This window comes from Gambusia affinis, linkage group LG21, assembly GCF_019740435.1.
Source record: "Gambusia affinis linkage group LG21, SWU_Gaff_1.0, whole genome shotgun sequence".
In the NCBI taxonomy this organism is placed as follows: domain Eukaryota; kingdom Metazoa; phylum Chordata; class Actinopteri; order Cyprinodontiformes; family Poeciliidae; genus Gambusia; species Gambusia affinis.
Window position 1 is genome coordinate 18,282,224 of NC_057888.1, and position 72,089 is coordinate 18,354,312.

Consider the following 72,089-nt stretch of genomic DNA (forward strand, 5'->3'; position numbering starts at 1 on the left):
GCAGATGAAGAAGAAATGTTTTATTGCCTCTGAACTTGGAGTGGTTTTTAGTGCTTTTCAGCAACGACCTTCACTGAGCTTGTTTTCATGCAGTCTGAAGTGCCTGGGGATTTGATTGCGAGTGGAAAAAAAAAAGGGATTCTAAGTGGTGTAGTCACCAATCAAGAAGATATGGGGAAAAAAATACACATATATAGTTATAGATATGTATGTCTTTCTGATTAAACACAGACAGCAGAAAGTGGTAAATGTTGGTGATAATTTTGGACACAGGTAGAGCTTACAGTAGTTTACTAGGATGAATCTTCAGCCGGGGTCTTCTACCTGCTAAAGGGTTTGAAGAGTACTCAGAAAGTCTAGAGACACTTCAAAAAGGGAGACGCACGAGAGGCGTTAAGCATCTCGTGTGTCTCCCAAATTGCTAAAAAGATTAACCCCTGGAAGCCCACATCAATTTCCCATGACTCGCACACGACAACAACCACCAGACCTAACACGTATTTTCACACCTTTTTTATTCCTCCTGCATGAATAAGTCGTTCTCGGCAGCCTGCTCGGCTCCTGTGCCCTTTTCTTTTCGGTGGTAGATGATTGGGAGGAAGTTGTGGTGGTGGTGGGGGGGTGGCTGAGAGGGGGACGGCCACAGTTGTAAAAGTGTGGGTTTTTGAACCTGTGCCATATTCTCTGAAGCTGAAAAACAGCCCCATCAGTTTCTCATTTTGTATGGATGTGTTAAGATGCGGCAGCAGCTTTAGTCTCTGCTCAGTGTGGTGCCTTGCTATAGGCACTTTGTGTTTGCTTCTGTCTTTCTCTTTTCCTTTTGATTTTACAGTTGCAGAGGAGGCTGTCAAGTAGCAAAAAGGGGGAAGTTGATGCTCATCTGTAGTTTTTTGTTACCCGTTTTTTTTTTCTTTTTTTTTCAAGAAAGAGTCATAAAAATGACAAATGTCTTTTAAACATAAAGACCCGGGATGTCTGGAAAGAAGCTTTTTGTCCCAGATACAAATCTGAGACATTTTAGGTATGTGCCAAACCCGAGTCCCAATCCGATACATTTGAGAACAAATACCGTTTATGCTTAAAAAACTCTACAGCCTTAAATAATAACAAAGCTCATCACTAGCACATGGTCCACATTAGTATTGTCAATGTTTTTGTTTTGTGCTAGTTTTAGCAGAATAACCTTATGTTGCTGGCATTATATCTTACTTGACACTTACGGTTATCATTATTAACAAATGTCCTCCTCCTGCAGACAGTAGTTTTATGTGGAGCAGGTTCTACTGCCATGCTAATATTAGCATTTTCCTCTTCTGTTTTGATGTGACGCATCGATAATTTATTTTGTAACTGCAGATGTAATGTACACGTCCTCAAAATTATACATTTGTAATTTTGGGGTTACAAAGGTCCAATACATGTGGAGATAAACACGCAAAATGTCTGTAAGCAATTAAACAATGTAAATCCACATGATTGCACCAAAGAAATGTGCTGCTGTAGGTATGCCAGGCCAATCTGTGGTGCTGTAACAAGTCAACAAAATGACACACACACACACAAAAAAAAAAAAAAAAAAAAAAAAAATCAATAAACACCACCAATGGAGTAAAAGGAGTAACTAAGTTACTCCTTTTCTGTGTTTTCAAAAGATAGACCAAAGTTTTTATAAATCCCCAAAATTTTACCAAGGAAGCTTTTTAAACATGACGGAGGCTTCTACAGTGATTATGTAACAAAGTCCTGTCAGCCAGCTAGATAAGGTCTTTGTAAGCAGACTCTGTCAACACATCAGGAGCTCATGTTACAAGACCTTGTTACGACACTATTTCCGTTCTGTTCCAGTTAACAGTGTGATAAAACATACAAAATGCCGCTCTTCTTTGTGTAAATAAAGTGTTTTGCTGCGAATGTCATAAAAACTCAGTAGAGTTTAAATTTAGAGTGCGTTAGCTACTTTAGCTACTGCTTTAGCCAAAACGCTGCCTGGGGAAATCCAAAGACAACATGACATGACGGCAAAAGAGAGAGAGTCATAACAGCCATTTCACATTAAATGACGTTTGATGTGAATGTTAAATGTCATTTGAATAAAATTAAAATTATGGTTAATTTTATTAGCCTTAACAATAACCAATTTTATGGCTAATGTTTTAATGTGTTCCGATTGATTGTGTAAATTGACAGTACAAAATTAATTTGCTTAACAGAAACATGCCAGTTTAGAAAAATCTTATATTTTAGCTAAAGGTTTTCCACTAGGTTAAGGTGGTTTTTCAGCCATGTCATAATAGAGGTATTTTGGCAAAACTGTAATGGAAACACTTTTTTTGAATCACACAACAGCCAGATGTTACTACTGGCGGAAATGACAAAGAAGACAACAGGAAGTGGTAGGAGGACGATGGTTTGCTTTTGTCGTTTTCAGACAATGTGTAGCTGGCTCCACCAGAGCTCTCACAGCATCGCACAGTTCATAAAAAGTTGGGTGTCATTTGAACATTTTGGATCCATATATCTTCTGTAGAATCGGCGACTATAATTTCCTCAAAATACTGCATATATAGCTGCTCCCAAGTAGGCGGGGCTTGTCGCTAGGACGCCTGAATAAGACGCCAACGTCTCCACTGATGAGGGCTAACGCCAGGGCTAAATATAAATGTATCTCATGTAACTTTACATCCGTCACTGCCGTAATTTTTAATGACTTATTGCCTGCACAAGCTCATTCACTTGTTCATTTGATTCAATCTCTTCATTAATTGAAACGTTCTTTTGACATTGGCATAAAATACACAAAGATCTGCGTGTCTGTTGGCTAGAGAAAACCCTGACTTGATAGCTCAACAAAATAATTTGCATCTTGTTCTCAGCTGCTTTTAAACCTTTGCTAAGCAAATTATAGCTGCGGAACTCGCATAGCGGCGTGGCTGGCATAAATTCAGATGCAATGGACCACAGTACAGGTAGTGTGATTTTAGTTGTTAAATGCCACTGTCAAAAAGGGAGAGTGGTTTTAATGATAAAACAGCAAAACATCATCTGCATACAAAAGCATCCTAAGACATCTGCAAAACTCCTACTACTGTTATTGGATTTCATACAGATCAATTCAGTATGGGGTTCCACGGCCAAGGCGGTTGACATTTTGATCCCTGCTCTGTGGCTGTAAGTGGCTATCAAACTGCTGCTGTTCTCCAATTGAGCGTGTTTGAGTGAGCCGTGTTATCCTTTGTGTGCGAGCGCACGGGTGTGCGTGCGTGTGTGTGTGTGTGTGTGTGGAGGCTTTGGTCAGAGACAGGGGGGTGGGTGGGAATGTCCTTGGGGAGTCATCAAATCCAAATCCCCCACAAAAGACACAAACAGGAAATAGGAAACAATATGGGCAATTAATAGTGCATTTCCACTCAAAGGCTTGACATAAAAAGGGACTCTAAAATAATTGAAAGTAAGCAAAAAAAAAAAAAAAGAAAACAAGAATCCCCTCATACCCAGAGTGCTTTTTTCCTTACATTTGAGAGCGCTTTGTTTGGTTGCCTATTAGTGGCTAATTGAAAGAGTCCTGGGATAAGCTGTGGAAGAATGTAAGTTCAGTCCGAGCCATGTGAAGCCCCCACAGAGGCAGAGAAGAAAGGGCCACATAGGACGACAGATACCCGTTTTTTTCCTCTTTACAACTTTTTAATTCCTACAAGGAGTCTGCCACACTGTACGGATAAATTCGAGCGAGGCGCGGAGGAAAATGTTTGCTGTTCAGATGTTTTTTTTATTCTTGTCCCCCCCAAACCCCCCCTCCTCCTTCTTCCTGATGAGCAAATCTCCTCCCAGCGCCGATACGTCTTTTGTTCCATTCCCCCGATGGCTTGTTCGCTCACTTCCCGTTTTGACGTTCATTTGTACCAACTTCAAAAAAACACGCTGGCACTGAATACACAGACAGATGTTAGCGATGAAATATTTATCCCATAAATTGTAACCTGGATTCCCTCGCTCGCCTACTGAGCTTAGCCAACGTGTCTATTATTCATGATGAATGAGGCCTTTTTTTTTTGTTTTACCTTTCTATTTTTCAGCTCTGTTGATTTGTAAAACAGATACACAAGAACTTTTTTCTTTTTTTGTTTCTTTTTGATCGTTTTTGTGGCCGACGATGAGCGATGGGGGCCCAGGAAACGGCAAGCTCAGGTCTGTTCTTGCCCGATGAATCTTCATCTGAAATCCATCTCTATCCGCCCTCCAATGGTGATGACTGGCCATTTAAAGACACTCCGGCTGTCTGTTGAGACGGAGCCAGGAGCGTTTGAGCCGGAGCTGCGATCCAGGTTCCTCCCACTGCTTTGACACATAAATAAAAGGGAATAATAATGTTCGGCGGTGGCCTGCACAGCATGCTAATACGACTTAAAGCACCCTTTAACCAATGCGCCATATCAAAAGGTGGAAAATATGCCCCTTGGAGGCATCTTAGAGTCTGTGGAAAGCTGTAATCCTACACAACCGAGGCTGCTGCCTTACTTTATCTGTGGCTAAATAAAACCATTACGCTCTTAATGTCCACATCTGAGGCTGAGCGCACAGCAGAATCAGCAGAATGTTTTTAACGGTGAAATCTCCAGGTGAAAGCTGTTTTCTACCACATAAACGAAGCGCAGTTTAGGAGACTTCTTTTTTTCTCCCCCAGTAAGCTTTGACTAAACCAGTAACGATGGGAAATTCAGTGGCGCAGATTAATTGGCATGCAAGTGGAGTAACTGTCCACAGTCTGCCGATCACAGGGCAAGCCAAGCATGACAAGCATAGCCTATCTTCTACTTTTCATTAGGCCGCGGACGGGGGGCCAGCCTCAAGCTTTATGCTAAACGGGGTTGATACGGCTGTGTCAGTCTCCCATAGACCTTTACACCCTCAAAACAAAACAACAGGATATGTACCAACAAAAGCTAACAATGCTGGAGGAAAAAGGCGGAGGGAGGGAGGGTGGGCGGAGGGTCTGAAAGTGACGGGTCTCGTATGAAGTCTGCCGTGCAAAAAAAAAAAGCCAAAAATGAAAAGTTGGCAGAGCCGTAAGGAGGAAGTGCTGTATCAAAAGTTGTCTTGATCAATGATTCTGGAAGCGTGCCTGCTCAATTTTCAAAATGTACATTTCATTTGTTGGGATCCATTAAGCGGGGCGTCTTGGCAGAGTTATGATTTGTGCATGCAACAGTGGCGAAGCAATTAAGATATAAACCGGGCTGTTGTTTTTAGTTGTCTGTTGCATCCATGACTTGAAAACTAACAGCAAGCAAACAAGTTAGGAATAGATGAAGAGTTTCCTGTGTGTGCGCATGCTTGTGTGTGTGTGTACTTGTCTTTACAGCACAATGGGAACTGACATGTTCCTGTAAAGCAAGACCACACTAACGGGTTAACAGTACTTTAACAGACATGCTAACAGACAAATGGCCAATTGGACAAATAATTGGACGGACGGCCATTATGAATTCCATTTTTCTCACCTTGCCACAGATTCTCATTAGATTCAGGTTTGGGCTTTGACTAGCCCGTTCTAACACATCATTACAGTTTGAGTACATAAATGCATACTGTATGTCTATGTTTATGCACACCATATAAATATAACTGTTGTATATTAATTCGCATGAATAGCATTTATAAGTTCTTTGGTTTGTTTATGTCATTTTCGATAACCATGCAGTATTTTTATGCTATGATCTTGTTCTTACTTTATGTTTTAAAATCCTTTGTTTTTATTATATATTGTTATTCTTTTAAAAACCTTTTGTGAACCTAGATGTCCCACAATTTACAAAATGTCGGACAGTAAAATATATTTTCATTCCGTTCTATTCTTCAATAACAGAACATCATACAAAGCAAATGGTTACACTGGATTTTTATTATCAGTATTTTAGAAAAGGATGCTGAATATTAACTCTGCACCATTCATACTTTTCCTTCCACTTCACAATATTGTGTTTTCATTAGTTAAAATTATCCTTACTAATATGAAAAGGCCCGTTCCATTCGAGATGCTAACAAAAGAAACAGGTTTGGAGGTTCAGTTGTGAAATCTGAACTCTGAAACCAGAAGCACATAATGGCCGATGTTGGACATTCATTACGCTTGTTGTTAGGTTCCCACAAGGAGCCACTTAAATTATGTGCAATTATGCTTAGACATATTCAGTTGTGTTTTACTTAATGGACACTTACAACTTGTTGGAACAGCAAAGACAAAGAACTCTTAAGAACTTGAAAGTGTTCCTCTCAGCCTCTCTGGCTGGCTTCGTATTAACATTCCTCTTTATCCGGTCAGAGGAAGTAACCTGAGGTTGACTGAGACTCAAAACAAGATCTGTCCAATTATTATAGTCTTTACCGTCGCTGCTACAAACCACCTTTATCATTTAAAACATCTCTCCACTGGAAAGAAGAATCCTGATAAACACAAGAAAATTTCTCGAGACTCTCCCAGGTCAGCACAAGGGCAGAGAGTGTTTTAACATTTAGTGTTATCTCGGCTTCCTTCTCTGTTCAGAAAAACAGTAAAAGATCCTACAAGTTTAGTGGTTTAGACTGGATCTTGAGGGTGATTTTGAAAAATACCATTAGTAGCATCTTGATGGTGAGAAGTACACTGGAGAAGATTTAGTCATTTTCTTTGGATAAATAATAATTGAATTTTGTCTAGACTAGGCGTTCCCAGTGACTGAACCATGGAACAATATTGTTTGTGGATCAAATGGTATATAAAAATAATTGATCAGCAATAGAAATGATTGGTGATTACACTGTGAGGGAACTTATTTTGGTCTGGTCCTTTTAGTACTTTTGGTGCACCTGACCCAGATCCCTCAGCCAACTGACCTGATGGTTAGTGTCCAATGGACTAGTCCATTAATTTGCATGTTTGCCCCATTTTAAACTGGTTCAAGTGCCAAAAACCTTTGACTAGATTTTGGAATCAAGCTTAAACTGAACCAGTTAAGATCAAAAACAGAGCAGATCTTTTAAGAAAATCTAAATATAGGCCATTCATTTAGCATGAAAAAAATGATAAATAGTTCTGAAGTAGATGTCAACACCAGCATATTAGTGGCTAATGGTTAGCCAGTCATAAAGATAAAACTTAACTTTTTACCTCTCCTTTTATTGAAATTTGTATTGTGTATTTATTTTGTTTTCTGAAGCATGTTGTGATTTTTATATTAAAAAGTGGTATATAAATAAAGTTTTACTTCCTTTCTTTTACTTAATTTACTAGTGCGTACATATTGTCTTACATTGTGTCTTTTTTTGTATCTGTTGTACAGTAAATTTCCCCCAAAGAACTTTCCTTGTTTTTTTTTTTTTTTTAGAAGATTGATCTCAAAATTTCTGAGTTTCAAAAGTCAAAAGCTTTAGACTTTTGAAACTCAGAAATATCCAAGTCTTACTATGTCGAGACTGCACTACAAAAGGAAGAAAATGCAACATTGCTCCTTCCGCATCTGTTAGCGGCTAACAGTTAGCCATGGCATTCTCACAGCGCTTACAAATCCTGTTTTTCTGTCACCATTTATTTTTTTCTGCTAAGTGCCTCAAATGATGCCAGGTAAGCAACTGAAATGTTCTGGGAACTTCTTCAATGTTTTTGTAGGAAAGTGTTTTGGCTAGCCTCTAGCTTGACAAAAAGTCTTCAGTAGCTGGGTTGGTAAACACAGCGTGGCAACTCTCAAACTACATCCTTTCAAAATATAATACATCTCTTCAAAATAAGAGCCTCAAACATAGTCGTAGCATACCATCAGAGCATAAAAGAAACTTTCTTCACCAGGCAAGGTCAGATATTAAACAGGATACAGCAACAACAAATCAGTTAGCACTGAGCTAGCGAGCACAGCTCGCTCCAAGGCCACAACACGTTGTCGTCCTCTCCATTTTTCTCCAGGCTGACATAATAAAGGTGGAGACCTATTTCCTAGAGGGCGTGTGGGAACGTATTATTTTGATAGGGGCTCCTCCCATTTTCAACAGATGACAAAGAGCCTCCCCATTCTGCTGGAGTGTATTCTTTAGCCTGCCATGGGAAGCCTCATTCACAGTCAGCGAGTGTTAATAATGCGCCAAACAATTATGTCACAGTCTTTGGCCTCCCACGTGAGAAAGTTAGCCCTCCCTCCCCGGCTGTGTTACAGTATGCAAATGGAGAGAAAAAAAGGGCTGAAGTCTGAGAACGGGATCTTATGGAGTGGGGCCAAAGTACTGCGCTGGAGAAAAGTGAATGGCATCTATGAGCTTTTATGGGACAGTGGTGTGAATTAGAGCAGCCTTCCATGGGAAATAAATTGGTAATAAAGGAGAAACCTTTTTTTTTTTTTATTATTGTTGTTGTTGTCCAGGGCAGCCTTTGAGAGTTTGCTAGCATCCATAACAAATTTCTAGTTTTCCGAAACATGCTAACTATGTAGCCTTTCACATGTATGGCTGTCTGAAGTCCTTCCAAATAGCTCAGTGGGGATAAATTATGAGAGCAGCAGTAAATGGTGTTGGGTGACAGAGGCAAAAACATTAGCAAGTTACAGCCACAGGTTTACTGTGGGAAATGTTCTCTTTAACAATTCCCATTAACTTTAGCAAGCAACTATTAAAAATGCTGAATACTACAAAAAATGCAGAACCTTGAAGGATCTGAGGACGAGTTTTTGGACTATTTGTTTCTGCTCTTTCCCACCCCACAGTCTCACATCTCTGCATCATAAATTACTGCCGATACTTCCATCAACAAAGGTTGCTGAGAGAATGTAAAAGCGGTGATGGGGTCAATGCGTCCTCAGTGCTCTATAAATTGTGCGCCCGGGTGCATGTTTAATCACATGAAGCACAAGGCTGGCGGATGAAACCTGGCCTGACCTTCTGATAATTAAAATGCAAACTAACCTGTTGCCCGTCTGCTGCAGTTATTGGATGTGATGCGGGGCAGACACTCGCTCCCACTGCCGCAGGCACACAAATCTGCTATCTTACTGCCTTTTTGAAACTTCTCCTGCGCTGGAAAAATACAGCTGTCACACTGCATGTGAAGCGTTTTTGTTTTTTATTAGACTATTTGTATCCGCTACATTTTATCACAATACAACAACCAATGTTAATATTATCACCTTCCTAAAATAATGACTTGTCATTTTTTTTTTTTTTTTTTTGAAATTTTAAATTTTTTTTCTGCTTGAAACATTTCTTGGGAAGACAGAAGTAGCAATTTGTATTTATGTAATTATATTTGTAAAAGTCACTTTTTGAAAAAAAAGTCAGGCTATTTTATGAAGATGACAATATGAAGGTGATATATTTCATTGAGATTTTATGTATATAATAAAGTGCACAAAATTAAAATGATACACAGTTTGCAACATTTTATTTTTCAAACAGAAATCTGAAAAGTGCGACACTGAAAAATTTTCATTTTTCAGAAGCCACTGTTTGAAAAATTAAAACAACTCTGTAGAGGACTTGAACTTCTTAGCTGACCTGCAAAACCCTCAGCTATAGCGATACCTTAAAGTATCGTATCGTTATAGCCCTAAGGTATCGTTAGGTACCTACTGCAATAAACAATATCATTCGAAAATACATCCATTAAAGTTTTCATAATTTAACTGAACTCTGATCCAGAACTGGATCTTGCATCTGGGAGATGCAAGCAGAGGGTCTGAACTGTTTCATGCGACACTGATCTGATATCTGATCTGATATCTGATCTGATATCTGCGTGCAACCAGACGCAAGAATAAGCAGAGGGAGTGTCGCTCTCTGTGGCGCACTGACAGTTGTGCGTTGGTGAAGAAGGAACGGGTCTAAGCGGCCAACATCAAACTTAATTCGAATTGTGGGAAATGAAGAAATTTGCAATGAGAAATGTAGGCAATCGTCGGTACGCTTGACTATTAAGCCTCAACTGTCTGCAGACTATGATTGTGAGGGCAGTTTCAAGTTTTGCCACCATGACCCATAACAACTGCACCGGGTGGAGTGAACAGAGAAGATGAGAGCAACAGCTCAAGAGGAACTTGTGGATAGAAGAGGAAAGGTCACATCACCAGTTTGGAAATATTTTGTATATTTAAAACAAAAAAAAACAAATATAAGAATGATCAATATCAAATGATATGAAACACTTATATCGTGATAAGTTTTTCAGCCCTGAGTAAAAGTGCATTGTGGCTCCATATCACCGTCATGAACACATTGTGGTCTTGGCGGCATCACCCTATGGGAGAATAGATTGACCTAAACTAAGGTCGGTCCTGGAAAAGAAACTGAGCTGGAGCAGACTTGAGACTAAAGCAGAGGCCACCATCAACGGGAATCATTCATATTCATGTGATAGAACGGTCCAGTCAAAGTCTAGAGCTAAATCCGACTGGCAAACTGTGGCAAGACCGAGGTATGAAACTGACAACCAATTTGACCAATTCAGTTTGAGTGAGCTTGACCTGTTGCTCAGGTCAAGCAACAGGTCAAGCTGTTTTTTAAACATGTAAAATCCCATTAGAGATCCCACATAAATGTTTGCTGGTGTACCATATCTCTCAAAAATTCATCCTTCTCATGCGCTCCCCTGCCCCCCGACCCTGCACTGTCGAATCCCGCGTTCCCATAAGATTTGGTCAGTTTCAACATGCACCCTTTGCGGGTTCAAAAGGAATTCGCTCCGTCTATAAAATTAGCCTATTTAGGCTGTTTTTATGCTTCCCATTTTCCACAAAGGGAAAAAAAAAAAAAAAACTGCATCAAATCCCCAAAATAGGAGAAGCGAGGATTCCACATAACCGCTGATTCATGTCTGTTCCCTGCATCAGCCTTTCTTCTGAACTGACTGCGGTTGGAGGGTTCATGCCTCCCCGCCGCTCCAGGGTGACGGAACCTTTCCGCGCCGCCGTTGATGCCGCCGACGCCGCCGACTCCAAAGTGTTACAAATGGACACGCATGAGAGGTCGTTCACGGTCAGGAAATGTTCTTTAAATTTTTTTCCTTGTATATTACAACACGACCCCCTTGACCCTGAAGAATTAACTGGCAAAACAAAACAACCGCTTCAATAATTGGAGGACAGATGTCTTCTTCTTTTTTTTTTTTTTTTTTTTTTTCCCATGGGGAGCGGCAATTAGACTTTGAAATATGCTAGATAATATGTCAGCTGGAAATAGAAAGTGCCTGCCCTTTCTGCCTGATCACAGTGTGTCGTTCCCACCCCCCCAGTGTTACTGTGGAGACGGTACGCACACATAACCCTTGGTTAAAAAAAGCAAAAAAAAAAGCAAAGACTGCCTAAGATTACAGCAGGAGCGTAAATTGGGAGATTTAAAACTGCAATATATATCCTGATAAAAACTGAGCAAACACCGGGCCGCCTCACACACTCTTTATACACTGTCTTATGCCTCATTCTTTGACTGACTGTAGTCATTTCTGTAAGTTTTTTTTTTTTTTTTTTTTTTTTTAAGTTGATAATTAATTAGTGTGACCAAAAATTAATTAAGGTCTAGTGCAAATAACTTTGGTGTGCGTAGCAAAAGAAGAAGAAGAAAAAAAATAATTAATTCCTGAGATGTAGGTGGAAAGAAAAGGATTAATACTGTACGTGATTGTTCTGGTTCACTTGTAGCTCTGGGTTTTTATTGGATACAATGAAGTGAAATGTAAATATCAAAGTGTAAAAGCTAATGATTGACTTGCAACGGCCACATTTACACATTTGTGATAAAAAAGAGGAAAAGGGCTTAGTGATTTATATATATATATATATATATATATATATATATATATATATATATATATAAAAGAGAATTCTTGTAGTGCAGCTGGTGATGAATAGACTGTTCGAGGACACGCATGAGAGGTCGTTCACTACCTGGATACCTGGATGCAGTTGGATTAATATACATTAACAAAACAACAGCAGATAAAATTTACCAGCAATTTGATTTTAGCCATATTTTTGGGAGAAATAGCAATTTCACAAAGTAAATGTTTGATAAACAACGCTACACAACACGCTAGAGGCTGAGGTTTGGTAAGCAGCCAATGCAGGAGCACCATTTATTTTCCTTGATGCTGATTGGCTGTTCCCACTAAGAGTAGAGATAAGGAAGACAATAGATATTAACTTCTGCGGTAGTGCTAAAACGGTTTTCCACTGCGTATTAATGGACATTAAGGTACATTTGGTGTTTGAACTATTATTTAATCCACAAATACGTGTGATTATACACACCTTGATCACCTTAAAAATAATCAAACCTGTGTGGAGTTAGTCTGCTGATCCAATCCAGTTTTCTTTTTCAGTCCAATACTTTGGATCTCAAGTATTTGTGGATTTCTGCTATTTCCTGAACAGCTGTGGTTTTATAACGCCTGCTAACACGCCTGCTTCACTCTAAACCACAACGTTAGCACCGTTAGCCTCTACATGTTAGCCAGCCATCGTGTCTTTACAGTGCTTACAAATTGTTCATATTTTGTCGTTCAGAGTTGTCAGCCAGCCAATGAGAAGTAATTCATTTGTTCTTACTACAAAATAAGAGTCTTAAACACTGTGGTTTTTGTTTGTTTGTTTTTCTGCTCTGTCTTGTCAAACCCCCAGTTACTTGTGGAAAATGGCCGCCCTTACTCTGCATTTGTATTATTTACACTGTCGCTACATGCAGGACACATAATCTTTTGTTTCAATTTTTTAACTCACTGGAGCTTTTGATTTTCTTTTATTCTTCTAAATTTACCATACCAAGCTAACCATACCAAGCTAACCATACCAAGCTACTGCTGTCTACTGGTAAAATACTTACATCTTAGAAACAAGCCTTTTTTTTAAAAGTCCTGAGGCCTCATGCGTCAAAGAGTGTGCTGTTTTCCCACTAAAACTTGGCGTACGGAATAGTTTAGAAAAGTGCGGCTCACAAAAAGAGTCGGATGCATAAAACTGTGCACACGCACTGATTATACACACGTGTGATTATACACACCTTGATCACCTTAAAAATAATCAAACCTGTCTGGAGTTAGTCTGCTGATCCGATCCAGTTTTGTTTTTCAGTCAGAATGAAATGGACCAGTCTTTATGAGACAAAAACTGAGGAAAAGTACCATTTACATTCCACATCCTTTCATTTTAAATGTCTTTATTTTGTGTGCGTGTTAGCTTATTGTCTGAGAATAAATGCGGTTCAGTTTACTTTTGAACAATAAAATATTTTTTTTTCATGAAAAAATCATGAAAAAAACATTGGGTTCGATGCTTCTTGGTCTAAGCAACATTGAGCGCCGTCAGATTTCAGCGTATTTAGGTGAGTTTTGATGCTTTGTAGTTTGATATTGTCCACAGAAAAAGTTTGCGTGGCTGCTGCACATTTTCACGCCAGCGGAAAACTGTGCGCATGTTTACACAAACTTGGATGCAAAGTTCATTTTTACACATGCCGACGTGTGCGTAAAATGTGGCGCACCACATTGTTTTGTACGCTCGCACGCTTTATGCAAGAGGCCCCTGAACTATTTCTTTACAGCTGGTAACAAGGCAACAGTGTGCATTTGCAGGACGGTCCCAGATTTCTACAAACTTTTTTCTAAATTTAGATTGACCTTTTTACCTGTGAGGTAGCATTGTGTAATAGCTGTATCTTTTATTAAACCTTGCATGATGTGGCTACATCAGAACAGAAATCTGTCCTGGAGGGAGAGTGCACCTGGGTGTTGCAGTCTTTCAGAGGTGCTTTTGTCAGTAGAGGCACGTAAAGGCTGTGCTGTCCTCGGTGCTGAAACATTTAAGCACAACTCTCAATCCGTCTTCTTTTCCCTCCATCTCCTGATCAAGCTTTCCAGACTAAGTGGCTCTACAACATGTAATCCTCGCCACAGACTTCGCCCTGATTTTTGGGCTTCTGATGCACTCAGCTTTGTTGGGTTTGGGGCATTACTGTTTTTTTTTTTTTTTTACAATTATTCCCTCTGGCTATAAATGCTCTGCAGCTGGAATAATTTTTGCACTTTTTTTTTTTTTTTACTTTTGGACATTTGCTATGATGTGTAACCATGACAACAGGGCTTTTTTTTGTTTCTTTTTTAACCAGGAGCAGCTGATTTTTACCTAAGAAGCACGGCTAATACCTGAGCAGACAGAGAAGAAGGAAGTTCAAACCATCTTTTCTGTTAGTCATAATGGGCAAGGATCATTCATACAGAGAAGTAGCAAAAGCAAATGGAGTGGATCAGCAGTGCTTAACAACTGATGATGTCATCCAGGTCTAGGTTTGTCACAGATAAATGATAAATTGTCCCGGAAATAATCACGATAAACGATAATATTGTCGTTTTGAGGCCATTTTCAAGTAATACATTGATAATGATGTAACATTGCAAATTCTCCCTTCAGAAGAGCAACAAACTTGAAGTTTGTACACTTAAAACTGGAGCTAACAAATATTAAAAATATCCAAATTAAAACACAACCAAAAACAGTAAATAAGACATAAGTAATAAAAAAAACACATAACCAAAACCATAAATATATTTGATTATTTAAAAAAATATTAATTCAGCATGTGATTAACTGATTAATTGCTTATTGCGACAAGCTTTGCCAGGACTTGTTGCTGTACAATAATTGGAGTAATAATAGCAAAGATGGACTGAAAGCTGGTTTTCTGCATTTCCAAAACAGTTAAAGTGTTTAGGAATTCCTAAAGCGATTCGGCCTCATCTTTTCTTGCACAGCGATCACAGCGCGAGGAAAGCAGGAAGCGTGCAACGCGCGCGAGTTGAAAGCAGAACCATTTTCAAAGTGTGAAATTAAAATACACGTTGTCACGAGGCTATCAGAATCTCTCTGCTGCTTTCTTTCTCTCCTTCCTTCTTCCTTCTTTCTTCTTTTTTGTCTGCCAGGTATAACACACAGTCAGGAGGCAGTTGTCATGGTGATTCATGCAAATGCACTCTGTTAACCTGTACATGAGAAGACTTTTTTTTTCATTTTTTTTTTTTTTTTTCAGAGCATCTCAGACCTTGACTTCAGCTAATAAGTGTCTCTCCTCACTACCTACGGTACACAATGGCGGGAGAAATTGAAAATCACACCGGCTTTTATCAGGGTTTGACATCTCGTTTAGCTGCTGTAAATGAAATCCGCCCCCCACCACCCCACCCCGCTCTTCAGATTGCGGATTGGTGTCACGGTTTGACGACGGCGCGCCGTGAGCAGGCCGCTCTTTCTCGAAACGGGAAGAAGTGACAAAGCAGTTGTTCTGGTGGAGGAACCCTGACACGAGCGAGCATGGCGACGGGCGACGGCCAATGCCTCGGCAGCGCCATAACAACTGGAATCATTAGCGCGCATAAACCGGTAAAGTATTGCGTCGGCGCTCCTTGGAGCAACGTGACCTGCCTGGAATGCCTTAATGAGAGCGGGAAAGGGCAGAGACAAAGACGTCCTTCCATCGGGGAACCGTTGTACGGCCGCGCGTACTCGCCTGTCCTCGCTTCTTCTTGACCGCTCGACCCCCCCCCAGCTCCAGTAGCTAACGCTGCGCCCAAGTCTTTCCCCCATTGAGCACAGCCACCGCTGTCTGCTGGTCTGACACAAGCCAGACACTCAGAGACAGAATCTAATTACAGACACAATTATGACTGTGACCCGGTTCAACCCGGATTTGTATTCAAATGGACTCATTTACCTTTTGTCCCGGAGACGTGTCTTCTGAGGACTGGATGTTGAGTCCAGAGACTCATCTCCTGCTCAGGTTCTTCATCTCAATTATAGGTGTCACACGTGTGTCCTACACTGTGCATATGGTAATGATTGTTTGATTGTTTCTTTTCTTTCATTGTCATAATGTTCTTCCTCGGTCTCCATCTGGTTTGGATCACAAAGAAAGTGTTTGGCTGTGCAAGAATTGTTTTAGTTTCATTTTTTACCCCACAGAATTAAAGGGGCATTTATAGCACAATCAAGAAACTATGTGAACCTTCAGTTGTTATAAAGTTGATACATATATATGTATGTGTGTGTGTGTGTGTGTGTGTCAAATATGACTTGAAATTGGGACTGTCTCTTTAGGAAGCTCCTGCTCTTTCTGAGACGCCACCTTCAGGATGTCGTCACAACATGGCTCCTCTTTTAACCAACGTTGCACTGAGAAGTAGCTCCTATAATGAGCTCAGCAGATGCACACTTCCTCTAAGCGTTTGCTAATTGCTGCTGGCTAGTCTGAAGGAGCTGTGAGGTGGAAACTCTGAAGCTTGGGAACCTGCCTTGACCTTGAAGTCCAACCAGCCGTTTTGCATAGTTGAATGGTTGCTACAGGGTTAAAGGGTTTCTCAAACATGCATGAAGGCTCCAAAACGTGGAATTGACATATTGCTACGGGCAGCATTTCAGGTAAAAATGAAATGCTTCCCATTTCAACACAACTCGATTGTGTTGATTTCTGCAGAATCAACACAGTCGCAACTCAACGCGAGATGCTTTAGTCACCTCGGGATGCTGGATGATTGAAACCTAAAGTTTCAATCAAGTTTCTTTGATTACTTCTGTTAATTGTTTTCTGAACACCTGGGGAGGATACATGAAACATGTGGATTGCACGTCCAGACGGTCGGTTGATTCTATAAAATCTAACAGAAAATGAAGAAGGCAGTACATCCCAGAAAGTAACAAAGTAACAAGTCGCAGCGCACCAGAACACCGTCCACAACTTTGACCCCAGTGTACACAAACTGTTCAGTTAAGGTGCGACACACAAACTGCGACCTGATGTTCTTCATTCCCCTACATTTAGATATGTGTAATACATATATTTTTTTAAATATACCAACATAATAATTGAGAAGACAGCAAGACTGTGACAGCAACTTAACATTCAGGCAATCTCTAAACACACAGTCATTAAAATCTTTGTTTGCTGAACACATTTTGCCATAAATATGACCGTCATGGTGTTGTGAATACAGAAAAAATGTCTCATAGGAAATAAATTTGAACATGTCAGACTGAAATACCTTTTGAAAACAGTCTTTAAACGTGTTTCAGTACCCCACACAACTATATTAATTTAGTTATTTATTTGTCTGGTGTAATATCCTTAAATGATGTGTTTTTAATATCTTTAAGTGGACAATCATCAATTAACATAAACAAACAATATAATAAGAAAAGAAAATAATAATTAATTGATATAACATATTAAGTTACAAAAGTAAATAAACTTTTTTAATATTCTAATTTATTGAATTTGTAGTGTTAGTAGTAATATTGTATTGTTTATATAGCATGATAATTATATATTTTCAAATTTTCACTGCAAGCAGCTTAAGTTTTATCCTTTGTAAGAATCAACATATATATATATATATATATATATATATATATATATATATATATATATATATATATATATATAATTTGGTAGTTTGAATGCATTACTGTTAATTAACAAAGGGTTTAATCCCAGAATTTGCCTCCCTGTTCCGAGTTTATAAAATCCTTCAGTGTATCACATATAAGCTAAAATTAAAATAAACATTTCAGACAATCTTTAAATATATTTTTTCCAGAATACAAGGTTTGGTTAAATGGCATCCTGTCAGCAGAAATGTGTTTCCAAAACGATTCCCTAACTCGTTTCAATTAGACTCCCTCATTCTTATTTTGCCCGGCGGGTTTCGAATCGTGACAGTAATAGGACAGAGAAACTCCACCGATACGAGAATGCATTAAAATCATAATGCCGACCACTTACTGTCTCTGACAGGTCCCTGTCATCCAAGCTGCAGCAGAGTGTTGCCAAAGTCTCCAGGCAGAAGGCAAATTACAGGCTAAAAAGCTGACAGATTGTGATTTTTGCGACATAAATGATTCTGGCAAACCCTGACGCCCCCGGAGTGTTCCGCTCAGTATTGTTCCGCGTTTTGGCGGCGCTGACAACCTCGCAGCAAAAGTGCTGAGGGCAACAAGTATGTAATAAACTCCGGCCACGACAAGTCAGTAACACCAGGTTGCGTCGTACTGAAGAGGTTCAGCAGCCGGCACGCTCAGGAGGGAAAGCTACACGTCATTCACCACCAGGAATAACAGAAATGTTGAAAACGTGCGTTTGTTTCACACAGAATGCAGTGCGAATCTTACAAGTGCAAATGGTTTACAGTAGTGATTCTCAGCCAAACTCCCCGAAAACAAAATTTTGATGTTGACGTCCATAAAATGCTCACTAACGTCTAAAAACGGCTGAAACGCAAACCAGCGTTGATCGAATGTAGCTTACAGTACATTTGGACAGATCCGACGTCGCATTGAAAGTGTTTTCGCTCTGTTTGTTACATGTGAAACAGTGTCGCCAATTGCGATCTAGAACAATTGTAAAGCAGAACCTGCCGACCTATTTCTCGAGTGAAAACCAATCAAAATCAGCAAAAAAAAAAAAAAAGCAGTAGAAGATAAATTAAAGAGTCGAATTAGAAAAAAACTTTTATTGAAAACGTGCAAAATTACCTTCATAAAATCTGTATGTCGGTTAAGACTGTGACCTCTGCTCCAGAGATTGGCTAATGTTTCTTCAGTTGTAGTTCTGTGTCTTTATAAGGAGCAGAATGTTTAAAAGGTGAAAGATTCAACACGACAAGCTCTAGACAGGGTTTATTCTAGATGCTTGTACAGTAGTTTACCCAAGAGGTATTTTGTAATGTGCTCCAGACAAGAGAGAGGAAAAACAAAGTTTTTAGTAACATCTTACAGAGTCCTCCCTCACTCAGCTCCTTCAGACTAGCCAGCAGCAATTAGCAAACACCTGGTGGGATTACGCTTCTGCTGAGCTCATTAAATGAGTTACTTCCCACTAAAGAATGGTTCAAAACTACATTATGGAGGAGCAATGTTGTGAACACGCACTGAAGGGGGAATGTCAAAGCGTAGGAGTTTCTTAAAGGGACAGGGGCCTATTTCAAGGTGTCAGATGCAGCTATGATGCAAGGTCAAATTTCTTTTAAGTTGTTTTTGATGCATTCGGCGTTTTCACGTCAACTGGAGGTAACATTAGCCGTGTTTCCTTTACATTTGTGCACAAAGCTTTGTCAGTATTCCGTTAATGTTGAGAGGAAGTGTTTCCTGTAATCAAGTAAGAAAAGCAATTCAAATTACACGTGAATATGTTTGTGCACACGATAAAAAATTTTTAAAAAACATGCCGCCACATGAAACTTCTTCCTGTCGTCTTCTTCTTCGCGCCAGTGGCAACATCTGGTTGTTGATCATGTGACTTTTGTGTTGTGAAGAAAAAAAAAAAACTCAGACATTTTATTGAAACATGAGTTTTTTCAAAACGGGGGTGTTTCCATGAAGCAAATTTATCTTCAAAATGTTAAATTGCACAACTATATGGTCAATGGAAACTCCATTACAGCTACTACAGTGTGCTAAATTAAATGTTAAAAATCACAACCAATGGATTGCTGCCACTGAAAAGACAAACAACCATCTGGTAGAGCTTCATATTCAGGGTAAGTCAGTGGACACAATTCAAAATTTATGTGGGAACCTCCTCCTTTCATGCATTTAATATTCTGGAGAAAAAAAACAACAACAAAGTAGTAAAATCTAATATGTGTTGAAATTCTAAAACATCTAAATAACTCACTGTTTGTGCGCCTCCAATACAAGACATAGCAGAAGCGAAGAACAACAAACAAATTCAGCTTTGTTGTGGGGAACGTTCTCAGCTCTTTTAATTCCAACATGCTAATTAGGTGAGGAATCTAATTTACTTTGGAGGTTCAGTTTAGGAAATATGCATTATTTAAGGAGGCGGGCAGGGCGTGCAGAGAGGGGGGATTAATATTCGACTGGCGATGGAACAAAAGCACCGTTCTTCCAGAATGCGACAGTAAATACCGGAATGGGAAGGACGAGGTAAGCGAAGAGATATCAACACGGCAGGCGATGATCATGGTGATGGCAAAGTGTTTTGTTGCCAACCGGCTCCTTGGGTGCCAAAACCATGAAGGAGGGGTCGCTGACCTCGGATTTCAGCCCCGTTCCCACTACCAGCCAAATCCTAATAGAGTCCATTAACAGAGGGAGAGGGAGAGAAAGCCCTGACTCTGGAGGAAAGTCTGCATATGTGATGACTTGCAGTCTGGCTGGCTGAATGAAGCAGGCTCAGAGCCTGATAACCTCCTCTTTCCTTATTATTTCCCCTCATTTAACTCACTCTGCGCCTCCATCACAGTCCATTTTCTTTGCGAGCGCGTGCGCGCGCGGGACTCGGGTTGGAGAAATCGCTCACTCCTGCGAGCACCTCTGTTATTTCACAGCAATTTTGGATAATGATTTATTTTACAATCCACAATTGGAAGGCCTTCCGCTTGAAAGGGAACGATAAAATAGTAATCCCGTTGCAATTATGTCGTTAGAGATACGGTCACATGCATTGGGGATCAGCGATAAGACCGGCGCGGACCCGACAGTGTTTTTGGAATTGCTCTGACAAACACGTCCCGTTAGCAGAGTTAGCAGGAGGCTGCGTCTTTAAACTGCACTCTACTGCAGTTGCTGTGGAGAGTTGATGTGCTGCCAAATAATTGAGATATTTATTGTTTTACCGTTTTTGTGCAGTTGCTACTTATAGATTGACAAGTTTGAAAGCTGGAAAAGGTAAAAAAATCAAAAGAGTAGATTTTCCACCAAGAAAACGTGTCGCCTACTAACTTGAGTAAAAATGTACTTAAATTTCTTTTGTTGTTGTTTTGGAAGATCTCAGATATTTTATTGTCGGTTACTGTGTTCAGAGGCAGTGACGAGATCAGGGCAGTATTATGTGTTTTCCAGGCACTTAGTGCCATTTTATAGGACAATCAAGTAATTATGTTAACTTCAGTTGTTATAAAACTGTAATAAATATCAATTTTGACTTTAAAAAAATGTACTTTGTAATTTAACACCTTGGAATTGGGCCTCTGTCTCTTTAAAAACTCCAGTTCCTTCTGACACTTCACCATCAGGAAGTCATCACAACATGGCTCCTCTATTAACACTTTAGCAAACATTTTGACCAACTTTTTAAAATATGCTCTTATAACTTGTACGCATGGATTATAGAATTAAAATATAATTAAAAACGAATATCTTGTTTAAAAAAAGAATATTGTACAGATATTGGTTTAAGAAAGATTTTTAGCTACATGAACTCGCACAAATATGCCTGATTGTTGTTTTAAACATGCCAAACCCATAGGAGGCAGTATAGAGCAACAATACTGCAGCCAATCATATTCCTTTTAAATGTCTGACTGGGTTAGGAATCAAACATGGCACCAGTAATTGAAGGTTGAACTACTTTTAAATAGCAAATTAGAATATAAAGTTTTTAAAACACGAGACATTGTCAGCTGGGAATAATGTCAAAGTAAGAATGTGAATATATCGGCTCTGGATCCTAAATTTTAGTTTCCCCATGACTTGAATATGTAGTTTTCTGAAAAAAAGATATAAAACAAGTAAAGTTAACACAGATGAATGGGTGACATGTCCAAAGAAAAGTTTTTCTTTTATACCGATTCCCTCAGCTCTTTTGTCTCTTCTGAATTTAATTATTTTTTTCAATCTCACTCATAGTGAAATTGCCCACTTAGAGTCGTCTTGCTGCAGAAACATCTTCCACGCTGAAGAGTGTTGTCGTCGGCATATGGAAGCATTTTAACTGCCAGAGCTTGGAAAAAGAACTTTGCCAAAATAAGACAAGAAAGTTTTCTCATTTTAATAAACGTTATATCTTGTTATAACGCGAAAGTTCCTCGTCAGAACGAGATACCGCTCTTGAATCTATTTCTAAGCAGGTAAACCTTCCCGTATCTGAACGACCTGGTGGCACTTATTGTGCTCTCACCGATTTATGAGTTTCTTTACATTCCTGACGAAACTGAAGATGTTTGCTTATGTGTCATGCATTGTGGGTATTTTCTTCATATTTCTGTCTCATGTTGTTGATAGCTGCATTCAGTGCAATGCAGTAGCTTTGAACCAGGACAAATTTCCCCTTGTGGGACAATAAAGTATATCGTTTTGTTTTTTTATTATTATTTCAAAACCTGTTTTTCTTGCTGTACTTATTTTATGGCTTATTATCATAGGAGTCATTTTCAGGGCTGCGTTTACGCCGAACAGCCCTCACTAATACCAAAACGGGGAAACACAACTAAATCAGCTTCCACTCCCAGAATTGAATTTTTCCTTCTAAGAATTAAAGCCCCAAACTTTCTAGATTCATCAGAGGTTTTGACCAAGAATGTGAAAGAGAATAACGAGCCGCAGTTAAAGTGTTTATTCAGAAATTAGACGGTAAAATGTAGATTTCAGTGGTTATATTTTCTATTATTGAGATAAATGGGAGATATTTTAAAAAGCATCTTTGTATCGTTTTGGGGTTGTTTTTTCTTTTTTCTTTTTTTTTTTTGGTAGAACATCCAGACACAAAAGTAGTCTTCATCCTAAACATACAACTTCAATTTACGTTTGTTTGTTTGACAAATATTTCAAACCCCGGACTATTTGTTTGCCAAAAGTTAAATTTAGATTTTAAGGATTAAATTAGGGAACAAATATAACCAAACATCTTGTTTGAAGGGGTGTGGGAGGGTGGGTGGGGGCGTCGTAGGGGTTAGAGAAATGCTTAATAACCCTGGGGAGGACGCAGCTTTTGAAACATATGGCTCAGCCCACCCTAATGAATTTTGCACAGTTCTTTCAAGTATCAAGTTCGGGCTGTTTCTCTGCAGAGACGCGTCCCCCCGTGGCTAAGGCTTTGGGGTTTTTAAACATGCAATTTGGGGCTCGGAAAAATAATGACTCTTAGTTGTAAAACCGGCGTTGCGGAGTGAACGCAAAAAAAAAAAAAAAAAAGAATTACAAACGGCAATCACTTTCGGCGGACGCTCTCGCACGCTCTATGCTGTCTCGTGACAAAAGTGCATTTCCAAGCCCCTTCGCATCGTCACGGAACGCCGGAGGCCCCCCAAAAACCCGCCTCGCCTCAAGATGAGACGAGTGACATCTAAAAATGTTGGAGTGTTCCCAGCCATCCTTTGGGGTCGAGTCCGTGGTACAATATCAATGTGGGAACGCCGACACTGAATGGGAGTACTGGCTACATCAAAGGAGGAATGCAATCTTAGCAGGCAGATTTATGAGTATCCAAGCCGGGCCACTTCAGAGAGGAGGCTGTTGCGTGGTGAGCAGAGACGGCTTGAGGTATCAGCCTCAAAAAACGTCGACGTGGAACCCCAAAAAGACTGGCACTTTTTTGGGGGGCGACTCTGGCTCAGTGGGGAGCCTTGCGAACGTCAGGCAGGCGAAATTGCAGACATGTTCAAAGTCAAACAGCAGAGGACTTCCAGAAATGTAAGAAAACTAACAGGCATGGTTGAACTAGCCAACAAATGAGATGTTTCCAGATTTCTTTTGAGAGTCTGGAAACATTTTTTTGGTACCCAAGGGAGGAAAAAAAGAAGCCTCAACAGAGACAAGCTAACATTTTGTAGGCACTTTGAAAATGTGAGTAATCGCTAGCGACTGAGCTTGCTAATGTTGGCACTGAAGTTAGTGCTAAAGTAATATTTCAGTGTTTCCTGTAACTTCACGTTGTATACTTTGATATATGAAGAAACAAATTGTTTATTGCAGAAGGAAACATTCCATATTTTATCTATTTTTTATTTTTTTTACAGTTAATTCCCACAAATATTCATTCACAACAGCCCCACTACTAGAAAAAAAAAATCTACAATTCTTTCACTTTAAGTTTCTGGATTATTCTGAAACTCTTCTGCTCACATAAAAATGAACTTTTTGTTTGTAAATTCTCTGAGAAGACTTACATTTAAAAAAAAAACAAACTGTTTTTACTGTGAATTGTATTACACACGTGGGCAGGTTTTTATTAAAAACGACAAATTTGGGTCGTGCTGTGATGGCGTAGGGGATAGCGCGACCCACACTTGGAGGCCCTCTGCTCTCGACACGGCCATCGCGGGTTCGATTCCCGGACCCGGCGACATTTGCCGCATGTCTTCCCCCGTCTCTCTCCCCCTTTCCTGTCAGCCTACTGTCATATGAGGGACACTAGAACCCACAAAAAAGATTGACAGATTTTTCCTTCTTATTCAGTTCAGCGGCTCCTTCGTGGCTCTACGAAGATCTTTGTTGCTGCAGTCGGCAGGAGGAGGACAAAACAGGAAGCGGATCCCAAAATAAATTTTTGCTGAAGGCCCCGTACAGCCTTGGACCGGCCCTGATAAAGGACTAAAAGCCAAAAACGTCCATCAACACATATCCAGCTCTGGATAAAGAGCTTGAAACCAAACAGGGTTTCTTTTTTTACGAGCGGCTTCTCTTCAGCGCATGCATTAGACGTGATATTGACAAATTAAGCGAGGCAGCAGTTTGAGAAGATCAAGGAGCTGCGGTGTTCTGGGCAAAAACAACAACTCTTGAACACTCAAGCTGGGAGGCATAATTACCAACTGGAGGGAAAAGCTTCGTTTAGAAAACCACAGGGCTTTTACTGGAAATCCGGGGCTGCTAATACGCCGCCTGCCCATTCGAGGTCAACAGCAAGCAGGAGAGAGGTTTCTGTTTTTTTTTCTTTCCTCCACCTTATGCTGATGTTAGTTTGTGTCTTAAAGTGGCCTCTTTGGTTTATCCACTGCTGTTTTTATGTCATTATCCATATCAAGTAGAGTAATTAGCTAACAAATGTATAAAGGCGGCTCTCGAATTAAAATGCCACGGGCGCTGAGAGATGGAGATAAATTATTTATGCTGCTTCGATTAGCTCGAGATTACTTGAAGAAATGAGCAGTCAGACTTTTTTATCCTTTTCTTTTCGTTTGTTGTTTTTCTTTTTTTATGGTAAAAACCGCTCTGGCAGAATGTTGCATTGAGAAAAGTTGTTTTTGTGGGATGTTTTTAAAAAATTTTTTTTATATATATATTTAAGAAAAGTTCAGTCAATCAAGGAAATTAAATGATTTTCCACTTGCTTGTCTAAATTACTAGCAGCCCTTTAGCCATTTCACATTTTGTCGCATTCATAAACACAAATTGAATGTATTTTACACAGAATTTTAGGTAGTAGACCAACAAACTAGTGGAAAAAACAGGGAACTGGAAGAAAATTGATTTTGCTTCCTTGTTTCTTTTACACATGTACAGCTAAAATGCGAGTCATGCATCCATGTTAACACTTTTTAACCAATTTTTAGTCAGTTTTACTGTAGAGCCTAAAAAAAAAGAAATATGATCGGATTTCGTCTCCTTCCAAAAGGATCAAAATTTTCTCAGGAACAAAAATATCTATTTTTGTTCCAGTAACTACATTATGAGAAAAAGCTCTGGAAAATGTTAACACTGGCATATTTATTCCACCCCCTTTTAGTCTGATACCACTAAATCGAATGGAAACAGTTATGCTCAGAAGTCACTTACAAAATTAGAGTACAGCCGTAATGTAACAAAGCTGGTTCTTTTTTGAACCAAGGTTTTGAAACAACATCCTAAGCTTTGAACATTTCACTGTTTAAACTGCAAACGTACCAGGAAAAGGGCGTCTGTGAAAACCGTCATGGTAACTCTAAAGCAGCTGTGCAGATCCCCACTTCGTTTGGGACAGGACAGACGCAATCTACAATTCTGGCTTTCATGAAAACTTAGGGAAGAAAGACACAAAATAGTCCATGTTTAGTTTGCAACAAGCCACAAAGAGACACGGCACACAAGTCGAAAGAGGAGTTCTTCTAAAAATGATACAAAAAAGGCCACGTGGGCTGGAAAATATGCCCGGCGCAGCACCCTGAACACACCACAGTGGCAAAGATGCTTCCATTAGAGAGGCACAGGGGAGATGAAAACCTGCAAAACAAGCCTAAACCTACAGCAGCGGTTTAGGTCACGACATAATATGGCCCAGTCAAAGTCTAAATGTTTGACTGGGCCGAGTGAGAATCTGTGTGAAGGCTTTAAAAACTTTCAGATTTGACTCACGTAGCTGTTGTTCTGAAGAAAATGGGAGAAAGTTTCAGGCTGTGCACAGCTGGAATTGCTGGGCTGAACACAAAAGCACGCCACACTTTTCAGATTATTTATGATTAAAAAATATAAATTTAAAGAAGCTGTTCTTCAATCTCAATTCCGAATGAAGTATGAACTTGGTGCCGGTCTCTTGCATAAAATTCTGATAAAACGCATCAAGGTTTGAAAATATGTGAAAGTTTGAAAAGGATATGAAACGTTTTGGGTTTTTTTTTTTTTTGCAAGGCACTATATATCCTCGAGTCTAATTTAACCTGAGTACTGCAGAGATGCATGCAAGGCGGCCATTTTCCCCCTCCAACCGTGCAAAACAAGCACTCACAGTAATAAAAACCCAAGTGAGCAGAATCAGCTGATGAGACAAAGGAAGCCAGCCACAAAACGTCAGATAAGAATTTCTTATTATTCCAATAAAAAATACATTCATACAGAAATATAACAATTTTGCAAAACAATTTCAAATAAAAATTTCATAAAGCATAAACATAACAATTTTACAAAAGTCTTTTTTTTTTCTCTTATACAAAGATTCAGTTGAGAACAAAAGAGCTGTGTGTGTGTGATAGAGAGAGAGAGAGCAGGAGATAGTGTGTTTTCTGTATGAGATAGAACAGCTGGGTGAGTGGGATGAAAGAGAGATGATGATGATGATGATGTGGAAATAAATGCAAGCAAAATTAAAAAAATTAATAATAAACGATGCTAAATCAAGGCTCAATTATCTCTTGAAGGATATCGGCTCGCCGTTGTCACGGATGCTGCGGCTCTTTGCAGCAACTTTCCCCCCCCCCAAAATCTACCGCAGCAAGCAGTTTCAAGCTTGAACTCATCCACCCCCCCCCCATGTCTCCTGCGACTGATCCGAAATCCATACGTCCGGAGCGTGCCGCGGTCGCTGCGACATCGGAGGTCGCCGACCCCGGGTGGGAGCGGACAGATCCCCTCATCCTGATCGGCCGAAGTCAAATCACCTCCTTTTCTTTTTCTCCCCCATCTTTTCGCTCCAGTGTCAGTCCTTAATAGTGTTTTTCTTTTTGCCTAATTTCCTCGTGTACACCCACCCCCTACATCTCCCCCTCTGTATTACAGTTGCAGCTTTGGCTGAAACAACGCGCTCCAGACAGGTCAATAACCAACCTACACAGTCAGCAGTCTGTGACAGATTCCATGCCAACAAAGCCTTTAGCAATTCATTACCGAGAGGCAGTACAAGGCGAGGCCTGTCCGACTGCAGCCTGTTAATTACAATAAATCTTTAGCCTTTTTTTTTTTTTTTCCCACGTGGATGCGGAGACAGGAGATGGGAGAACCAGCAGAGGAGAGGAGGGGTAACCGAGTTCAAGCTACGCTTAAAGCTAAAGTTTCAGAAAGCCTTTTTTTTTTTTTTGGGAAACGACAGCCCCTCCCCCAGCTGTTGCTGAGCACTGAGTCACTTGCTGCGGAAAAGAAAGTCGCATTTTTGTTGCGAGTGTCCGTGCCGTCATACGGTCAGAATCTCAGGGACGCGCTCAAAACGGAGCGTCGCTGTCGGGGTTTTTTATTTTTATTTTTTTTTATTTCAACATCTTAATCACTCTCTACCTGTGTGAGATGGACTCGAGTACATACTACACAGTAGTTAACGCCTTCAATAAATGAATTTAAGTGCTCCCAGGGTACAGTTATTTACAACTTAACTTAAATGTGATGAGCTAATTCACTGCTCCGTCTCATAAAAACAACAACAACAACAAAAAAAAACAACCAACATACATAAAAAAAAGGCAAATCAACTGATAACAGGCACTCTGTGTGAAAGACTTCCAAATGCAACAGCTCAATTGGTCATTGGGTAAAGGTAACTATTGCAAATGTTTTGTAATTGAGCCTTGAGAGAGCTTGTAAAAAAAAAAAAAAAAAAGTTAAAAAATTGTTTAAATAATAAATCACCCCGTCAACAAATGTGACGTCCCCTGGTAGGGGGAGGGGCCACTTGCATAAGGCACCATTAAGGTCAACAGTGCATTATTAGATAGAAAGAAAAAGAGTGTACGCACACATGCATACATAAACAAAGGAAGAAGTACTATGCAGAAATGAGTCTTTGAGGCATCAGATGGATATGAGCAGCAGTGAAATCTCCAGGCAGATGGAAAACCACAATGAAGAGGAGACTCAAAACAAAACAAAAGAAAAAAAAAAAAAAAAAGAGGGTGAAATTAGAGATGAACCGATCAACCAGCCAGATGTCGGAATCAGCCGATTCCCCCCCCCCCTGATCTGCATGGCAACAGACTGAGGAAAAAAAATAAATTGTTTTTTTTTCTTCTTGCAATAAATTCATCAAAATGAAAAGTCCCCACATCTTTCAACTAACAGGAGGTACTTGATCCTTTCTTTTGTTGTCGTTTACTATAAATTTACATTTTCAATCATTATTAATCTGGTAAATGTTGGAGACGTACGCCTAGATGCACAAAGGGGGACAAGTTATTCCTTCATTTGTGTTTGATAAAAAAAAAAATAATAATAATAAAAATAATAATTAAATTAATTGACATGGGCCGGTCAAGCCAGATCGGTGCATCTCCACTAAAAAACAAACAAAAAAAAAAAACAAAAGGAGGAATTGTCGAGGCCTTTATGTACAGTATTGTAACATCTAATCGTTTGCGTCTTTAGCTGCACTTTTCTTGAAACTATTTGCAGTCCTGATTACAGTGGGAAACTGGAAATGGAAACGATCCCTAGAACCATGCAACACCTGTCTATGATACTGAAGTTAATAGTATAGTTGTGTTATTACCTCTAAGCACACAGCTCATACAGTCGGTACTACAAATGGGTTTTGTAGCTTGTAGAAAAATTAAGAAACCAGGCTACATAACACATTGCACATTTAGTAGCTGCACCCAAAAAAAAATAAAAGAAAAGTAAAAAGAAAAACCATCAAAACAAGGCTTCTGTCATTCAGGAAAGAGGGGGTGGAGGCACAGACCAGGAGGCTTCATGTCTATTTTCTGGTCGGACCCAAAGCCGAAGCCTCCCCGCCCCCTTCCCACCCCCGTCTTCAGAGTCTGGGAGCCAGACAGACGAGGCAGGTGTGACCTGGCCTCATCCTCACGCTGCCACCTGGGGAAGCAGCAGGAATGTCGCTGCCCCAAGCCCCAAGCCCGCCTCCGTCACAGAAACTCATTCAGTCCACAGCAACGTTGGTACCAGCCCCGCACCAATCCGTCTCCTCTTCCATCCTCATCCTGGGCCGGTCAGCCAATCTCAGACATTCACAGTGCAGACATGCTAACCTCAGACAGGTTTGTAAAGTACCAGTGTATCTGCTGTCCGGGAGACGTTTCCCCCCAAAACATCATGCACCATACGTACAATTCATTCACTCGCCTTTTTTTTTTTTTTTTTTTTTTTTTTTCTGTAAGCATTTTTTGTTTGTTTGTTTTTTTTGTCCCCTCCCCCTCTCCCTCCCTTCCCCGGTCTTTTCTTAAAGTCCTCGATGGAAAACATTTGCTTCCCACTCGCGTCCGCAATTTCGTCGTCTTGTTGCAACAGAAAACCCATCAGAGCGCCCGTCTCCAAAAAAAATAAAAAATAAACAAAGTGAGGTCCCGGAGGCACTGGGTTATTTCGGTACGGTGCAAAACGGCATGCTTTGGCTGGGACACGCCTCCTCCTCCTCCTCCCGCCCCCGTCGCCCTCGCCGCTCTGCTCTCTGGGACAGTTCAACCAAGAGGCCAGTCGGGAGATGGCGTGCGTTTGGATTTTGTTTTTTTTCCCCCTCTCTCCACAGAAAAAAAAAAAAAAAAAAAGTTTGAGGGAGAAAATTTGAGAGGATTTTCCCTTCGGTGCGTTGCCCGGTCGACGCTGGCCCTGCGTTAGACGTGCCTCTTCATGTGAAGGGCCAGGTGGTCGGACCTGGAGAAACATCTGAGGACAGAGAGAAAGAAAAGGAGGTCAGTTGGTAGCCAAGGAAACGATTTAAAAAGGTCAAGAGTAGGGCTGCAATCGACGATTAACCGATTGTGCCGACGATTAATCGGATGGAAAGAAATTGCACAGTCTGTCAATTTTTTATTTCAATCACAGTAGAAGATGCCAATATATGATTCAATTCTGTTTTAAATAAGGACTAAAAGTTTTTTTTTAGTATTAGCAAAGCATTCCTTTAATGTACACATGATCAGTTGTAGCAAAGGACGCACCTGCAAATTATCCATTCAATAAACAATTAATCACGATTAATCGTTTCAGCCCTGCTCCACATTTTGTCACACTGCAACATTTCAGGTCCGTTTATCAGTTTCATACAGTCTACATCTACAGAGTAGTATAGTCTTTGTCAATTAGCTCTGGTTCAGTGTTTCACATTCCCACAGGATGATGCCACCATCACCATGTTTCTCCGAGTTCACAGCTGTTTTAAAGCCTTCACACACACACTTTCTAATTTGTCCTGTGGCCTAGACTTTGACTAGGCCACAGTACTGTAATGAGCAGAGTTACTTTTCCTTACCACATGTACATGTAGGCCAAAACCTCAACTTTGCTCAGATCTGGCCAGAGCATCTTCCTCTGCTTCTGTGCAGCATTACTGGTGTGAACTCTCGGCTGCTTCTTTGCTCACCAGTATTCTCTAACATAAAACCTCTGAGGCCTTCACGAAACATTCATGAAGCAGAAGACTTCTGAAGGTAATTGGAGCAGAGTGGATGAATATAAATGCAAACCTTTTTGAGGTATTTATGTGGAAAAACAATATTTTCACTCGCCCCTTCCACATCACAATAACTCACTTCTCTTTGTCTGCCACATAAAATATAACCACATACTTAGGTTTGTGGTGTTTATGACGAGAACACTGGTAAAACACAACTCTTCCAAAGTATTTATTATTTATTTTTTGGTCTGTTTACTAGTCTAAATGTATTGGTATATTTGAAATAAGAAAAACCTAACTTACGAGTTACTTTCCAGCAAGACAGAGGAGCTCGTTTGTGCAATTCCTTAATGTTAATGAAGAAGTATTGGGTTCACGGGGATATTATTTCACTCATGACATTTTCCCAGGTTATTGAGTCAAATAATCTGACAATGGAACCAGTACAGCAGCCTTATCATGAGAGCGAGGACAAGCGGCTTACCTGTCACAGTGATTGCATTTGAATGGCTTGGCCCCTGTGTGCTTCCTGAAGTGTCTGGTCAGCTCGTCGCTCCGTGCAAAGCGCCACTCGCAGCCCTCCCACGAACACCTGTACGGTTTCTCACCTGCGGAGCAGACACACGGCGGCGTTAAAGGGACACTCACATTCTTAGTTCGTAGTTATTTAAACTGCATTCCAGTCAGCTCTGCGCGAGACGCAGCGATGACGCAACAACAAAGAAAAAAATTTTTTTTTTAAAAAAGCGGCCACAATCCGCCGGAGACTGAAATTCCTACAGAACCAGTTGGCTCGGGTTCGGACTCTGATGCGAAACTGCAGCACGCTGAGAATGCAGCCTCGTGCATCATGGGAGAGGGGAGTCGGAGGGAGAGAGGGAGGACGGGCGAGTGGGGACAGAAATAAACGAGTAAACTGAAACAACACCAGCAATTTCACGCTACTAAATAAAAATAAAAGACATTTAAATGACCATTCGGAACCCAGTGGCCCCCGTCGCTCCCCGCCCACTCGGCTCTTTCCCATGGCGAAACCCAATCTGTTTGGAAGTCCTTTCATCTCCCATGTGCAGCCACCCCTCCTCCCCTTCCTCTCTCTCTCTCCCCCTCCCACCCATTCGTTCGCTCACTGGCTCCGTCAGTCACATTCCACATAGATTAGGTCACAGTTTAGGTATCCAGCCATGCAGAGCTAATGCTCGCAGCGCTCCAGCTGAGGACATGGTGGAACGTGGGCCTTTAATTACATTACACAATGGCTGGACAATGCCATCAAGGTGGAGGACTGAATTAGCAGCACTTCCACGAGTCACTGGTGGTAATTTCCCCCCCACCCCTTGGTTGTCAACCCACAGATCGCAACCGTTGATCAACAGTCGGTCGTCATTCACAAATTTTTGCGCGGACTTTTCCACAAATCCGACCCAGTCACTTATTTCTTTTCTGACCAATCACTGCAAGTTGGTCAAATTTTGACCAATCCTCTCAGCCCCCTTTCTAACCTAACTTCCAGCTTCTCAATGTCTTTCAAGGGTCGAACCTGCAAGTTGAAAGTGTGTGATGCTAACAGGTAACGTTAGCCTATTTATTTATTTTTTTCAGAAATCCTTTTTATATGTTCTGTAGGCGTTCGTGTTGACTTCAATGATCAATATGGAGTTCTTGTTTTTGCACTTTGACCCCTCCTCAAATCCTTACTACAAATAAATTTGTATTAAGGATGTTACCTAAAGACGGTTACTTGAAAACGTTATTTGGACTTTACATACCAACTTCCGCAGAATTACCTTCCGTTTGTGGGAGGGTAATGTGCAGCAAGGTCATTCATAGACTGTGCAAAAATAAAGCGTTGCAACTTTGGATGCAATCTTTTAAACAACTGCAGCAAAAATCTGTCATTTTAGGCCACAAGAATCACACACACACAAAAAAAATAAAAATCATGGACTGCTTGGAGCCGAGCTGGTTTTCCTTGAATGGAGCAGCCCCTCCTGCTCCGTTTACACACAGATCACATGACCTCATCATCCCCTCCCCTTCCACTGAAACTCACCTGTGTGAGTGCGCTGGTGTGCCTTCAGATGTGAGCTCTTTGTGTAAACCTTGCGACAGCCGTTGAAGTGACACCTGTGTACCCGCCTCCGGGCGTCCGGGGACGCGTCCCCGCAGAGGAGTCCAGTCTTTTCCGCGGCCTTCGCCACCGCCGCGCCTCCTACTCCCACGCCGCCGCCGGTCCTGATTTTGACGGGCAGGTTCAGCCCGACGTGCGTCGCCACCCAGCCGTTGACGGCGGCGGCCGTGCCCACGGCGGCCTCCGGCGAGGACGGCGGCGTGCTGATGACGGAGGGGCTAAAAGGTCCAGAGCCAACCAACGCCGAACCCAACGGGTTGGAGGTAAAGCTGTGCGTGGGGGAGAGCTCCTCGAAACTGTCCGAAGCCTCGCTGCTGGCGTCAGAGTTGACGCTGTTGCTGTCCAAGATCTGGCCGTCCTGATTGTCCTCGTCGTGGGCCGGCGCCAGGGCCAGGGTCGGGTCGGCCTTGGCCTTGTCCCCGCAGGCCAGGATCAGCTTGCTCCAGAGGTCCTCCTGGCCGCCGAACTTCAGCTCGGACGTGGAGACGTACGGCTCGCTCTGTAGGTAGCGCTCCAACTCCAAGCAAGTCTGCCAGAATTCAAAGGGTGGGAGGGGGATGGAGGGGGAAAGGAGCAAAATTATTGCAACAGCTTTTCCTGAAGAGAAGCAGCAAAACACCTCTGTGAGGGAAATCCTCTTAAATCATGCACGCTCACATCCCCAACACGCTTTTTGGCAGCGTAATGTTTGCTTACAACAGGAAGTGCAAACTAGGAAATCACAGCTACTTCTGCACTTTTAGGGATTGGCTTCAGAAATATAAGCAAAAAAAACAAAACAAAAAAAAAAACATTCTGGGTTTGGTTTGTGTGTGGGACGAGTGAAGCACCGATGGGTTGCTCTGCTCTTAGCTGCGGTGAGTATGTGGCAGAAGTGTTTAAACGTTATCTCTGCAGGCCTGAATGATTCATTGGGAAAAACGTCACACTTTTGCACCCGCTCCACGTCTTCGGCTCCGGCCCGAAGTGACCCTAACCCCGGAGGGAGCCGCTGGAAGTCTCCAGCTGCAAACGTGCGCCGTCATTTCAGCGCTGATGACTCACTGAGCAAACTTTAGAGTCCTTAAAAGGAAGACGTTCAACTTCCCCCTGCAGCCTCAAAGAGCAGCTCAGTTGCTTTTTCTCTGTTGACATGCAATCACATCCTCCCCTCAGCAACCAGCAAGTCCAGTAAAACGCACACCGCAGCTCCCAGTTTACTTAAGACGTACATGGAGAGGCCATTAAAGTCGGAGGCGCTCGTTAGACGGCGCTGGAATAAAAAATTCCCCCAGCTGGCTCCAGGTGAACCCACTTTAAATCTGACAGTCTTCTCACTGCTTCCCCACAGCTTGCATATAATTTTTTTTATTATTATTATTATTAAAATGGATTTAAATTTAGAGCTTATGTATGTTTTATTCATTCACTTGTTCATTTGCATGTGGAGGAGCACCGATCAGGCTTCACCTGCGCTGACCTGCCAATTTCAATTTTGACAGACTCCTTCTTTTTTTTTTTTTTTTTTCCCCTCCAACTGCTTTTCTCCAAGGACTATCACCCATAAACGAAATAAATAAATAAATAAAATGGATGTAGGCTCTTTGTCAGTTGCATTAGGGTTACAAAATGAGATTATCTGCCATTTATATATCAATTAATAAACTAATAAAAATGAATGAGAAGCAAAGCTGTTGGTTCTTGCATTTAAAGACCAGAAATGGTGGGATTTCTTGGTTTTCTTAAATGATGCATTTATATGTAAAACATCCAGTTTTCCATGGTATCACCTTAAAATTGACTTTTTTTCCCCACCTGCTCCCGAGTAACATAGCAACGCCCCCTCCCCACATGTTGCTGTGCACTGCCACTCAGCTGACTGGAAAAAGTCCCTTTTAAATCAGTTACAAACCAATGTAAATGATATAAAACAAACAAACGAATAATCATGACAGCCAGGATGTGTAAACCAAAAGAGCGCCACCTGTCGCCCATATTAAGGCAATGCAGTTTTAAAGCCCAAATAGACAAGCACACCAACCTTAAACTAGTGAGTCTGTTTAAGTCTTCACAGACATATAAATACCTCAAAAGTTACTGATATAAATTGTAAACATCATCAGTGCTGTTGCTTATGTTGTGATAAGCAACAAGGCAGACAACTGTATGCTTCTGTGTAACATTTTTGGCAAAAAGTGGCATATTTAGTCAAGATTTTCAGCGATGTCAGAATAACAAAACTCCTGACATTATTTTTCTGCTTCTGGTTTTGTTTCTGCCATCCCAAGTTAACCCAGAACACCTCCCCCACCGTCCCCAACCGGCCAAATCGAAAACTTTCTGGATGCGCCCCTGCAAGCCTTCACCGAACATCCTCCAAGCCGAGCTGCTCTGCCGCCTCTACTCATGCGCGAAGGAATTGACATTTCACCGCGTCACGTTGAGGAGTCCATTCAAATCTCAGGGTGAACGCAGGTGAGCGCCACGAGCAGGAAAAAAAAAACACTGTCAAAACCCAGCGCGTGGGGGTGTCGTCGGATTATCTGTCATCTCTTGCATGAGTTCAAACTGCACTTCCTCCTGCATCATCCGCTATTTTCTCTTAAAAGGAGCGAAAGTAACTCTCCAACGACAAAAAAATAAAGACAAAAAAAGAGAAAAGAAGCAGCAGTGAAGCCTTTTAGATTTTACAACGCTGTTAAATATAAAACACGGCTCGCATTGCCGAACGAGATAAGCTCTCCTCCATTCATTCTGATCGCAGCACTGCCAAAACAACGATGAAACCGTGTGAAGCTGTCACTGTCAAAGTGAGCCGCTGCGGCAGCGTGCCAGCACAACTTCGTAGCGAAACAGAGACTGAAACAAGCAGCGGGTACCTTGTGTTTACCACCGTTACAGAAGGATTTTTACAGAAAACTTCTAATGCGGCTCAAGTCGGCGGTGTTTGATCTGACAGGCGCGTGAAATCTGATCAGTTCCGCTTAGCTCAACCAGCTGAGAGTAGATAAAAAAAAAAAAAAAAAAAAGTTATATTCACCTGCTGCCAGTACTCCTCCAGAGATGGTAAAGCTGAGAAATAGCCCGTGTCGTGAACTATTTGAAGTTCTTGAAAAATACTACACATCGGTAAAACATCCATTTTTCTTCCCCGCACTTAATTCTCTGGAGGGGGTGGGAAAAATAATAGTAAAAGAAGAAAAAAAAAATAACAACAATCTAAACACCCGCGTTTTAAATAAAAATGTCTGTGAAAGGAATAAAGAACGATCCCCTCTGCGATGCAAACGAAGGTTAGTTTGTAGCAGCAGTCCGTCCGTCAGTGCTCCACTTCCTTCTCCCCTCTCCCTTCGCAGCGCTCAGCTCAGGATATTTGCAAACAGCACACTAGACTGGCTGCCGGACAACTGCGCTCTGCAAACTTCCCCTATTCAAACCTGGACCCCAGCCTCCTCCCCTCCTGGTGGCTGCCGCGCATGTCCAATCAGCTCCGAGCAACGTACGCGACGGCGAATGACATCACAGCTGACCAATCGACGCGCTTCTTGTTTGGTTCTCTCCCCGCCTTGATTGGCTGACTTCGTTGTCAGTTGCTCGTGGCTGATTGGTCGGTTATTTTTGGCGTGTATATAAGCGAGTGATGAGCTCTCTTTCCCCGTAGTCTTGACTGTCGGCTGCGAGTTTCGCCACAGACAGCGTATGTGAGCCGAAATAGCCTGATGTGGAAAACGTAACTGCAACTTTGACACGAGTAACAGTTGCAACAGCGCTGCTCAGAAGGGCTGAGTTTGAGCTGTAGCTGTGGTGAGGAGAATGTGTTGACAACCTCAGGAAAGACTCTGTGACTAAGAGTTGACAGGCTATTATTATGTTATCAGGACACACATGAGCTAAGAGGAAACATTTGTTCTCTTTATGACTGACTTCATCACCTTTAAAGCAAACTTCTGCTTTTTTTTTTTTTTTTTTTTTAACTTTTTCACCCGCAAGACTGAAAATATCAAAATGTGCACTGTCCCTAATAGCAGAAGTCTGACTATATTGGTTGAAAAAAAAAAACTTCTTTTAATAACCTAATTTGCATTTAAAAGAGCAAAAATGAAGAATTAATATTCAAGAGCGGTTCCTGAAAGTTAAGGAGTTTGTTTTACCCCGGTTTAGATGTTATGATACATGAGGAGTGGGGGAGACCTGTATAAATTAACTCAGTTATTCCCAAGATTGTTATAGACAAAAATAAGGACTCCACGCTGTAGTTGTATAGTTTCAACAAATTCATAAAAACTAGTTCTCTGGCTTTTTGCTGCACTACAGTCAGAGTTTTTATGAAATGTGCAGAGTTGCATTTATACAACTTTATGTTTACTCACAATAGTCAAATGTGTAGTTCTTGTTAAAGAGATTCTCCAAGCATGCAACATTTGAACATTTTAAATGAAAATTTGACATGTTGTGACTTATTTATAATGTTACTACAACTCCATACATTAGCATATTTGGGTACTTATTGCTGTAACTGTTTTAGCTTCCATTAACAGCTAGCAAACACAGGCAGGGTTTCCTACAGAAAACCTGTTAAGCCTGGTTTTCTGGGCAGTCCGTCATGTTTTTGTGTTGAAAAATGACAAAAGTTACAAATATTCTGTGGTGTACAAGCAGGCATTATCATTTAGAAATAATAGTGTGCGAAGCAGCGCCATTGGTAAAATGTGTCAGCTGTAAACCTAGCTTAATCTGTCTTTATTGTCACTATTATCTGTGTTTAAAAACCCTATCTAAAGTAAACAAACAACTCTTAGCCTGGTGGGAAGGGAAGAAGTAAAGTCTGGAGGCCCGCCAGGCTTATAATAAACTGGGAGAAACCCTGACAGATCCTAATTTACTCAAACTAGTTAAAAAAAACGACCTTTTACTTTTTATGTGAGTAGCCAGTAGTCTTTGTCAGAGTTTATCACAACAGCAAACTTTCATGACCTTACATCAGCCCTTACACAAATGGATTTCCTTACATTTAACTTCCTCTGGTCATGTCAACTTCCTCTCTACCGGCTTGCAATGTTTTGATACTCACCACTTTATACGTCGGCACGCAGTGGATTGCTTTACTCTAAATAATGTTTGCAAACGATTTTCCACATTTCTTTGTCGAAAATGACGTGTGTGCCGCATTCGATTAATTATCGGAACAATCTGATCGGTCACTAAAATCTGCTACGACACTCATAGCTGCCAACTGTAGTGCCAGAGCAGCTTCACCTTAATAGGATCATGCTAACAGCTGAATTAGTCAAATTTAGTGGGGTTAGAGGCAGCGTTGCACATTAAACATCCAGGAAAACTTTTAATAAATCTTTAAGGTTCAGTGAGATCTTATGGTACTAAAACTTTGTGTAAGTAAATCTCATCTTGCTTTTGTACCATTCCAGAAACAAAAAGGGAAGATTTTCACTTTTCCCATAAATGTTACTAAACGTTTCTCCCCAAATTTTGATGTATCATTCTTTCGGTACAGTAGCTTCAAACCTAGACCAGTCGGATAATTAATGTCAGTTAAATGTAAGAAAGTCCATTGCTAACTTTACCCAGTTGTGTCACTCAGCTCTGCTGTATAGATGTTGGTCTATTTTACATATTTATCACCAATTCCAAGAATATTGAGTAATTTTTTTTAATTATTTGAGGCTGTGAACATGATAATAGACCTTGTGGTGGAAAATTCTCTGTTATCGTTTTCACTCCTCAAAACAGTCACTGTACTTAGCTTTTCAGTTTTAAATCGATCCAGGCTGACATGACAATGTGATTCAACAAAGAAAAAAGAAAAAAAATTAAAATAAACAGACAAGAAATACAAGTACAGTGCTCATTGGTGGGTATTTAAACCTCCAACTCTGAACGCAAATGCAATAAAAGACTGAATAAAGCAAGGAAACACAAACCCTGTTTGAACATGACTCACATCCCTGATGTTCATCAAAGCAAAACTGGGAACATTTTTACATAGAAGTTTGTTTGCAACACCCAGAATTCCTTTGCTGTCCGGCGACCACGCCGACGCATTCCCCCGCGAGTGACGTTTCATTCCTGCAGCATTCCGAACACACGTTTCAATTTGGTCCCTACGTCACCCCGTCTCATTCTTATCATTTCCTCTCTGCAGAAAACACTCATGCGTGCATGTGTGTGTGTGTGTGTGTGTGCATGCGTAGGCGTGCGTGTATGTGTGTGCCATGGCGGCATTTCTCTTCCGGCAGCTATTTCATAGGCGCAGAGCCGCTCCGCAGCCTGGCACGCCATTCGCTCATGAGATAAACAACGCTTCGGCACAGGCGCTTCATTGTCTTTCTGAGTGGCAGTGTGTTTTGCTGTTGCCTGGCTGAGCAGACAACTGAGGGGCCTTTGTGCTGCTCCCAGTTGCAAGGTCATATTGGTCACCCTTAGCATCTGATTTGATCATATGGCAATGGGATGCCTTTTGAAGCCCGGAGCAGCCCTGGAAAGAAATTCTTGCGCTAGTTTTTTTTTTTTCTGTTACAGATGGAGCCCCCCCTCCGTCCATTATGTCCATCCTGGACCCAGTGGGTGTAAAACGTCCACATAGAAGAGCGGTTCAAATGTCTTTCGTCGCTATGTTGAAATGTCATCACACAACAACATGCCCACACACTGTTCATGCTTTTCCAGAGCATGCCAGGGCTTACACAGCATGGGTTTTGATGAACAACAGACTGACTGGTCCAGTCCCGGCGGAGCATTAGCGGGCAGCTCCACAATAATCACTTCCTTCAGAAGACCTTCTCAGAAGAAGCATCCGGAGGATGGCCGCAGCCCCGCACGGCAGCTTTTATCTTGGAAGGCCAGGTCCCCCAGCTTCATCATCGTTATGTAATTCCAGCTACCGGCTCGGCCAGTAGCCACAGGAAAGAACAATTACAGGATGACCCATTTGAATGCATCACTGTCAAGCCGATCAGTGACTTGCTCTAAAAAAAAAAAAAAAAGGGTGTTTCTGGCTAGCAAGGAATCACTTTTTTGTGTGTGTGTTTGTTAACATGGGCTTTAGATGAGGATGCTTCTTTGTCTTAGACACATTAATGTTTGGAAATATTATGTGAACTAATTAATTATTTAAAACGGTAATATTTCAATAGGTATGTGCAGCGTCTGGCTTAAACTGAAGCACCGTGGAGATAAAAGCCTACACATGTCTTTGAAAAGACAAGGATTTTGTAATGATAAATCCGTTCCCAACTTTTATTTTATTTTACTTTATTTATTTTTTCCCCCATTTGAATTCAACTGCAAAACAAACAAAATCTGTTTGAGGGGAAAACATGAAAAGCAACAACTCTGTGAAATGCTAAACTTAATAGTTCGTTGAACCACCTTGTTGATTAAACTCTGGTGTTAGCTTTCCGAGGCGCGGCGAGGGAAACTCATTTGCGTACACGCCATTCAAGCAGGCTTAGACGACAAAACAAAAGAAGAACGAGAAGATGCATCAAAAACACCAAAATGTGTAAAAAAAAAAAGAAAAGAAAGAAAAGCAATACAAAAACAAAATGCTTCATATGAAAAGAAAGAAGCACTGAAATGATACGCTTTAGCAAATAAAGTGTTCATCGTTCATCTTTGCGGAGGAGCTGCAGTAAAAGGGAATGTTTTCTGCAGTCATGATTGGAAGAAGCCAACGGCTTCTGCTCGTCTCGTGTTTAGTTTCGGAAACTGAAAGCTGCTGCTGGTTGTTCTGGTCCTTCGAACGCAGCCTGAAAAGCTCTCAGATGACCTGAGAGGAGCCCGCTGCACACTCGCTTCTCCTTAGAACAGACTATGCAGAAGAACAAATAAAACATGCAAACAGAAAGCAGACATCCAATAATTCAGTAGCTTTCTTCTTTAACGTAACATTTGAGACGAATGATGTGAAAAAAAAAATAAAAAATCTCACTTAGCATGTAGTGCAGTCTAACTCCAAAAGTCACCCAATTCTTTATTTCCCATAATGCAACTGAGAACATGACGCATGTTTTATTAATTTTGTTTTTGTTAATTTTATGAAATGAATTAAAGATACCGCCACTAAAACAACAGAGACGGTCACAGAAAACAAACATAGATTTTGTTTACGTTCAGTTTACGTCAGTGTCAAAGGGGAGGCTTTATGTAGCCGTAGCGACGTTTAAGCAAACATGGCTGCCTCCGAAATGAATTCATTATTTGCCTGCTTACTAGCAGAAGGCCAGTTAGTAATGAGGTACAGAGATATTGATAGAGATGCATTGCTCTCCGCCGGGGCCACTGAAAATTTGTCCAAGCTTAAATAAAATGAGAATAAAAATAATTGATTGAAAATCAATACACATACATCATTCACTCCTTTGTTAAAAGGAGAAATGGAAGGAAAGAGAGGGAGAAGGGGGTGGGCCGTCCTGGAAAATCAATATTCATTCGAATCATAAATCAGAATTGAGTCAGCGCTTGTGGGGCGGGTGGGGGGATAATGATTGGGCCGGTTTTGGATTACAAACAGCACGCAGCGGAGATGTTGCCTGGCCCGGAGATGCTTAGCCCCTCATCACCCGCCTTCTATCCGTCCTCACAGAGCATCATTGCGAGATCCTCTCATTGAAATGCATTGATGGTTTAGTTGCAAAACTGGCCTGTCAGCCCAGCGTCTGGAGGACAGATCAACATGTGTGCACAAGGGGTCGCGGCGTGTCAGAGCCATCAGGAAGTCGGCGAGCGGGCTGCAAACTCTCCGACACATCTTGACCTTGCGGGTGAAGAGTGGGGCTGCCGAGAGTGTGTTTATGTGTGCGTTTCGGTCGAGCGGACATGCATGGGCCGCGGCAATCAGTCAGGATGCTCTTGTGATGCTCGGTGATGGAAGGCTGCGAATTGGTTTGTGCGCTCGCATTCAGAGACGGCCAATATATCAGTTTTGCTGATATACTGGGGCAAAGAAATCAATATTGTCCACCTCCAGCATGATAGAGGCTCTTCACCGATCACACTTGCACTCAAACGCAGTCGAAACGGATTCATCTCGGACGAGCCGGTTAGGCCCCGTCGGAGCTCTTGAAGATTTCCGACTTAGCTGGTGTTTGTTTTCCTCTCGTCAAAAGGGGACGGTTCATTTTTATTCTATGTAAATCCCCCACTGACCTTTGAAATTTGCTGAGGATTGCTAAGTGGCTAATTTGCATTAATAATCCCAACGTAATTAAAAACACACAGTTTGTAAAGACTTGCATCGTTCTGACAAGATGTAGTAACACTTATCTCAGTGTTCTGCTTTCTTTTGTGTTTGATGATAGGAAAACAACGTGTACTTTTTAATAAAATGCAAAAGGTTTATTGGATGGGTTTGCAGTATGTAGTACTGTTGCCTTGCAGGGATCTTTCTGCATGAGTTTTGCATGTTCTTTCAGAGTACTCCGGCTTCCTCCCACAGTTCAAAAATATGTCTGTTATTGGGCATTATTGGGCAAAGAAAACAATCGTTTATAGACCTGTTAGTATTGGGGATGGTCAATGCTAATGAAAGGTAGCTGCAGTTCTACAAAATGCATCACTTGTCTCACAAATTTAAAGAACTATGAGTATAGAAATATGATACTAACTGGCTTGTTGTTTGCTCATTTGAGTTCAATTCACACCTGAATTGAATTAAAACTTTACAAAGTACTGGTATAATGTAAGCTATTTTTTCTAAAATTAGGCAGCTTCTATAGATGAAAATAAAAAATTTTTTCTAAGACTGTTGTTAATAAATGTCGGCACGAAACATTTCTTTGAGTGTTAGATGGGTGTGTATTACAAACCTGTTTGTAATACACACCTAGTGATTTGTGACGTAGACCATCTTCCATTTGTCAATGCAAACGAAACGACAACAATTTAAACCAATATCACTTTTGTTTTCGTTTTGAACCGACGCTTAAAATAAGGACCTCACCAAGAGCTTTTTGGAAAGTGCCGTAGGCTAAAACCCCGTGCATGTGAGCGGAGGGGCCCTGTGTATGCTGGTCGTGTTTTGACAACAGACAATTATCTGTGACCGTGGAGGCTGTGTCACAGCTTTGAGGTCATCACTCAAATGAATAGCTACAGTTTCAGTGATTCCAAGACACTCTCGCTGTGCCCTCGGGAGCCTCTGAGCTCAAGTGAAACAAATAGTCTCCAGCAACATTTATCGAAAAACAACCCACACATACACCCACCCCCATGCCCCCCACAAACCGAGCCTCATTCACATCCACTAATGGACATTTGGCCGGCCGGAGATTTCAAGCAGCGCTTTGTTTGGATGTTGCCGTCACGCAGGGGAGAGATTTCGGGAATAGATCTTTAAAACAGCGCTGGAAAATCAGTGGGACAGTTCAATGGTCATTGTTTCACACGGGGTGGTGCATTCAGGGGCCGCAAATTGTTTTTCCCCTCCACTCATGCCAGCTCTGCACTAAGGGCTACCACTATTATAGAGGGTGGAGGAATGTTGAGCATTTGATTTTTTTTTTTCTTCCTTTTTTTCCAATGTCTGTGGGAACCAGCGCTCTGTTGGCTGTTTGTGTGGCGGCATTTATTGAGGCCAGGGTATAAACACAGGTCCAACCCGCTGATTAGGGAGTCGGGATGCATTCATTGTCCACTTTCGGGTGTGGGAGAGGAAAGAACAAGGAGAGAATGAGTAAAAGACGGAGAAGGGGGCCAGGGGTAGGTGAGGGCGGTTGGTATGATCAGGTTACCCTGACCGTGAATGCATGTGGTATTCTCAGACTTCTTTTTTTTTTTTTTTTTTTACATCATCGCCTATCGCCCAAGTTGTGGAGAGCAGGATGGATGGATTCCTCATGCATGAATGGAAGCAACGCTGTCTGAGTCACAGTTTCAGAGCCGGTCGGACAGAAAAACAGCTGTAATCTGTTGGCCCTCGCTGTCACAGGAGCGTGATTGTTGTCTCAGTTGGCATGGATTCAATTATGTCTTCTCAGCTTCACAGAAAAATATGTTCACATCGTGCTGCTGGAAGCACTTTTCCGTAATTTGCCGACATGCGGATATGAAATTGTCCATGTGAGCAGCAACGTGCCCTTAAGGTTTGATATGTGAAAATTTATATTTTGCAGCTAGAAGCGCAATGCAACCCCGCCGCACGTACGAGCACAAAAAAAAGTTTCTTTTTACTCATTTTGTTTAAAACCAGGTACCCATTTCCAGCTCTAAAGCACTGAATAAAAGTCCTAATTAAAAAACAGTCGTTTTTTTTTTTAACTAGAAAATAAAACGGTCCCGGATCCCCAGGGAAAAAGACTATCAGTCGTTTTCTTCCTCTGCTATAGTCACCATTTACACCGGCAGATCCATTAACACTTAACAACTGTTTGCTTAAAGGTACTTCTACCCCGGTGTAATTCCAATCCCCGTTGTGATCGGTTGAGGTTTTTTCACTCCCTCCTCACATTCACTGAAAACAATACCATGCATGTTCTTTTGCGCTGAGTCGTCAGGAAAACGTAGTCCTTTAAAAAAAAAAAAAGTATTTAAACTAACAGACCTTCTGATCATGTGGCAAACTCAAACTTTAATGTGTTTTATAGAGATTTTATGAAAAACACCAATATGAATGGCTCTGCAATTAACTTCATAGGTAAACATGTCCCTCTTGTCTGTAACATATGATAAATACAGCTCACTGAAGAGATCACCACACCAGACAGGTTGGACATAAAGTTAGGACAAAATTTAATGCAGAATTCTTACAGCAGGCATCGTCCAACACATTCAGCACAATGAAAAGTTTGACATGGCCATCCGACTAAAGTGCCAAATTGGTCGCGGAGAAAAATGTTGTTCAAAGTGTGCCACAAGCCAAGCAGAGGAGACCACAAACGTGGAAAAAGCCGAGATGGTGAGCAAAACCAACCGTCATCCAACATGTGAAACACAATTAAGCTAACACTGGACTTCACCCTAAACACATCGTCCTTACAATGAAGCATAGCGGTGGCATTCTTTAGAAACACCACTAGATGGCAGAAAAGTGCTTCTAGTACATTACTTGGTATGTGTAGAATATGCATCTATAGGCATTTGTGGGGTTCATAATGGCAGTTAAAGGTGAATTAAGGACAGTGGTCTAAAAGAGGTTAAAAATGGTAAGTAGTTTTGAAGAAAACCACTTACCATTTTGGTAACCAAACAACAACCAAACAAAGCTACTTTTGTTTAACTTGAACCTCTTCAAGATCTTCTTCCAGGTAAAGAAATAACATCCAATGTATTATAGAGTTAACATTAAGGCCATTTCCTGGTATACCACTAGCTGTGCTTCCATTATAAATGCGCAGACATGAGACTGGGGTGAAGTTTCACCTTCCAACAGGGCAACTATCCTAAACAAACAATAAATCAAAGGACATCCAAGTGTCAATGACTCAGAGTTAAAGTCCAGACCTAAATAAAACATTTCTGGCCAAGCTTAAAAATTGACCTTTACATAGCTGTAAATCTGATTGAGTTAGAGGTATTTTGTGAAGCAGAAGGGAAAAAAATAGTTGCCTTGCATCTATAGTTGCAGTGGAAGGTGAATCTATACAGTATGAATACAACACATTTGTCAGATTCTTGTTAGTAAAGTTCACTCAGACTCCAGTGTCACAAAATGTGAAAAGTCAGTGAAAATTTTAACAAGCAAAGGGTTGGGTCTGTTTTCTATGTTTTCCCATGCGCCCTCCGTCACCCCGCTCTCTGTGCTTTCTGAGTTCATGTCTGCAAGCCACTGACCGGAGAGGCATTCCCCCTACTCGCCGGGATCTGTGCCCTCACCCGACTGTGTACAAAGTAGCTCCACTCCTTGCTTAGCATACCAAATCCCATCTCTGATCTACCGCTTATCGCAGCAGATTTGGGTCACAGATCAGTTTCAGTCAAAGGCACCAGCCTTTTTTTCCTGGAACCCTCGCCAACGAAACCAACCGAAAACAGAAAGCGGGGGGCTTCTGTCTTCACGGGGTTCGCCGTGTGACGTTTGCACTGAGGTGAAACACTTTTGAAAGAAAACTTTTGAGAGTCAGCATCACTGCAGAATGAGTAAGTCTCTGGTCATCAAATTGGGATTCTGCTTCCCCCACCCCCTCTTCTCCCTCCCTCCCACAAACGTGATAAGTGTCATGCAGCCAAAGTTTATGGCACAATAAAGAATGAACTTTGCAGAATCCTTATCCTCACTGTGAGGTGCTGCTTTATCATAATTGTGGTTTTGTCAGGAAAGCTGATCAGCAGCGGCTAATGCGGAGTGTGAACTTTAGTTGTCCGTGCTGTATAGGAAACACATCAGCTCCGCTGCACCTTTCGCTAAGGTCGTGACTTTTAAAGGTTGACTCCAAACACCGGCTTTGTTGACTCAGCGCCTGTCTGTACATTAGGACACAGATAGTGGACGAGCTAACAGCCTGTTGTTGCCAGAGCAACAAATCCTGCCCACCATGACCTCACTCGCTGGTGTACGCCGGTGAACTTTGGACGGCTATGTCATTTATTTGATGTGTGTGTCATCGGCATTTCCTTTCACAAGTTCCTCCCCTGGGTTTGCCTCCCTGCATCCCCCCCCCAATCATACGTGTTTTCTTTCCCCATCAGAAGGAAATCCTATTCCGAATCGCCTTGTTTCCCTCCGTAACCTTTTATGCCTTTTGCTTTTGTTGGTTTCCATTGTGAGTTTTCTTTCACATAGCCATTAACGACCCCCCCTGCCCCCCCTCTCTTTTTTCCCCCACTAAGCTTACATAATGGATGTTATCTGAGGGTGAACACTTGAGTGAACACTTTGATTTATCCTGACCAGGTTCAAATCGAATCCAACGATATCAAAGCTAATTGGTCAAAAAGCAAACAAGCAAGAAAAAAAAAAAAAGAAAAAAGAGAGGGTATAATCAAATCCACTTCTGGATTCATCTCTGCTGGTTCTGCCAGATTCAATAAATAAGCATTAAGGTCGTTGTTTGTACATCAACATCATCTGGTTGCTGCAGCAATCAGATGATAATCATCCTCATTGTTGGAGAAAGCCCTTCGCCCCACTTCCACCCCCCGCCCCCCCGCTCTCTGTCTTGCTCCCTCCTTCCGCTCAGCAGATACCTTTGCCCGGCTGAAAGTGACTCATTCATATCTCATGACTGCTTTCCAATGAAACGCGTTGTTCCGAGCGGCAGCTTCCGGGAAGGAGGCAGCGCGGTGAATTATACCATCACACCACAGCGGGCTCCAGGGACCGGGGCTGACATAAACAAATATACAGAGGACCGACTGTACATACTAATGGCCTTAATTGCTTGTCAAACAGACGCGAAGGCAGTGCGACCGCCGACATGTTTCTCTCTGAACCTAAGAGCGCTAAATATTCTTAAAAGACAAGAGACGGCAAATAAATCTGCCGGTGTTTTTTACCCGTGACACGATAAGAAGTATGACAGAAATTCTCTCCCTGGCTCCCGCAATACACACATCGATTTGTCCTTGGATAATCTGCTGAAGCCCACATTCCTCCAAATGTGCGTGTGTGCGTGTGTGTGTGTGTGCGTGTGTGTACTTCGAGTACAACTTCCTTTCCTTACATGGTTTCTGTTACAGGCCGCATGTTGATCGCTAACTTGGGATGATAAGGAGGAGTGGCTGGCTATTATGTGTAGATGATATCTAGTGGTAAACATTGTGCCTTGGATATTTGCATTTCTTGTCACATGTTTTGACCTGTACATTGATGGCATAAGTGTTATTTTTTGGGGGGCTTTAAAGGACAAAAAATAAATAAATAAATAAATAAATAAAATAAAAATCTGCTTCCCAAAAAATAATATATATATATTGGCTAATATATATATATAAATTTTTGGGAAGCATATTTTTTTAAAAAGCAATTAAAACACAATTAAACCAAAAGTGTAAATAATTTTCAACACATCTTTTTCGTCAGCCCATTCATGAGCGTGCAAGAACTGTATGTACTTTGTTCTGGATCACAGATAGCAGTCCGCCAACATAACGTCAAAACAGTGAAGCGAAGCTATGCTTTCCCACAGGACGCATTCTTTCTTACTCACCCCCCACATTTATAGCAACGTTAGCACAGCTAACTGATGATACGGTATTAAGCCGCTCCGTGTGGCTTTTTAGCTGCCGGTTCTGTTGATGCTGATGATGTTGATCACGATGCAGACATCTTCTCACTTGGTCAGAGAAGCAGAGGGAGAAGATCTAGAAAGATAAGGAAATTGTTTATAGCTATGAGTCACATTTTTATGGTTATGGGTCACAACTCTATCATGTGACGTTGATCCTGCTCTACAGTAAACAGCAGTGAATTCAGAAAACTAAAAAAAAAAAAACCTATTCTGCTTCATGTGGTCTGGTTAGGTTCAGGCCTATACACAAGTCTATTTACAGGTGTGTGCTTTCGCCACTTTGCATATAAACCATTTATTTGACAGATTAGGCCACAAACAGTGACTTCAAATGGGATTATGTTAAACATGTTGAAAGGAAGTACTGTTCACCGGCTTGTAAGTGAAAATGTTCGGACAGCCCACAGTTTAAGAGCTGCCTACATTCGCCATGTTGTAATCATGAGCTCATAAGTTCCTTTTAGAGAAGCATTGAGCTTCTCATGCTTAGCGATTCCAGTCCTGTTGCAGAGTGGAAGGCAAAAAGAGAAAAAAAAAAAAAAACTTAGAGGGAGAAAAGCCTGTAAAGACTAGATAACACTCTTACAGCATAAAGTCTTAGAAATGCAGACTTTTGTTACTGCCTTTTCACGTTTTCTAATGTTCCATTTATTTATTTGGATTTTATGTGACAGACTAATATAATGTGCAGAGAAATCAGAAAGGGTTTATAGTTTTCAAGGAATTTTACACATACAGATCTGGAAATTCCGGAGTTTGTTGTGTTTAGTCCTCCTGAGTCAATATTTGAGGTGATTAATCCAAAATATCGATATCAATGCCAAGTCAGTATCAGTATCAGATTGATACTAGCGTGAAAAGAATGATATTTTGGTTTAAGCTTATCTCTTGGAAATCATTTTTATTTCTGTATTGTAGTTTTTCAGTCCTACCTGAAAAAGATGTTTTGATTTGATAACCAGTGATCATCTTTTTTTGCACATAAAATTTAGAAAGAAAACAATGTTTCTGTTTATCATGTTTATATGTTTTTAAAGTATTTTCTCGACACCTATTAACTTTGTCCAAATTCTCCTGTAGGTTTTAACAAAATAACTCAAAGGAAAACCCACAAAAACACCTAACGGTCAGAAGTTTGGTGATAGAACAAACTTAAATGATAGAAAGGAATTGGTATCAGTTTAGGTATCGATGATACTGGTCCAACATTTACTTGGAATCAGACCGAAATCACAAAATAAAATATCAGACACCTCTACTTTGAAGAAGCACTTGTTGCTACAGTTACAGCTGCGAGTCCTTTCGGACATGTCCCATTCCCGCAACGCCACAGTTTACTAATGCCATTACTAATATATTCTGTGCTTTTCAGATATTGAAAAAAAAGTTGACAATCTTGTATATGTTCCCTTCCATCTCCTCTATAATGGGCTGCTTTGAGTTGTCTATCTCAAAATCCCAATATTACCTATTTAAGTGTGTGTTCTAAATGTAGAAACGTTTGGAATAACCGATTAGTAGAGAAGTTCAAAAGGGTGTGATTACTTGTATGTGGCTTATAATTTTAAACGCCAATAAGTTTTAAACGTCTCAAAAATAAAAAATAAAAAATAAATGCTGCAGCGGACGCCGAAGTCACGTTTCAAACTGCCATTATCAACCTGCTGTCACTCCCGGAGCATCAAAGCTCCTCGCATCTTTCAGATATGAGCAAGGTGTCCTTCAGCGTTGGGATGCGCCGGCCGCAGCAACATCACATGCAGACGGCAAACATAGCTGTGAAGTGTTTACCGCATCCTCAGAAGACGGCTGGAGGGGCGATGGGGGAAGAATCACAGGACCTGCACACAGAAGACTTAAGTTTAGGACTGCCTTGGAACAAACAGCCTTGCATTTTTTCTTCTTCTTTTTTTTGTCAGTAGCCTTTTTCTAGGAGTTTGATCTACTGTTTAGTTGGGTCTGGGTTAAGATAGATAGATAGATAGTGCTGCAGAAAGGTATTCCTACTCGTGTTTCAGCCACAGACTTCATTTTGTGCTAATTTTGTATTAATCCTCAAAATAAAATCCAATACACTCCATGTACAGTACAGACCAAACGTTTGGACACAACTGTGTGTCCAAAGTGTGTCCAAACCTTTGGTCTGTACTGTACATTGATTAGTCTACTTTAGGGCTGAAAACCATTAATCAGATTAATCAGATTCCGATTAATCCGATTAATCGCGATAAACTGATTATCAAAAATATTTGTCAACTAATGTAATAACCAACTAATTGTTAGAGGATACAAATTTAAAAAATTTAAAAATTTGCTGAAAGAACAAACTACTCAGAGTAATAATTTAGTCAAAACTTTTGCTTTTAAGATAAAATAAAAAAGCATCCATCTAACGACTAATCGGTTATTCCAAAAGTTAATCAATAGATCAGTTCCACATTACATTGAAGTTTGAGTCAGACAGAAACGGTTGAGGTCACATGTTGATGTCAGAAGTCTGTTTCGTAGCTGCAGATGCATTCTTTGCAACAAATGATCAAGGGTACACCGAAGGAATGCTATGTTATAGATTTTAGGCAATGCAATTTTTATTTTCTTATGTAGAAAAGGAATACAAATCTTTGGTCATATGTATCTTTTAATGTTATTCTAATATTGCATAAAAAGGCCTAAATGAAAATTATAATCAATTTCCCCATTGTTTTTATCCAATTAATCGATTAATCGTCAAGAATTATCGTTAGAATAATCAATTACTATATTGACAGTTAGCTCCAGCACTACTTCAATTAAGTTTCTGTCTCTCTTCAACAGGGTAAGCTTGATCAACTAGAACAAGTTGAGAACCACAACTTTACATTGTGCATCATCACTTAGTTTTCTCTGTGCTCCATCTTTTGCAGACTTTTTTAAAGTGTGCCACGGAAGCAGGGTCGGGTTGGGTCGGCCTCATAAATCTAAGCTCTACTATAACTTCACCGCAAGTTCTACAAAAGTATTGACGCTGAATGCAAAGGCAAATTTTCCATTTTTATTCTGCGAAAAGTGGTGAAAGGCATTCTCTACTTGGTATTCGCGCCCTACTTTGTGCATCGCACAAAATCCCCGTAAAGTAGGCAGTTTGTGGTCGCACCGCAATGTTGTGTGAAAATCGTCAAGTGGCACAGCTCCTCTTTAAAGACACCGTAAACCAAAAAAAAAAAAAAAATTAATAATAATAATAATCCTGATGTAAACCATAAGTGGAGCTACTTTGAGAGCAATCTGAAAATTTCTCCATTTCTCACCTGCGACTATGGCGCTCCTGCTAACGTTCAAGTTGATTCAAGAGCGCAGTTTTGGGAAACCATTGTAACCCTGCTGCTGCTGCTAACGAGAGCTCCGTAATAATGGCATTCGTAATAATAGAACGCGAGACCCTCGCTGTCTGTGATCGGCGGACCGGTGTCGGGCTGAAGCAGAAGCAGCGAGGCCCGCCACACTGCAGCAGCAAAGGTGACACGAGAAGACTCGCCGGCAGACTAAAGCACACAGGTAGACAGACACACAAACAGGACCGGGGGCGGGGGGGGGGGGGGGGGGGGAGGAATGCCCCCCGAGAGCGATGACACGAGCCAGCGCCTCTCGGCCAAGGCTGAGCGGGCAGGAGACGGAGAGGGAGGCGGCGGCTTTGAAATGACTGAATATAGACACGGTGGATCCACCTCGAATACACAGCCTGTAATGACTGGAGACATGGCTGCTTTCCCAAGGGAGGAAAACAAGAGGCTGTGGGGTGTGGGGTCTCAGCAACACCTCTTCCCCACAACAAACCCTAATAGCGTGGGCTCAATAAACAACAGCAGCAGCAACAACAAGCTAAACAAGGCCTGACAGCTCATGGGGTACCTGAGCAAGCTCCTAATTGATCGACCTCGGTTGAAACCCCCACCTCCCCGACTCTCCCTCCGAGGGCTTCTATCCAACACACGTGCCTTTTTACCTCATGCATGCATGCCACTCTCACGTTATTTGCATCGTGGCTATTCTTGGCGCCGGTGTTTGCTATACTGACGGTATTCAAAGCTCCGTAGCTTCAGCTGTAAACAGGATCCAGAAAAAAAAAAACGCACTCAGACGGTATTCACGCCCCTCCAGCGTTCTTCTTTGTGTCGCATTACAACCTTAAAGTTCAGTGTACTAACTTGGGACTTAAAGTGGCAGTGCGTAACTTTTACTAAAGTATGGTTTTTCCATATTTGTTAAAGCTGTCACCAAGTTGTGATAGTGTAATATGACACAAGTAACCTGTGAAAGAAACTATTGCTTCTATAGCCGTCCCGGTCCAAAACAACCAATCAGAGCCAGGAGGAGGGTCTCTGTTATCAAGCAATGCTGCTAAATGTGCTAATGGGTTTGTTTCAAGTGTCCTGAAGCAAATTTGATGATAACAGAGCTAATTAACCTTGTTGTAGTGTTTGTTCATGAGAGCTTCTGTGTTATATGTTGGAAAAACGTTGGGACTTGCTAGTTTTTGTGCTGGCTAAAACCATTTAGGATTTCTCTTTATTTAGGGATTGAAAGCACAAGAATAAAATGTTTACAAAAAAAAAAGATCTTTTTTACCACTATCTGTGTCGTTGGTTCAAAGAAATACAAGAAATACTGAGAGATGAATATAAGTCATTTATATAAACCACCTTTGCTACATTTCATATGTGTAAGTCAAAATCGATCCAAAATTCTTGGTTGCATCTTTCCCAGCTGAAATTGAAGTGTTTCTGACTGGTAACTCAGAAATCTTAAAAAAGTCCCAAGTCCATTCCTCATTGCATGATGGCCACAATATTTTGCCAATGATAAAATGTCTTCAATATTCCTCTTGCTTTGACTGTATTTGCTCAGTGTTTATTAAATGTGGCTAACACAGACTAAATGACTTTGTTCACTTCCTCTGCTGCCATGGCCAAACTGCGCCCTTGTAAAGGCAGAGTACAATTCCAAAACAGTGCAGAAACTCAACGGCATCCTTCACAAGTCCACTTTCTGTTCACTTATAGGCCCGGCTGAAATTCAACCAGAGAAATCGAGCTCAATGGGAGAAATCACGGATAAAGAGAGATGAGCATCAAGCAGGATTGCATAAGTGAAGGCAATGGCTAAGCTAGCACTTGGTTTTTATCTAAGGGTGTCCAAACGATTCTGACTACAAATATACACATATCTTTGTTATATCACATAAAATATCAATGAAATACACAGGATTGTAGACAAAATGTCAATAAGGTTCAAGGGTTATAGGTACTTTTTCAAGGCTCTGTTTCCATATGAAGCTGTCAGGCAAGACTTATTTCTGGAGTCCAGCTCTTAACTGCGGGCCAACGCCGACATGCAGCCAAAGCATGTACTATGCTCGCCCGAAGCCAGCCAACCTATTGTGAGAATTAATTAACAGCCCTGGCAGATTTTAGCACAGTTATTTGGGACTTTCTGGACGTAGGTGTGATATGTGGGGGATGGGGGAAAGCAAAGAGGCCCGGGCATCATGTCATCCCACTCTATCGGCCAGCGACAGAGCAGTGCGCGCGTTGATCCCCGTCCGGCGCAGTTAACATTCCCCACCTCTATGGTCGCCTAATCCGGGAATTTTGACAACGCGGCCGACACTTCCAAAGCCGGCGGATCAAATTCTCTCGGTTGATGCTGCAGTAGCTCTGCCAGTTCGCCCACAAAGCGGCAGAAATCCTCCCACCCCTCACGCTCTCTGAGCCGCTCCCGCCCTCAGCCACACGCAACGCCGAGTAACAGAGGGTCGCTAATCGTAGGCTCCTCTCGTCTCTTCTTTCTTTTTTACCCCCCTCTCCCCCTTACAAAGCTTTTATGTGTTTTTCATGTCCTCACCCGGCTAACCTTTTGAAAATGAATTTAAGCCAGTCAAGATTGTCAGGTCTTTAACTTTGATTATGGCTCCTGACATTGATGGGGAAGTAAAGTGGGTGGTATGGGGTGAGTTTGCACGGCGGCTGTGGGGGGTACAAATCCAGGCCAAGAATCGAGATGGTGGGGGGAAAGAACCGGACACATCTAGAAACGCAATTAGGCTACACAGCAGTTTGAGAGCAATGCAATTAGGGAGTGTCATTTTCAAGTTTTATTTTTCCAGCTACGTGTCCTCGCTTTTCACTCCAGACTATTGCAAGGTCAGATAGAAGAGATACCCGGCGTCTGTGTCGGAACCTGCCGGCCGCGTGAGGTAATTACTGGTGTCCTTTATATTTGATGTGGAATAGGGATGGTAACCTTTAGTGTTTGCCTGTTAGAGCACCCTCCTGTATCCTCCCGCCCTCAATTGCTGCCACCTCCGTCCCCCTTCCGCTCCTGGGAGCCTGAGTGGAAAACAGGAGGCACGCTTTGGAGGGAAATGTGAAGTGTGTTTGAGTGCCAGCTGGTGCCCAGGGATTGCTTAAACATCTATTGGCCAAATGGCGCCCTGTCATTGCTGTGAAGCCAGATGACACCGTTTGATGGGGGCCTGCTGTCCAGGGGAGTGCAGCGGATGGGGGGGGAAAGGGCGAAGGGCATAAGGATGCATGCCTTAGTCTTATTTATAACTCTGGCGCTACAGCTATATAGTTTGGATGGTGGTATGTCGAAAGTACAGTAAAGCATTCACGGTAATCATGGAATCGCCAATCTTTATTATATTCTGTTAGAGTTTATGTGTGTGTGTGTGTGGGGGGGCGGGGGATTAAGTTGTGTGGAACAATAAATAGGCACATCATTTTTTATTTATTCTTTTTTTTTGCAAATGAAAACAAGCTATTTTTTTGATCAGTTTCATACACTTAGAGAGTAGAAACTGAATGAAAAGCATCTGTTGGCATCAATTTTATATGTTTTCATAACGTTTCAGCTGGACTGAGGGATGAAGGCTTTTAATGTACATTTCATCTGAATTAGTGGAGCTCTGTCTGCGATACTGCACATTTTGGCTTCGATCCGATACCAAATGAATACTGCTGATGCCGATACCGATACTGATTCTTTTTATTATTTAAGTTTGATATGTCTAATTTCTGACACTCAGGTGTTTTTTGTGGGTTTCTTGTTTGACTTATATTGTTAAGACCATAGTAGGAATTTGAACAAAGTGTATATGTGTCTGCACAATACATTAAACACATATTTTAACAAGTTAAACAGAAACAAACCAGAAAAAAAAAACTATTCTGTGTCCTTTGTTTATTTTTTTAAATAAATAAAGGACAGATTTTGAGAGAAAATCAAAACAAAATTGTTAAGGTAGAGTAAAGGAACTACAATACAAAAATGAGATAAAATTCCCAAAGGGGAATCTGATAAAAGAATCGATTTTACCACATTAGTACCAATCTGATCCAGTCCTGATGTATCGATATTAGAAATACTTTTGTATTGATCTGCTCAACTCTTTTGTTTAATCTTATCCTGCTTACTGACTTAGGTTTGTTTTTTCATATAAAATGTTTCAAGCAAATGGTTGTTGGTGTTGTAATCATTTTATATTTGTAGAGTATTGCAATCAATAGTATTGATTGAAATACCCCCAACTGTGTCCAAGTTGGAGGAATTGTTAGACATTGAAACATTTTTCCTGGAAAAAGACCAGAAATGCTTTCAAATGTACAAAAAGACGTCACGATTACAAGGTAGAATGAAAACAGAGCAAAAGCAGCAAAGAAATTTAATACCGAAAAAAATGGTTTAATATTTTGTTTTAAATGATCTAATTTTGTTAGAATTTAAACATGGAAGAAAATTACACTTTTAGAGAGAGAGGGGAAAATAAAACCTTGATTATTCAGCTTTTCTTTTTTTTTGTCCTCTTCCAAATTTTAAATTATGCTCCACTCACTGATCTTCAGAAGCAAAAGTCCAAACTTTTCTGCTTTGGCTCTTTGCTAATTGCAAATCTCACCAGAATTCATAAATCTCAATTAACTTCAAAGAGAACTGTGTTAACACCGTGTGTATACTTCGTCTGAGATTTAAGGGCTGGCTGGAAAAATCTGATTTATTAATCTTTTTTTTTTTTTTTTTTTTTTTATTGTTCTTCTTCCCAGCTGCAAAATCTCTAGATTCTATTTAACAAAGGCCAACAAGAAGAATCAAATTCATTGTTAACAATTAACCCACGGAAGAACAGTTCATGTTATTAGCATTTAAACGCTAACTGGAGGGGGAATTGTCTCGCCATGTAGCTCCATATTAGGAAAAATATTGTAAATCTCTGACATATTCTTTTTCCTCACTATTTTGCAAACTAGAAATAATTTTGGTAATAATAAATGACATGAAACAAGCTAGGTTTAGTAGGATTTAGCTCCAGATAATGAGGGAAAAAAACCCATGTCTTTTTATTCGGTACTCTCAGATATAATGACCAATTAAAAAAAAAAAAAAGTTCTAACTCTCAGAGCCAGAGTGGTAAAAGTAAAAGAGAACCTGAAGGTCTGTACTGAGATAGAGTCAGTGCTTAATGTGCCTACAGCTCAGTTGTTGCTAGGCTACCAACATAACATCTCAGTGTTTTTGGGTGATCTTGAAGATGTCAACTTAACAGGAGTTTGCCTGCTGAACTATTTCACTCAACTATACAGACTTACTGCACTTTTTTCCTTCTTAGTCAACATTTTTTTAAATCAAGCTAATGCTTTACAAAAATTACAATTTTGGGTGTAGTTTCACTGTTTACATAGGGGTAAATACTGCCATGTTACACGCTTTTAAAAGGTAGACATGAGCACACTATATTTTTGGAATCCAGGAAAAAGTGTAATTCCACTAATGCTGGAACTCTTTTGCAGAATTGCTTCGTTTTGTTCTGGACTATTACAGGAAAGCAGAAAGTAGAGAATGCAAACACCCATGTAAAGGTCAAAACTTTGAGAGAAGCAGTCCCACTTCCCAGCCATCATCACTCAGACAACATCATGTAGTAAAAGACTCAAGTTATAACAAATAATGCACATTTGCATTATTTGTTCAGAGGATTGAACTTTCTTATTTGATACTGCACAAGCGCAAAATCTCACCAAGTATTTTTGCTCTAGTTTCTACTCCAAATATTGTTTTTAATTATTTCACTCATTATTTAACTTATAAATTGAGAAAAATGTCTGGTTATAAGTTAAATAATCTGCCAATGGAACTGGTACTTTTGAGACTAGTCGGTAATTTAAGGAATTACCGACTTAAAACAAGCTACTATATCTTGCAAAAGCTTTGCATCGTTAGCATCTTAGCTTAGAAACGCTGTAAATAAACAATGAGAGTTCTACTGCTTCAGAATTTATGACAGTACTTCTCAAACGTTGCAAAAACTTTATCCTACAATACCATGCAGTCACTCTGTCTGCATAGATGAATATTCACTCACCTCAGCATGCTCAACAATTGAAGTGGCTCCAATAGACAGCAGCATGACCTAATTTCTGGTTGATTCAGACACTTCAAAAGATTGAACTTTCTTCTTCAGATGGTCACGCTCATGTACGCGCTGCAGCTGTGTTAATGGCGGAAAAACAACTTACGCTACAGTAAAATCGTTCATCCGCCATCATTTGTGGTCATGCTAATTAGCCTTAGCATTCACAACAAGCTGTGTTGTGGAGAGGGAGGTGTAATGTAGCAGAGACAAACAGTGATTGATAGTAGTAAGATCCTGCTTCTGACCGAACAGTGCATGTCTGCAGATAGCAGTAGGACCACAGGGAGGAGACAAAGGAGCAAAATGTTTTTCACAGATTATCTGTCTCACTTTGTCATGACGGAGTGAATTACCTACTTCAGCTTTAAATGTGAGGAAAAAAGAACAGTAACGTCTTACTCTGTCCTGATGCTGTAGGTTGTTGTAAAGTTCACACCCTTCATCCCAATACACATATACTATTCACTTTAGACTTGTACCTTGGGAACTTTAAATGGGATAGCACACCACTTTTCATTCAAAACTCCAGTTATGGTTTCTGATTATGAAAGCAATAAAAAACAGAAATAAAACATGTGCAGCTGTTCATGTAAGCAGAGATGGGCATGCAATGACATAATCCATATACTAATTTACAAATGACATCACGCTTTACATATTTATTTTGACATTTAGTTTCACGCAGAATAAATGAACGAGTGCTAGTTCCTGTTGGAGCTGTGAACTCTGTAATGTTTAGCTGAGAAAATAAATGAGTTTATTGATGGTTCTTGTTTAGGACAAAGCAGAACAACTCTGCATGCAGCACAATGCAAGCTTGACACAACGCCTGAAGAAGTGGCTAAGAACATGTAGTGGTTATAAGAGCGCAGGGTTTTTTTTGAAGCGAAACTCTTGCATTAGCACTCGGTATGAACCACGAACCTCAGCCGCTTCCAGCTGAACAGTCTGCAGGCCTTTGTTAAAACACATCCAGCTCGCACAACTCAACCTGAGGTAAAGTTGTGTAAAGTAAAAGTTTTGGAATTTCCACAACTTTCATTATTTTTACTATCTGAATTTTTAACCCCAGCAGCTGGAGCCTGCGTTGCCAGATCTGACTGACAGTTTCCAGTCCAAAAACAACGTAAAACCCGCTCAACTCTATAAACCCAGGCTCAAATCTCAAACTCTAATGAAATTCATGTTTATAGCGCCAGACGGGATTCAGACACGTGACAGTTCAGAACGATTTTGGTCGTCCTTTATTATATTCTGCCCAGAAATAGAACCTATTGGGACTTCAAAGGACTTTGAACACAATGAAACTTGAAGTTTTTTTTTGTTGTTTTTTGCCACTATGTCATTTTAAATCATGATGTCGCCATGGGATTTCTGTCTTACAACCCTATAACATGGTCACATTTGATTAACCGCCACAGATGTCGTCACGCTCAACAGGTCGTATAGAGATTTTCAAAATAAATTGACTAAAGACATAGGTGAAATAACACAGCGATTTATATTTTCCTCTGAACACTTTCTAAAAATCCACCAAATGTGAAAAGCAGCCAAAATTTATAATTTATTTATTTTTTTGTTGGGGGTGGGGGGCGAGGGGGTTCCAGCCCAATGTGTTTTAAGGCGGCCCAATCTGGCAACACTGGCCACAGCATTGTCAGGTTAGCCACCTCATGCATTGAGCTGCATGTAGCTACTAGACGTGGAGCCTGTTCTGGGATTCATCATACACAGTAATTCTAAGTAATGAGTAAAATCACAGAATGAACACAATCTGGGGTTATCGGATTAAAAGACGATTGGATTCTATAATGTGAGTCAGAAACAAAGGTTTGTGTGGCTGTAAGCTAAGACTTCGAGGTATGCCAAGTTTCTTTTTCAGCAGATAAATTAAAAAAAACCAAAACATTTAAGCAAAAAAAAAAAAAGGACAGTCTTTGTAGTCAGGATTAAACCTCAGCGCATTATCCAAACACCTTCCTCGAATGTAAGCGACTGTTTAACCAAAGCCTCGGATTACAAATGCATTTTGTCTACAAAAACACTGAAATAACACTCAGAGGGGGGGGGGAGGGGATTCAAAGAAAAAAAATGTTTGTTAAGTAATAGAGGATTCTTCAGAGGATTAGCAACCTGGACTTGTGATTACTTGCTCGTATGAAAGCTTTCCGCCAGAAGGCAGAGCGCTGAGACTCCAACATGGCCTCTGGCTGCTAATTAGACTAACAACGGTCCCACCATCAGTCTCTGATGAGCTGCTTTTAATTGGAAGAGCAGCAACTGGGTGGGAAAAGAAAAAAAAAGAAGAAGAAGAAGGAAGAGAGAGAAAAAGAAGCCTTGTGGCCATTAGTGTAAGATCCACCTGCAATGGAGAGGCTCTCTAGCCGGCCGCCTTCAAAGCCCAATCACACACGGCTGCGTTTAATGTAAGCGCTGTAATGAAATAGCGATGCACATCTGTCAGAGCTGTTCTTCCATCATGTCAGGACGTTGTGCAACAGTCTCCAGTATCCTATAGCAACCCCCCACCGTGTGAACACATTCAAGTGCAAATGCGCCGTGTTGCAACTTGCCAGGTGTTTGACAAGCAAGCCTGTGTTTTACATCTCTCCCGAGCGCTTACATCCAGTGTTTTATGCCACCCCCTTTATCCGGACTGCACCGGCTTATATAACCTTGTGTTTAAGTTCAGCGTTCCGTTCTTTCGGAGGTTCCCGTTCCAGCTGGAGCAGCGGTGCAAAAGGGCGGGGCGCAAACTTGCACAAAACACCTGCATATTTCAGATGCCGGCCAGGAATTATCTCCACAGTAAACACACACGCTGATCTCTGTGCACACGGCCGACAAACGCGGAGGAACTCCCGCCTTATCGTCTGCAAACAAAACGCGGTAAGAGGGAAACACTCGGCCGACGGGATAATCTGGCAGCCCTGTAGAAAGTATTCCCACCTTTTGAACTTCTTGTTTTTCTGTTCCAACCATAAAGCTCAGTGTATTTTATTGAAACTGAATGTTTTTGACTAATATAAAGTAGCATGTAATCATGAAGTCATTTTTTCTTGTTACTGTCATTTAAATACCAGTAAATACTGCTGATACTGGACAGTTAGGTTAGTTATTGGTGCCAAATCTTGCTAGGTCTGTAGTTTCGTCTCAGTGCTCTGTAGCTGTGTTTCCATAACAAATGAGCGCAAATTTTAGTCTGTGTTCCGCAAATGTAAAAAAAACAAAAACAACCACCAACATTTCACAATGGCAGTGTTTCCACTAAATAAGAAACAATATTAAAGTCAAACATGAATAAGTTTGTTCATGCGATAAGTCAATAACGAGCAAGCTGCTCCGTTTTCCTCCAGCTACTTCCTGTCGTCTTTTTCTTTGTGGTTTCCGCCAGTGGTAACTTCCGGTTGTTGACCATATAACTCGTTTAATGCAAAAAAAAAGTTTCCACTGCAGTTTTGTGAAATGAAACGAAGAAAAAAATCCGAGTCGTCCTAGCACCAAAACGTATTTTTGAAAAATGAGGATTTTTTTTTTCTTTTAAGTGGCCGTGTTTCCATTGAGCAAATTTATTTTCGCAATGTCAAATTGCTCTATTCTCTGATCAATAAAAAACACAGTTTGAGAGATGTTCAAAACCTGGACGATTGCTTCATAACCTAACTCTGCTTAAAATTCGCCACAACGTCCTGATCTGTCTTGTTTTATGTTAGTAAGTAATTTACTTTTGAAGGCAATTTACACCGGACCTCATGCTGAGATATCAGATTAAAACAGTCTTCATTTGTATTCCAAGGTTTTTATGTGTTGGTTTGTATCCACTTCCTTCTACTCCACAGTTCTGCAATGTCTTTCATATAAAATCAGAATAAAATCCATATTTCAAGGCCATAAAGTTACAAAATTTGAATACGCTGATGGGGAACGGAGGCTTTTCTGCTCTTGTTAGCATAATTTGTATGTAAACATGTTTTAAGCAGGGACTTGTCTTCGTGCACAGGGTGCACCGGGGAAATCACATGATTACTCACTCCACTCATAGGAAATATAGAAGCTGCCTCAGTAAAAATATCACAACTGCAAGAGGCCATAATATTGCAATTACAATTGGTTAGGGAAGCCAGCAGTAAAATGATAATGGCTTTCCATGGCAGCCGTGGCAATAAAGGCATTTGCAGCCACATTATCTACACATATTGATATTTTTTGTCATTACTTTCCCAGCTAATTTCATGTCAGCCATTCCATGGGGCTGCTATCGATTCGGTGTGAAAACAGAAGTGGTATGAAGTGATATGGACGTGAAGGGAGCGGAGAATATGGGACGATGGCTGAGGTCAGCATCAGCAGCAGCGCCGTTCGTTTGTTAATTCGTTTGTTCGTGCGCTCCGTCTCTGTCCCATTGTCCGTTGGTGGAAGGGCGATCGCTGAATGGCAGCTTTTCTCTCGCCCTGATACACTTTCAACCTTAAAATATCTCGTCCTTGTCCAAACATGCCAGACGTGACCCCGCCATTCACTGGTGAGCTCTGGTCGTGGAAGGAAGGTGATGCAGCAGACAGCATCCAGGGTGACATAAAGACACCAAGACATTCGCTGGAACCAATGGTAAAGAGGAGGTGGCAGTAGCAGATTTTATTTTAAAAATCACAGATACCCTGAACAACGACGTTACATAAATGGAACTTAATCAATTTGATTCTTCTTAAAGGGTCAGGATTATGTAAGATCAACGTTTTTGAGCTTTATGTCATGTTAAAATGTTATTTCTTCGTCACAGGCATACCTGGAGTGTTGCCTTGATTATTTGATGCATATTTAAGAAATCCTTTAATCTCCAACCATTCAGCTGACCCATAATGCCACGGCAGAGTTAGCCCCGCCTTCGAAGACAAAGCTCCTCCTTCTTCGATAGTCGACTCAGCAAATTCTGCACTGCAAAATCTGCAGCAGCATATCGAGCTCTGATTTTTATTAACTTTTTTGCTGATTCATTGTGCCTTTCAAAAGTATAGAAATGTCTTATTTGTATGTAAATGCGATACAGTAGGTCCCTCCGTTGTGACTCTTACAAAATTAAAAGGGAAATATTTTTCACTATAACAAAATGATCGTTTCAAGAGTTTTCCTGTATGTTCTTATGCAAAATCTGCTTTTAATATGTACAATAGACTTCTAAAAGTAACTTGCCTAGAAGTATGCTACCTATTTTTGTTTATTTTCCATATTTATGGAAAAGACTCAACTCATTCTTTTGAATGAAATAGAGTATTTATTTTGATCAAAAATCTGAACATGGAACTAAATTTTAGTTCAATTTTATTGGCTTTCATAATCAAACATGTAGTTCTATATTTAGAAAATTGTTGCGGCTCTAGTAAAAGCCTCTTATTTCTTAAGATGGCTTTTTTTTTCTCCCCCAGTAATGGAACATACTCAACGATGCATTTTCTCTTCAACTTTTCAAACTGCTATTACGATTACGACGCTGATCTTCACCAGGGGTCCCAACGAATTTTGACTGCAGCCTGTAAAAAACAAAAAGACGGGTGGAGAAAAGTTTGATAAAGTCGACCTGGCAAATTCTGCACTCGTGTCGCTTTTTTTAATGGCCCTATTTCGAGAAACCAGGTCAAGGCAGCTCTCCTTCCTCCCCAACCCAAAACACAACCCGTGCTGCTTCCTCCAGGTGAGCGTCGTTACCCTAAACCGAGCCGTGTCGGGGCACGCCGCTGAGCATTTGTCACAAGTTTTCTCAGGCGGCGTGTTTGCGTGCGCGTGTGTGGAGTTATTATTTATGGAGTCTCGTTATAGAACCTCATTGTTGACGTTCGCTCCGGGCACCTGCGCGCGTTTTCGTCACCTCCCCTATCTCTTCATCAGACCTCGTTAGCATCGGGTTGTGACCGATGTTCCTAAAATCTCTCTCCGCTCAGATCCTCTTTGAGGTGGGTTCTTTTTTTTTTCCTTCCTTCCCTTTACTTTGGTGAAGTAAAAGCTTGACGCGAGGGGTAGAAATTGACGGCAGCTTTCGGGGTGGGGGAAAGTGATTGCCACCTGCCACTTCATTCCGCCGCATTTTAATCTGGGGCGTCTGGAAGGAATCTCGTTTTCCGCAAATGACTTCGCCGGAGGAGTGTCGGAAAGCAGAGGAGATTCGGGGGCCGCCGATACATCGTAACAAATCACCTGGATATGAACTATTCACTTTCTAATGGGAATCCATATTCATCTTCCTCTCCAAAAGCTCTCCTGTGGGGATGCAGATGTGGGGCTGCTTTTATATCTCCTCCTTATCCACTTCCCCATCCATGTACCCTAATCAAAAGCCCCCACATTTTTTAAGGCCCTACACCATCCGCTCACTCATATTGGATTTCCATTGCTCCACCATTGAGTTTATGGACCATCTTGGGGGGATTATTAATGACACAGCACCGAGTTACACATATGAATATGGAGATCAGCCACGTTGTGCGTTCGCTTTCCTATATAACAGGATTGATCTAAATCCCTAATGTCTTTTTTGACTGATGGCACCACCCTTTCTTCTTCCACACACTTCTCTTATTAATGTGTCCCCCTTGCTCCTATTATCTGTGTATTTAAAACCAGAGACCCCCCCCCACCACCACCACCACCACCCCCTTCTCTTAAAAGCAGCCATGAATGATAAGCCCAGCCCCACACAAACTCTCTTCAATTCAATCTGCGCTACAGATAAAGGGGTCAACTTCATGCTACGAGGGACCAAATTGAGACGGTAACGGGTTTAGTTCTGGTGGTCTCCTCGCCCCCATTTCAAGGTACAGAATTTGCGTTTTATTCAGGCAAACTTGAAGGTCACCTTCATGCGCGCCGCGATTTCGTGAGCGTGCCGCCTATGCTCTTGCGATACAGTGACGAGATATGTTGGATGAATTATTACTGTAAATGGATTTTATTTATTAACCGGCCCATGGAAGTTGGGAGCGTCGCCAACTGTTGCTGCTCCATTCAGCGTCGGATCATCAGTATTGTTGAAGGGCAGATAAATACTGTGTGGCTGTATTCATAGGGGAGCGATAATACACAGCCACACAGCCTGAATTCACATTGGAGGAGAATTAGTGTTGCGAAGGAGCTGGGATCTGGAGGCGTTCGGGGGGGATTTTGCAACAGTACAGTTCCTAGGCGAAGATCTACACCCCTTTAACTTTTTCCTATTTTCTGACATTTCATGTCATAGACTGACACCTATCATGTCCTTGTGAGTTGTAGTCACCCCCTTGAATATTTTAACCTTTCTACTGCTTTTAGAAATTAGTCAGAATCAACAAAATTTGGCATTTTTGACTAAAGAAACTACAAAAAAACTCTTTAATCCTCCCCGTGATCTTAGCGCAGCACTCAGGAGGAATGCAGTGCATGTCTTGGTTGGACAGTGGGGACATGGAGGGGTTGTCCCATCAGACCGTCTCTCAATGAATGGAATGGAGATCACCTGAGCGGAGTGACTGTGTCTCAAGTGATTGCAGTATAAAGACACCTGTGTCTGGAAGGTGCATTCATTGGTTAGTCGGTATAACTGGCTAACGTTACAGCAGAAAGACACAAATCAGAGACAAGGTTCTTAAAAACTGTATGTCTGGGAATGGTTACAAAAAAAACTAAGACCCTGAACATCCCTTGCTTAAAGCAAGCATTGTGAAGGCCTGAATGGTGCGAATAATTCTGCAGAACACTGGACTCTTTTTCACTGTTTTTGACAAGTAGGGCTCATTGTCATAAAAGAGACCAAGACAAAAGATAAAGAAACTGTATATTAACAAAGTCCCTTGGGTTTCTGCTTTCTCTTGTCTTCAAATACAGATATCCACCTCACACATAGTATTCACTAAACAGAAAGGATAAATTGGAAATACATCACTGGGAAAGAAACAATGACTTTTTCTTCCCGCGTAGTCCTATCATCATCATCATCATCATCATCATCACCATCTTCTGGGATGGCATCTAAGGAACATTTGGATTAAACCCAGAGCTTTTCAAAGCAGAAGATGGCAGATAAAATCCAAATGGTACTTTTATACCGAGGTGTCTGCAGGAACACACAGGCAAAGCAACAATCAATATTCTAGCATGTGCCATCAACTTGTTCAATATGATATTACGTGACAAGATTGCAAACTGCAACATCCTTCTTTGGGACCATTTACATACATTAGTCTCTCCCATGGGAAATATCAGGGGTAGAATGGAGGGAGAACATACTATTAAACTTTACAGTCCTGCTCCTTAATGAACACACACAGTTTATGAATTCTCAATTCACATCACCTTGCTGATCTCGCCGACCCACCTATTGGTTTTTAATATAAGTTGAAGGTACAACAATACAAGAGAACATCGGCTTATGCACTGATTTTTAATACTTTTTTTTGCTGATATTTATTCACAGTGCCTTGCAAAAGATAAGATAAGATTTATTTGTCATTGTCCTCAACAGACTACAACAAGATTGAGATTAATATGTCTTGCATTTTTTTGTGACACTTGCATGTATTTGAGTAGGATACACCAGGGGTCTGCAACCTGCAGCTCCAGAGCCACATGTGGCTCTTTGGCCCCTCCACTGTGAGACTCGCAAAACAAAAAAGCTAAATATCTTTGATAATGGACGCAACAAGAAATGCAGAAGTTTAGGAGGGGTTTTTTTTCTATAAGTTCTTTTAATATCTACAACTTTACAAACAAGTTGTAAATTTTTCTTAATTTTTTTATTTTATAGAAATGACTCGCCACATTTAATATTTATTTTTTCTTTAGTAATAGAGGATTTATTTACTTGCTCTAAAATCTGAAAACAGAAATAAACTTCAGTGTAACTTTGTTAGCTTTCATAGTAAAATGAAGGATATATTTAGAAAATTGCTCTAGACGAGTCTTATTTTGTAGTAAAAGCAAAGGGGCAAAATTGACTCATTGGATGGAAATGGTTGCTGACCAAGATCCAGACCAAAGTCCAATTGAGAAATTATGGCAATACCATATAAATAAATTTTGCTTTCTTAGTAAGATTATGTAACATTCAAGCAAAAGCAAGCATGACAATTATGAGTGGCTTTTCCACCCTTGCTTAATGCTTTCATTGTCCACTTCCCCATTTCTATTGTTGCCATTTTTCGGGGGTCCAGCTTTCGGTGAGGGAAGCAAATTATTTCAATTAAGCCTAACGAAGCCAGAGAGGTGTTGTTGTTGTTGTTGTTGTTGTCGTCGTTGTCCACGTCTTCCTGACCTGTGCTGGTAATGAGTGTCATCTGCTCATGCTTGTGCAGAACTGTTGCGATATCAGCTGATAGTCATGTTTGCTCAGGGTTGTTATGCAGGGGTTGAGAAACAGCCCGGAGTAAACAAGAGGAAACAGAGCGCCTACACATGAGACCGGCCTCCCCAGCAAATGACATCAAATTGCTCTCCTGATTTTTTATTTTTTTTTTCCCCCCTTCACACTCTCTCTATTGGTTTTACAGTAAAGCGATGCTGCATCATCTAAACAACAATTTCTGGGGGGAAGAAAACGGCAGAGAGCAGCAGCTCCGAGTCCATGAGATAAATGTCTGCCATTCAGCATCCGAGCAAAGCCTTTCACTCGGGGAGTTAGGTGGTGGTGCTTGGGGGGGAGGAGGTTCTGGGTTGTGTTTTTATTTGCGAGCGGCGATTTCATCTCGCCGTTTTCACACTGATCTGAGAAATCCAATAAAGATGACTGACTACATTTTATCACTCTGGGATTTATCTTTCAGGGAGATTTACAAGTCCAGCCTGATAATGTGGGGAGAATAAAAGAAAAGAAAAGAAAGTATGCGCCCAGCGTGTTGACTGAGCCGATGCGCGCAACTCAGTCGTTGTTGCCGCCGCCGCTGTGAGAATCAAGCTGCTGATTTGTATTCCCGCTCGGTAGGATTTGCTTCTGGTTTTGCGTCGTTTCAGCCACGTATGCTGCTGGACCGGCTCCTTGGTCCAAGTGAAGTCAGGAAGAGTCCGTTTGACCCCCCGACCTCTGTCGTCAGTCACCTCGCCATGCGGACAATCAGGGGATCAAGGCTAGCCAGGAGAAATCCTGTCCCCAGACATAAAAGAGGATGTGAGCCGTGAACCCTCCTCCCCTCATTGCCAGGAATTCAATTTCACTCAGCTAACATCTGCCGGAGATAAGTGAAACATAAACAATGTCACTCACACACACACAGAGAGTGATTTCAGGGCTTTTAACCGAACGGACACAGGAGCACCGACACGTGTTCGAAATGCTACCGTGACATTTGGTGACCAGCAGTTCTCTCTCCTTATGCTTTCTCTTTCTTTGATTCATGAAAAATAAGGGTAAAAAATGTATGAACTTGACACTTTTGGTCCTTTTTCTGACTAATAGCAAAGTCTTTGTTTGGAGTGTGTTTCAGGATGTTACATTCGATGTAGATGTAAGGGCCACGTATTCATAGGGTGACTTGCCAAGGCATTCATACTGCAAGGGGCCCTCCCAGAACATTTTCACGTGTCAATTTTTATTCTTTTGATATACTAAAGTTCCGAACGGAACCTTTGTAACTATGTGTTTCTGGTAGAACCGTAAATCTGACGCACAAGCGACATTCTCAAACAGCAATGGACGACAAATCTGCTTCTCTTGGCCCACAGCGGGTTCATTTCTGCTTCAAAAAAACCATCTGACTGGACTCTGGAAAAGACTAGTGTTGTGTACAAGTTATGCTAATAGGAGTTAGCTAACTAGCGAAACCTAAAATACCATGTCCATGAAACAAACAGTTCCATGAAGGGAAAACATTTGAAAGCTGAATGAATAACACATTGTGTCATTCTGATGGTTGAATAACCTAAATAATCTAATCTTTTCCTGTGGAGTTGACAGGCCTAGTTATTCAACAATTTAGCAGCAGAATCTGTATTTGAGTTGAGAATATTGCTTATTTGTCGATATATTGTTTAAGATGAAAATCTGATTATTTGACTGCAATTAACTCGATTAAAAATTTTAATCAAGTTCCACCACCAAGTTAATTTATTTCACAGCAAACACAACCAAAGAAAGAAACCCCCGTGTCCAAAAGTGCCTGGCTTAAGTCAACCTACGTGATAGACAACGATCTGGTGAAGACTCAAGCAATACCAGACAACAAGAAGCAACTTCATTAACCCAGAAAACCGGTTTCAATTAGTTATTCCCGGAAGGATTGGAACTTTGACAACACATTTTAAAACATGCATAGATCTCAGATTTAAACTTTTCATGTTTCCTTGTTAAGAAAACACAATTGATAGCAAGGAGTAGCACCCACAACAGTGCTACAAATAAACACACACCAATATCTGAGCTGTTGTGTGTGTGTATATATAAGGATGTCCAGATAGTTTTAGAGTTGAGTATACAATGATGTGCAAAGGAACCACAGTTGGTGATAGATGTCAACGTGTCATGATACACAATAAGACAATGGAGCAAAACCTTAATAAACATTTCCATAGTTCATAATAGACAAAGAGGTCAAATCAAATCCCAGGCTGCAGTATGTAACTTTATTTAAAAAATATGTTTTTTACATATTTGTCAAAACATTTTAGCAGTTTGATTTAAGACAGATAACTTATGAAAACATTTTATCTCCTGTGCTAAATTATTTTCACAGTTGTATATCTGTACTAACGGCAGAAATACACCACTCAGTCAGAAACAACCAATCGGAACCAGGAGGCGGGTCTTAGCGCTGTCAATCACTATGGTGCCCTCCCCAAGTCTAGCTTGCTATGAATGCTATGGCTAATTAAGTGTAACCACTGATCATGGCGGATGAACGGTTTTCCTGTAATGGTGATCTGTTTTTCCACCATTAGCACATTCATAAACATGTACACAAGCATGATTAACGGCGCTAAGACCCGCCTCGTGTCTCTGATTGGCTGTTTCCGACTGGGAGTGATGTGTTTCTCCAGACGACAATAGTAGCTCAGGGTGGAGATGGATTAGCTTTATTTTTGCACAGATTATCTGCCTCATGTTATACTGTAACAGCATCGGCGACAGTTTTAATGTGACTGAATGTGGGAAAACCCCCACTAAGCTTTAGGGGGTTTGAATACTTTTGCTAGGCACAGACCCTCTAAAACCACAACCGGCCTTGTATGAATGGGTGTAACGCCGTCGTACCTCTGCAGCCCGGAGGCTTCACTGTCCTTGAGAAGACGCAGACGGGTAGAGTCCTGGCATGGCCCTCGGAGGCCCGCCTCTCATCATGGTAGGAAAAGCTGTTTACTCTGCGAGAGCGATAGGAGACGCACCGGTGCTAACCCGTGCCAGTGTGAAGTCAAACCGTACATCCGTACGTTGTTTTATACACATCTTAAAATTTTACAAGGGGTCATGTATCAGCTTCTGTCCTGGCAGCCGGTGTAGAAATCATCATAATGATCTACTGTAGGCTGAGGGGAAGACCGCAGGTTTGCCCCGACCGTGGAAAATGTTAATGGTTTTCCCCATTTTTTATTTTCATGGTGCTCCTTCATTCCTTCCTTGCTGCTCAAGCAGCAGGAGCTGATCAGAGTTTCCAAATCAAGGGCATTCAGAGGTATGATGCGTGAGCCAGAGTTCCATAACTGTACCACCTATCAGGAAACCTTAAAAGATTAAGGATGTTGGATATTTGGAACTGGATTTTTTTTTTTTTGTAAATTACACTTCTATACATGGTTAGAGTGAGCATCTGAGGAGTTCTGAGAGGTTAAACGCAGTTATTAACTTAAATAGAAATTGTTATCTTAGGATATTTAGTTAATTAAAATGCTAATTCAATGAAGTGGATTTCTGCCCTGATAAACAACATGACCTGCAGGGATGTCATGGCGATTGGATGATCTAAGGGAGGTAAAAGTTAGCTAGACTCCAATTTTTGCTGGTTTGAGCCATTTAAAAGCATTAAAAACTCATTTTCCAGGCACGTACTGCTATTTCATAGCAATTAACCACATAACCATGTTACTTTCAGTTGTTCAAATACTTCTATAAATATCATATATGACTTAAAAGAAATTTTATTTTGTAATTTAACACCTTGAAATTGGGCCTCTGTCTCTTTAAGACACCTCTGCTCTTTCAGAAACTCCACCTGCAGGAAGTCATCACAACATGGCTTCTCCATTAACCCTTTAACAACGTTTTTATCAGCGTCTCACGGAAACGTAGCTCATGTTAGGTAGGTAATTAAAAAAATAATGGAGGAAGTGGGTTGCGTAAGAGAAAAATTCAAATGATTGACTTGAAAACTGCAGCTCCAAGGAGAGGCTTTGTCCATGAAGGCGGGGCTAGGTCCACCCAGGCATTTTGGACAGTTCAATCAATAGCTGCCATGGAAAATTAAAGGATTTTTCAAACATGCATGAAATAATCAAGGCAACACTGCAGTTATGTTTTAGATGAGGGAATAACATTACAACAGGAAGTAAAGCTAAAAAAGAAGTTGACTAAAAGAGAAATTATTCATATATATATATATTATTCTCCAATCCTCTCTGCCTTTTCTGACCCTTTTAATAGTTTGGCCAGGCTCCCCGGTTTGAGCCGCTCATCTGCCGTCTAACAACCAGCGTGACAGTCGGACCATTTCACAGCTTGTCATCAATAAAACAATGATGTGCTCTACCTTTTGTGCAGCTTCTCCCCCCCCCCATCCCTCCCAGCGCTTGGCCTTAAGATTTATGGCTTATTGAAGTATGTAAGGAACACATAATGCAATAACCTTATGCTGATAGAATAATATCATTTTCTCCTTACAGCCTCAAAGGGAAACACAGCCCTATGTTACTGCTAAGTATTCTCTGGAGGGGGGGGTTGTGGATCCAAACCCCCCGAAGGCAGTATTTGTGTTCTCGGTTTGCCAGACGCATTTGGAAACACCAGAGAGGATCAGCGTTCACGCAGACTTTGGTTATTTGGTGTGCAGACCTCATTATATTAGCATACCAGGAGGTAAACGACAAATAAATGCAGCACTCATCGCCGTCTCTATTTCTACTTGACAGCGCATGTTCTGCATGAATGAATATTGATGCGCTACTTTCCCTGGGAGTTAGCTTCCCCCCCTTGCCCCCTCTCTTTTCTTTTCTTTTTTTTTTGGGGAGAGGGATGAGGTTACAAAAAAATGGGGGGATTCAGCAACAGCAGCAAGGAGACTTGTAACTAGCGCACATTGTTAGCTCTGAAAGCGTTTCCTGCTGGTAGTCAATAAACAGGATGCTTGCTGTGTCATCCCAGACGTTTGAAGACAGATGCCGTATGGCAAAGAGGGAACAGCTTGGATTCTGTTACTTTGAGCCTGAAATCTATTTCTGGGATTTATCATCAGCCTTCTTTTCCTCTTTTCTTTTTTAAAAGAGGGAAAGAAAAAAATGTGGCGCCTTCCTTCCCTCCTCTCTTTGGCTGCCACAGCATGCACTCACTTCTTTCCTTTAAGCTCCTTCCCCACGCTGCAAGCTTCACACACACCTGCTTTTTGTTCGACACAAAGCTGATTATCCTTTTCAGCACCGCTATTCCTCGAGA

General features: G+C 41.1%; 1 protein-coding gene across 1 annotated transcript; it reads right to left on the reverse strand.

Annotated features, from left to right (window-relative positions):
* Positions 1–26,492: 26,492 nt before the first annotated feature.
* On the reverse strand, positions 26,493–36,341 carry klf6a (Kruppel-like factor 6a). Its single transcript, XM_044103885.1, has 4 exons — positions 35,907–36,341; positions 32,810–33,416; positions 31,241–31,364; positions 26,493–30,026 (listed from the first exon to the last, which is right to left on the reverse strand). Exons 1-4 carry the CDS (start codon positions 36,006–36,008, stop codon positions 29,975–29,977), a joined length of 885 nt encoding a protein of 294 aa, XP_043959820.1. The 5' UTR covers positions 36,009–36,341; the 3' UTR covers positions 26,493–29,974.
* Positions 36,342–72,089: the final 35,748 nt, after the last annotated feature.

Bases quoted from the DNA above. Each gene is read 5' to 3' on its own strand.
- klf6a (XM_044103885.1), bottom strand. From the start codon at position 36,008: ATGGATGTTTTACCGATGTGTAGTATTTTTCAAGAACTTCAAATAGTT. The intron at 31,365-32,809 runs GTGAGTTTCAGT...TCTGCTCCGCAG, and splicing joins ACACCAGCGCACTCACACAG to GTGAGAAACCGTACAGGTGT. The intron at 30,027-31,240 runs GTAAGCCGCTTG...CTCTGTCCTCAG, and splicing joins AAATGCAATCACTGTGACAG to ATGTTTCTCCAGGTCCGACC.